Here is a 59,344-nt window from a genome sequence, read left to right on the forward strand (position 1 = left end):
TCTCCTCCTCTGTGCCTGCAGTCCTCTGGCGCACACAGGTACCTGGACACAGCCACTGTCCTGGGACTGACCCAGGCCCCACAAGCCCTTTATATACCCCCCAGCCGGGGCGGGGCTCTGCCATGTCACAATGGACTTTGGGCACCGCAAGGTCCCGCGTCACCACGGCCCCTGACGCACCGTGCCTGTGTCACAAAGGCCACCCCGGCACCCTGTGCCTGTGTCACAAAGGCCACCCCGGCACCCCGTGCCTGTGTCACAAAGGCCACCCCGGCACCCCTTCAACAGCCCAAGGCACCAGGAGCGGCCTGGAGCAGCCCAGGCCTTGGGGGATTGCAGCCCCTTCTTCTGAGCCGCTCCTTCAAATGATCAGGAGTGGCTGGGGCCAAGTGAAGGCGCAAAAGGAGACCGTGTGTGTCTTCATTTGAAAGACAGGGGCCTGCTAAGGGAGGCAGGAGGCTCCTTTGCAATGGAAAATGTAAACCCCCTCCCTCCCAATTATTATCCCTTTGAAAGGCACTCTCTGGCAAAGATAGGAGGACAGGAAGAACAGTTTGTGCTGCTTTTGCATGAATTGCTATTTGGTGAGCAGGGAAGAAGCCCCCCATGGAAATGATTTTCCTGAGAGGAGCTGCTAAGCGAGAGCTGCCCCTGTGCCAAGCAAAATCCAAGAGCTGGCTAGCTGTGGGAACTGACTACCTATTAAAGCATTTAAAAAGCTGGATCCACCTCGGTGAGATTGACATTTTGCAGACAGGCAAGCCCGGGAAATCTCTCTCTTGCTTCCACCTTTGAGGAGGTACCCGGCTGCCGGTCGGGCCGGGCCCCGCTGCACTGCAGCCCTTGCAGTCGTGCTGACAGTGGCCACAACAATCCTTAAAGCTTCAGGGTCCCCTGACACCCAGGCAACCGAGGAGGAAATTAAAGGAGCGGGTTCACTGGAGTCCCCAAAACCAACTGGAATAGGAAAATCAAGTAGGGATGAGGCCCATAAAGCCTGCGCAGCACAGGAGCAAAGTTCAAAGACCAGGCCTAGGGGCAGACACAACAATATCTAGCGGAGGTGTGAGAGCGCAGTCTGAGGGCATGGGTCCAGACACAGACTGGGGTTAGAAAGATGCAAAATACTGCGACGAATTGCAACCAATCAAGGGAGAGATACGGGAAGATTCTAGAAACATAACTTTCAGTGGGGTGACTTGATGAACGTATGAATTGCCATCAAGCCTTTGGCAAGTGCTTCCCAAGGCTTGAACTCAAAGCCTGCTGCTTCAGGGCTGAAGTCTTTCTGGCCCTGTGTCCCAGAAGGGCTGAATCGCACAGGCTCGGCCTGGCGGGGCCGGGCTGGCCCCAGCAGTGACCGGGTGGGGACGGGAGGCTGCGGGACCCCGGCTGAGGCTGGGCCGGACCACGGCTGCTCACACCTTGCCGAGCCTAAGCCGTGCCCCGTTGCCGGCCCCCGCTGAGCTGGAGTCCGCTGGGCTCCGGGAGGAGCTCCGGGTGGGTCCAGGCCCCCTCGGCCATGGCCTGACGCTGCCCGCCGCGGCCCTTCACACCTGGGCTAGCTCTGCTCACTGGCCGCTGGCAGCGCCAGGAGTGGGGAACGAACGGTCTGGGAGCTGTTTTCCCCAGACCGAACCTTCAGAGCCTCTCCGCCACTCAAGGCTCTGCGGATCTTAGCGTCGTGGGCTTCAGTGAGGAGATGGAGGAGACCCAGAGTCCAAGCAGCTTTCCAGGAACAGGATTTATTGAGGGAAAGGAGCCGTGACAGGACGAGGGCTGGAAAGACACACAGGGACCCAAGGACTCTGAGCCCTGAGCACTCCTGTGCTCTGCAATTTAAAGAGGGGAGGGTACAAACCAAGGACCAATGGGAATACAGTATGGGAGGAGTCGGGAGGAGGGTTCACAATATTAGGAGCCAATAGGGGTAACATTTGTGAGGGGTGGCAGTCGCAAAGCCAATGGGGCTTCGAGTAGGGGATGAAAGGCAGGGAACTTGCTGGAACAAAGGGTTGGGTTTACATTGAATGACAGGGACCAGGGGCAGGCTAAAGGTGATGGACAAGGAAGGTTCAGGAAAAAGGGGAGGGGTTTACAAAAACTGACAGGAGGGCAAAACCATTACACAATCATAGGGGGATAACAACAGGAACAAACCATTCACTTAATAATCAGAACAAAATAAACACACTGCAACAAGCACTGACTGAGCCAACTCGTCCAACCCATCCAACTTCAAGCTATCCAGATTTTGAAAACTGAAGTCAGGAGAAGCGAGAGAGGGACAGAGATCCACAGTCAGCCTTGGATCCAGCGCCATCTCAGCTGCTGTGAGCTCCAGGGCTGTGGCACATGTCAGTGTCACACCCGTGTCACAGCCTCACCTGCTCTGCTCCCTCTCCCAGCTGGGGTTTTTGGGGTGCCAGGGGCTTGGCAGCCACTTTGGGGCTGGAGCAGAGGCTGCAGTGGCTGGGCTGGGGCAGTGACCGCCCCACACAGGCAGAACTTGCTCTGCCCCCAAACACACCCTGGAGATGTCTGGGGCCATTCATCATTTCTCTGCTCTCCAGCGCTGAGGCAACGCACTCTGGCTACAGCTCTGAGCTTGAGCCCATGGCAACCAGCCCTGGCAATGGGGCTCCATGGAGCTGCTCTCAGGAACATCCCAAGAGCTGGGGAGTGCCCCAAAAGCGCCTCAGAAATGTGAGATGCCCCAAAATCTCTTCAGGAATGTTGAATATCCAAAAACTCATTCAACAATGGGCTCCCCCTCCCTTCATCATCCCCAAACTTTGGCTGTCTCATTGCAGACCCCACCCCACCTCCCCAATCCAAACCCCAACCCATCCCATCCCTGCTGGACATCAAGACCCCCTTCCCAAGACCAATTTCCCTCATTTCACACCTCCCAAACTCTATCCCACCTATCCTGCCCCATCCAATGCCATTCTCAACTCACCTGATTTCCATCCCACTTCACCCCGTCCCCTTCCAACCCCATTCCACCTGATGCCTTTAGAAAGCTGGCCTAGAACAGAGGCTGCACAGAGTTAAGAATAAAGTTTATTAAAAGGCCTTAGAGGATACACCTTGGGCAGTACAAGAACCTGGACAGGGCTACACCCAAGATGGACCAGAAATGGTCACAAAAATGGACAAGTGATCATGAGGTCTCACATTTTCAGAAGTTTAGGTCCATCTGCATATTTGGATTCATTGTCCAATTACAGCTTCAGATGAGGAAGTCCCATCCTTGTTTTCTCTCTTCAGTCCACCCTTGTTCATGCTTCTGGGCATGGAACTTGTAACAATTGTCCTTGGTATCAAGCTAGAAAAGGAATTGTTTTGTCTACCTACTCTCTGAAGAGAGCTCACTAGCACTTAATAGGAAGTTCAAAACTACAAACCTAGGCAGTGCAGAATTTGAAAAATATGAAAGCTAAAATTTAAGACAACACACCCTGAGGGACTGTGGAATCCAGTAATTTTGGGTGGGATTGAGTAGATTTCAATGGCACTGAGTGCTTTTGAGGTGACAGATAGAACTCGCTCATCTCCTTGAGTGCCAAGAGATGGAGACAAATATACCAAATACCCCCAAAACCCTTTCCATTATCTCCCTGAATACCAGATTCCCTTCAAGCACTAGTAGAAGAGATGTTTTAGATGCCTTTGATGAATCTGTAGACTTTTACCCCAATTTTGTCTGTTTTAAAGGGATGAAGATGAATCAAAAGAAAATTAGGGCCAAATCAAAATGACCACCAGCTCAGTGTCTTCCCAACACAGATCACTGGGAACGTGGGTCATCAGGTGCTGCCCAACGTGGGTCCTCTGATGGGGGATGGAGCTGGAGCAGCACATGGACACCTTCCTGCACTTGGGGCACTCACAGGGCTTCCCTTACCGGTGCATCCGTTGGTGCTGGGTCAAGTTAGAGCTCTGGGTAAAGCTCTTCCCACACTGGGGACACTCGTAGGGCCTCTCCCCAGTGTGGATGCGCCGGTGCCTGATGAGGTTGGAGTTGTCCTTGAAGCCCTTCCTGCAGTCAGGGCAGTGGAAGGGCCTCTCATCTGTGTGAATCAGCTGGTGCTGGAGGAGATGGGAGCTGGTCTGAAACCTCTTCCCACACTCAGGACACTCGTAGGGCCTCTCCCCAGTGTGGATGCGCTGGTGGATGATGAGGTGGGAGCTGCAGTAGAAGCCATTCCCACATTGCCCACACTCGTAGGGCCTCTCCCCAGTGTGGATCATCTGGTGGATGATCAGTTGGGACCTCCGGCTGTAGGTCATCCCACATTCCTCACACTCATAGGGACGTTCCCCAGTGTGGGTTCTCTGGTGGCTGATCAGGCTGGAGCTCTGTCTGAAGCTCTTCCCACATTCCCCACACTCGTAGGGCCTCTCCCCAGTGTGGATGCGCCGGTGGGTGATGAGGTGGGAGTTTTGCTTGAAGCCCTCCCCACAGTCAGGGCAGCAGAAGGGCCTCTCATCCATGTGAATCCGCTGGTGCTGGAGGAGACTGGAGCTGGTCTGAAACCTCTTCCCACACTCAGGACACTCGTAGGGCCTCTCCCCACTGTGGATGCGCTGGTGGATGATGAGGTGGGAGCTGCAGTAGAAGCCATTCCCACATTGCCCACACTCGTAGGGCCATTCCCCAGTGTGGATCATCTGGTGGCGGATCAGGCTGTTGCTCTGTCTGAAGCTCTTCCCACACTCCAAGCACTTGTAGGGCTTCTCCCCATCCTGAGGCTGCTCATGGACCACCAACTCAGAGCCCTGGCTGGATCTCTGCCCGCCTTCCCGGAACAGGGTGGGTCTTTCCTCCTCAGAGCACCCTGGGATGGGTTTGGAGCCCCTCCTCCTGTGGGATCTCCATGGCTTTTCTTCCCTGTTGAATTCCTGTGCTGTGGAGCCACTCAAAACAGCTTCTTCCATGAGGTTCTGCTGCGGGGATTTGTCCTCCCTGGTCTCCATCCTCAGCTCCTTGTCTGTTGGAGGAAGGACAAGGAGAGGATGGGATTTGCCTCCGTGCCAGAGGGAAGGGGAAGGAGATCCCCCCAGTGCGTCCCCGGCAGGACGGCGTCGGCAGCGGGGTTGTCCTGCAGCCGGGGGCCAGGCTGGGCTGGGAGATGGAGCAGGAGAGAGGGGGAAAGGGGCACTGACTTCCTCCTCACCTGCCTGGGTGTCCTGGGGCATCTTCCTCTTCCTCGTAGCCTCCTTCTCCATCTGGCCAAGGTTTGGGAATGGGAAATCCTGGTTTGGGGAAATACAAGGGATGAGGACATTGAGTTTGCAGGTCCCTCTGTCCAAGCTCGTCTCTAGAAGTCACCGGACATCTGGGGTCCGTAAAACCTCCAAAAAATACCAAGATTCAGCTCTGAAAATGCCTCCCAGGACTTCCCCATCTCTAGTCTCTCCTGTTTGCGGTTCAGGGGTTCCCCCCTGTCCCAGCTGCTGGGAGTCAAGCTTGTACTGGGGACAACCTGTCTGCTCAGTCCCTACCATCCCCAGGCTGCTGGGAGTGCCAGGAATCCGAAAAGTTCCCCCTGTTTCCATTTCCCCACTTAGGGATGGTGAGACCCCCCCAATGTCCCCCCAAGTAGGATTTTTCGCTCAGCTTTGGAGTTCCACATTCTCCAAACATTCCCCGCCCGCAAAATAAACCCAACCCAGGGACCCCCCCAGGATATCCGGGCAAAGCTCCCACTCCCCCATCACCTGTGGGATGGTGGGTGATGATCCCACAGGAGGGGGCTATGAATTCAAGGAGTGCTCGACCTTGTGGTTCCTTCTCCTTTCCCTGATCCTCCTTTGTCCCTCCTCTTCCTCCCTCTCCTCCCCTTCCATCCTTCCTCCTCCTCTTCCTCCATAACCCCACCTCCTTCTCCTACTTCCAACCCTTCTCTCTCTCCTTCTTCATCCCTCCTCTTCCATCCCTCCTCCTCCTCCCTCAGGAGCAGTGACACCCTCGGTGCCCCGTTCCCAAACCCCTCACAGCCCACGGCAGGAGCGGGGATGGAGCTGGGACAGGTCGGGATGGGCAGCGCGGGGCTCTCCGCTGCTCCCACCCGCTGGGGACGGGGGGAACCCGGCCCGGGGAAAAGGAGAGGGAAAGTGGGAAAATTGGGGGCTGCAGATCCAACCTGGGGCTGGCTGGGGACCCTGGCTGGGGACTGCCAGCCCTTGGGGCTCCTCTGGGGAGATGTGGGAGGGGGGAACACAGAGAGGGCTGGGGGATCCCAGGAGTGGCAGCACTGGCAGGGACTGGTTTGGACTGGGGTAACTGGAACCTTACTGGGGCAACTGGGAATGACTGGGAATGAGCACAAGAATGCTGAGGGCACATGGGATATACTGGGAGTGTCTGTGACCATACTGGGAACAGCTGGAACCACACTGGGAGAAACGGGGAGTGAGTGGAACCGTGCTGAGATGGGCTGGGACTATTCCAGGGACAACTGGGATCACACCGGTAGGAACTGGGAAGAATTACAACTATTCTGGGATCATACTCAACTGGGATCATACTGGGATCACAGTGGGAGCAGCTGGATCCCTGCTGGCTGAGACTGGGATCCCACTGAGGGTGACTGGAATCATACTGGGATTGACTGGGAGTGGCTGGGAACAACTGGGATCATGCTGAGAGCAACTGGGAGGAGCTGGGAATGACTGGGAGCATGCTGGGGCTGACTGGGATATACTGGGAGAGACAGGGAGTCCCAGGGATCACACTGGAGGCTGCTGGGGTCACACTGGCACTGCCAGGGAGCAACTGGGGGCCACTGGCCTCATACTGGGAGTGACTGGGATTAGACTGGGAGTTACTGGGATCAGACTGGGAGTGACTGGGATGATAATCTGAGTGCGAAGGAAACTGGAAAATTGGGGAAAAAATGAAAAAAACCCCAGGATAAATTCAAGGAAAATGGAAAGGAAAATTCAGGGAAAAAACAGAAAAATATCAGTGTGAAATCCAAAAAAATTAGGGAAAAATCAGGAAAAATTTGTGAAAAATTTGTGAAAAATGACAAAAAAAAGGGGAAAACCAGGAAAAATTTGGGAAAAAAAGAGGAAACTGAAGAAAAAATTGTGTAAAATCAAGGAAAAAAATCAGGAAAAGAAAGTGCAAAAAACCTGGGAAAAATCAGGAAAAAAATCAGAAAAAAATGGGGAAAAAATCAGGAAAAAATAGGAAAATAGGGAAAAATCAGGAAAACACAGGAAAAATATAGGAAAAATATGGGGAAAACTAGGAAGAAAACTGGGAAATAACTGGAAAAGGTCAGGAAAAAATCAAGAAAATAAAGAGGAATAAAATCTAGAAAAAAATGGGAAATAGTTAAAAAAAATTGGAAAAAACCCAGGAAAAAGCAGGGAAATTTGAGAAGAAATTGGGAGAACGCTAGGAAAAATTTGAGAAAAGAAGAGGGAAATATCAGGAAAAAGAAGGAAAAAATGGGAAAAACATGAAAAAAATTGAGGAAAATTTGATAAAAATAAGGGAAAATATCAGGAAAAAAAAGACAAAAATCCCTGGGAAAAATCAGGAAAAAAATTGAAAAAATCAAAGAACAAACAGAAATACTTGAGAAAAATGTTGGAAAAAATCAGAAAAAAAAATTGTGAAAAAATAAGAAAAATCAAAGGAAATAAGAGAAAAAAATACAGGAAAAGGATAAAAAAATCTGGAAAAAAATAATAAAAAAACAATGAAAAAGAATCAGGAAAAAACTGGGAAAACCAGAAAAATTTGGGAAAGGAAAAGGGAAAAATCAGGGGAAAAAATGGACAAAAAAATGGGAAAAACTGCAAAAATCAAGGAAAATTTTTAGAAAAAATTGAGGAAAATCTGAAAAAAAATCAGGAAAAAAAGAGAAAATATCAGGGAAAAGAAATCAGGAAAAATAATGAAAAAAACTAGAAAATAAAGGGAAAAAATCAGGGAAAAACTGTAAAAATATTTGGGACTAACCACGAAACAATTGGGAAAAGAAGAGGGAAAAATCAGGAAAAAATGGGGGAAAAAACAGTGAAAAAATGGGGAAAAATGAGGAAAAGAAAGAGGAAGAAGACTGGGAAAAATTTGGGAAAAATTAAGGAAAAAATCAGGGAAAAAAATAAGGAAAAGAAAACGGGGAAAAAAAACCCACAAAAAAATGGGAAAAAATTGGGAAAAAGCCAGGAAATATTTAGGAAAAAACAGGCAAAAGTCAGGAAAAATTAGGAAAAAATGGGGGGAAATTCGGACAAATCATAGGGAAAAATCAGGAAAAAAATGGAAAAAAATTTGAAAAAAATTATGAAAAATGAGAGAAAAATCAGAAAAAGAAAAAGCAAATAAAAAGTGGAAAAATCAGAAAAAAGAATGAAAAAAATTGTGGGAAAATCAGGGAAAAAACAGAAAAACAGGGGAAAACTTAAGAAAAAGTAGGGGAAAATCCAGAAAAACTTGGGAAGAGAGAAAAATCAGGGGAAATCAGGAAAAAATCAGGAAAATTTAAGAAAGAACTGGAAAAAAACAGGAAAAAAATAGGGAAAAAAAGAGGGGAAAATCAGGAAAAATGGGGAAAAAAGAAGAGAAAAAAATGGGAAAATAATGGGAAAATATTGGAAAAAATCAGGAAAAAGTGAGGAAAAGAAAGAGGAAAATAATCTGGAAAATCAGGAAAAAACAGAAAAAAAAGGGGACATAAACTGGGAAAAAAATGGGAAAAATCAGGAAAAAAACAGGATGAAGTCCACCTATTTAATTTTTCCATGGAATTTTGAGAATTGCCTGCCTGGGAGGTTGTGGAAGAATTTCCAGACCTGAGAATCCGGGGAGTGGGCAAAGGTGGAATTGCAGATGAGCTACTCCAGGTTTTTTGGAAGACTGATGGCTTGGTCCTCTTCCAGCTTCCAGAATGTTTGGATGAATCCCACACCTCCTTCTGGCTGGAAATCATGGAAAAATCATGGAAAAATCATGGAAAAGCTGTGATTTAAATTCATGGAATTTTGCCACCAAAGTACCCTTTTTTCCCACCAAAATTTCTATTTTTTTTCCCCAAATTTCAATTTTTGGGATAATTAAAAGGGGAAGATAGGAGGAAATGGAGAAAATAGGATAGAAATGGAGGAAGAATGGGGCAAAGTTAGAGAAAACTACAAAAATATGGGGGAAAAGTGAGAAAAATGACAGGAAAAATGGAGGAAAATGGGGAGAAATGGAGCCAAAATGGGGGGAAAAAATGGGAAAACATTGGATAAAAATAGGGAAAAATTTGGGATAATGGGATGGAAATGGAGGAAAAATTTAGAAAAACGAAATGGAGAAAGAAATGGAAGAAAATTAGGATAAAATTGTGGAAAAATGAGATAAAATCAGGATAAAAATGGGGAAATAATGGGGAAAACTGGGGTAAAAATGGGAATAAAAATGGTAAAAATGAGGCAAAAATGGGAGAAAAATGGAAGAAAATGGGGAAAACAGGAGAGAACATGGGGAAAAAACTGGGGAAAAATTGAGCAAAAATATGGTAAAATGGGGAAATGGGGAAAAAACAGATTAAAAATGGAAAAAAATGGGTAAAATAGGAAAACCTGTGGAATAATTTGAGTAAAAATGGAGTAAAAATAAAAAAAAAAATCATAAAAACTGGGAAAAAAATGAGGAAAAATGAGATAAAAAAGGGAGAAATGGAAAGGAAAAGGAAAAAAATAGGGAAAAAATGGGGAAAAATAAAAAAATAGGATAAAAATTGGGAAAATAATTATGAAAATGGGATAAAATTAGAAAAAATAGAGCAAAAATGGGATAAAAATGTGGAAAATGGGATAAAATGGAGACAAATTGTACTCTAATAGGGAATGACTGGGAGTGATTTGGCTTATCGTGGGGCTCACAGGAAACTGGAGCCACACGTGGGGAGCAACTGGGCAATGCTGGGAGCAGCCACTGCCGGCACCGGGAGCCCCGAACCCCTTTCCCGGCCATGCCGGACCCGCATCCCCCCGGCCCCTTTGCCGGGGCTCTGCCGCCACCGCCACCGGGACCCCCCAAAAACACCTCCCGGGGACCCCCGGGGTGCCCCCGAGGGGCATCTGCGGCTCGGCTCTGGAGCCCTGCCATCCCCAAACATCCCCCCCAAAAACCCCAAAGCCAGGGAGCCCCGGGGTATTTGGGGCGAGCTCCCCCTCCCCGGGCACCTGCGGGATGGGGGGCGATGGTCCCGAAGGAGCTGCAGATGCAGAGAGCGGGGAGCGCAGGTGGAGCCTCCTCTGCCTGCTCCAGCTCTTCCTCCTCCTGCTCCTCCTCTTCCTCCTCCTCTGTCCCTCCTCTTCCTCCTCCTCTGTCCCTCCTCTTCCTCCCCCTCTGTCCCTCCTCTTCCTCCTCCTCTGTCCCTCCTCTTCCTCCTCCTCTGTCCCTCCTCTTCCTCCTCCTCTGTCCCTCCTCTTCCTCCTCCTCTGTCCCTCCTCTGTCCCTGGGCGTGGTTCGGAGCCCTCGGGTGAGCGGGGCCGGGCCGGGACACGATGGGAAAGGGCTGGGTCCCCCCCAAACCGAGCTGAGGGCAGCGGAGCTTTGGGGGAACAATGGGAACGGGGCGGGACAGGGGAACAGGGGGAGGTGGGAGCACTGAGGGTCCCCCAGTTCACCCCAGGAGCCCCAGGCCCCGTCCCAGCCCCCCCAGTTCCCCCCGCAGCCCCGGCTGAGGGGGGCTCAGCCCAGGAGCCGCCGTCGTTCGGGGCTCCCCCGAGAGCAGGAACGGGAGAGTTCCCGGCTCGGGGAGGCCCCAGCACAGGAGGGGATCTTGTCCCTCTTCCAGGGTCTTCAGGCCCCTCTCAAGAGGAGTTTTTCTCTTTTTCAGGTTTTTTCGGGGGGATCCCACCACTACAGGGGTGTTTTTTCCTCCCCATTTTAGGGTGTTTGTGCGGCCGCAGCCCCACAAACCCCTTTTGAGGGGGGATCATGACGGCTTTAAGTGACATTTTTAGGGGTGTCCCCACCCCAAGCCCCTGTAGGGGATGTTTTGTCCCCCAGGGTGGATTTTGGGGGTTCTCTCTACCATGGCCGCTTTAAGGGCCCCCGGTGTTGTCGGGTCCCACTGTAACTCCTCTTAAAAGGGCAACACCGCTCCCGTTGGTTCCGGCACTGGAGCCCGGGAGGGGTTGGGGGTCCCGGGAGGGGTTTGAGGGTACCTGGGTGATGCCGATGAAGGTGATGGGGTCTCCATGCGGGGTATAAACCTTTGTGAGCGTTTCCTGGGGGTTTTTGAAAGTTCTGGGTGTTTGGGGGCCACAATGGTTTTTTGGAAGTTCTCAAAGGGGGTTTACAGGGGTCGCAATGGGGGAATTTGGGCGATCCCGGGGGTGGAACTGGGGGTCCCAAGGCTGTTTTGGGGAACCTGCTGGTGATGGAGATGGGGACCCCATGCCAGGTATGAACCTTCTCAATGTCTGTATCGGGTTTTGCGGTTTTAGGGAGTTTTTGGAGTATCCAGGAATGTGTTTGGGATCAGGGGAGGTTGGGGTGTCCCAGGGGGTTTGGGGGTTCTCGGCAGGTTTGGGGGTACCTGGGCCATGCGGGTGGCAGTGCTGGGGACCCCGTGCCGGGTTTGAACCTTCTCACTGCGCACGGGCAGCGTCAGCGTGTTCAGGGAGATCCTGGGGGGCCCGGGGGGTCACCCCAAATCCCAGGGACCCCAAATGCTGAGGGACCCCCCAAACTGCCCTCACCGCTGGATCTGCTGCAGGCAGGGGGGCACCAGCACTCGGCCCCCACCCTCCACCATCACAGGGGGGCTGTGGAAGAAATCTGGGGGTGCAGGGACAGGTTGGGTGGGACCCCCAAAGTCCTGGGGGAGGGGATACGGGGGGACTTCCAGGAATTCCAGTTATCGGGGGATGAGAGGGGACCCAGGAAGAGTTTAGGGGGGCTGGATGGGTCCTGGGGGAGACCCCCAGGAGTCTTGTGGGGGGTGGGGAGGGCAAGGACCAGGGCAACCCCCAGGATGGGTTTGGAGGGGAACCGGATTGGGGCTCTCATGGCTGCGGGATGGGGAGATCTGCCCATGGAATTCCATGGGAATGGCATGGCAGTGAGGTCCATCCACAGAATTCCCTTGGGAATGGGACAGCAGCAGGATCCATGCATGGAGATCTCACGGGAATGGGATGTCTGAAATCCATCCATGGAATTTGCATGAGAATTCCCACGTTCCCAAATTTTGCCCTCCCAAATCCCACATTCCCATTCCCATATTCCCATGGGAATTCTGCCCTCCCCACCTTTACACTCCAGCGCCTCCCGCCCATATCTGACACATTTCCAGAGACATTCCCTGCAGCTGTGAGCCAGGGAATTTGTTAATCCCTCAGCCTGGATCTCAGGGATCCCCATGGCGGTGCCACAGTTGCCATCGCAGCCCCACAGATCCCCCAGCCCCGGCTCCCCCCGCTCAGCCCCGCTCTGGCTGTGCCGCTGCTGCAGCATCTGCAGCTCCCCGCTGGCCCCGTGCCGGTGCCGCTCCTTGTGCCGACTCTGGCTATCCCAATATCCCAGCCCTGGCTATCCCAATATCCCAGCCCTGGCTATCCCAAGATCCCAGCTCTGGCTATCCCAAGATCCCAGCTCTGGCTATCCCAATATCCCAGCCCTGGCTATCCCAATATCCCAGCCCTGGCTATCCCAATATCCCAGCCCTGGCTATCCCAATATCCCAGCCCTGGCTATCCCAATATCCCAGCTCTGGCTATCCCAATATCCCAGCCCTGGCTATCCCAACATCCCAGCCCTGGCTATCCCAATATCCCAGCTCTGGCTATCCCAATATCCCAGCCCTGGCTATCCCAATATCCCAGCTCTGGCTATCCCAATATCCCAGCCCTGGCTATCCCAATATCCCAGCCCTGGCTATCCCAATATCCCAGCCCGGGCTATCCCAAGATCCCAGCTCTGGCTATCCCAATATCCCAGCTCTGGCTATCCCAAGATCCCAGCCCTGGCTATCCCAAGATCCCGGCTCGGCTCCGCCCGGCCCCGCTCGCTGCGGTGGCGCTGGAAGGGGATCCCAGCCAGGGACCCCATGGACATGGACTGCGGGAAGCCCGGGCCGGGCTCCGACAGCGCCGCGTGCAGGGAACGCAGGGAGAGGAGAACTGGGGGGACATTTGGAGATTTGGGATCGGGGGGGTCACGGCTGAAGGAAAGGGGGAACGGGGAGAGCCGGGAAGGGCATTTGGGGATGCCAGGAGTGACAAGAGGGGAGGCTAGGGCTGGCTAGATGTGGCATGGCTGGAGTTCAGGGCGTTCCTGTACCCAGGAAAGGGAGCTCCAAGGGTCCCCGCTGTCCCCATTGCCAGGACAGGGCAGGGAAAGCCGGGATGGCTGGGAATAGGGGTCCCGGGTGTCCTGAGTGCTGAGGAAAGGAGGGGCTGGCTGCTGGGAGAGGCAGGAATAGGGGTCCGGGGGGTAAATGGGTGAAGGAGAAGGGGGCTCTGGGGGCTGCGGGAGGCGGGATGGCCGGGAAAGGGGTGCAGGCGTTCCTGGTGCCGGATAAGGGGGTGCAGGGTGGGACCCACGGCCGGGAATGGGGGTTCGGTGGGATGGCGGCGGCCAGGAATGGGGGTTTGGGGGCCCCTCAGCGCTCCAGAATGGGCGATCAAAGAGTCCCGGTGCCGGGGTCCCCCTCACCTCTCGCCGCCCCCCGGGAGCGCCCCCGGCCCCAGCGCTGGAGCCATCGCGCTGCTCCGCTGCGGCCCCGCCCACAGCCCCGGCCCCGCCCTCAGAGCCGCCTCCGGCCCCGCCATTGGCGCCGCTCTTTGCTGCCCGCCAGTGGCAGCCCGAGGCTGCAGTGACGTCACCGGTCGCCGGGCAGATCCCGGCGGCGCAGGGCGGCCAAGGCGGAAGCGAAAGTGCCCGAGGGAGCGCGGGGGGAGGGGACGCGGCAATTCCAGGGAATTCCCCTGGATCCCCTCCCGGGATCCCCCGGGACCCTCCTCGGCCGCGCACTGCGGGACCCCCGGGACAAACTGGGCTGAACTCCCGGGCCCTGCGCTCAAACTCTGCCTGGAACCCGCCGGCTTCGGCCCAAAGCGGGGGAAGCCCCGGCATCCGCGGATCCCATTTTTCCTGCGGCTGCGGCTCCCCAGCCCCGGCGGAGCAGGAGCGGGCGCTGGGAGCCCGAGCCCCGATTCCCAATCTCCTTCTCTCTCTCTCTGCTGCTCTCTCCCTCTCCTTTGGGTGATCAGAAATGCCAGAGCGGCTGGAGAGCCCCGTGCCCAGCTCGGCTTTCCCTGGAAAGGGAGGCCTGGGGGTGCGGTGCCCCGGGATGGCCGGGAATGGGGCTCCGGGGGTCCCCGGGCTGACGGAACCGGGGGATCCAGGGGCTGCCAGGGGAGGATCCCCGGGAAAGGGGGTGCAGGGCGCTGTTGGTGCAGGAGAAGGGGGTGCAGGGGGTCCTGGAGCTGGGCAAGGAGATGCGGGGGGGTCCCAGGGCCCAGGAATGGGGATCCAAGGGGGTCCCAGGGGGGCTCCCCAAAGCCCCTCCCAGGGCACAGCAGGAGCTGGGTCAGGAGCTCTGGCAGAGACAAAAGGGGGTGAGCCCGGCATGGGGGGGACATGGGGGAGTCACAGGTGCTCCTGGGGGGAGACACGACCCCCGGGGACCCCTCCTCACCTTCTCCCACGTACCCCAACAGAGCCCCTAAATGGATGAGCAGAGCTCGGTGACTGCAGTATGAAACTTGTTCAGTGGCACAGGAGGATTTAGAATTGAGGACAGGGGAAGGGTTTAACCAAGCCTCCTGTTTAAACAGCCTGGAGAGGGGGCTGGGAAGAAACCCATGCCTGCATTGAATTGAGAGAGATCCAGACCCAGGCTGGGAGAGATTTGAGACACACCCACCTTTGGACTTTGCTGTCCACAACACCCTGTCACATGAAGGTAAAACCTTACAAAAGAAAGGACTTGGAAAACCATGGTTTAGGACTTGTTACGTGGGCTTAGTGTAGCTAGCAGCTGGCCTGATAAGTTCTCATGCAAAAACATCTTGAGAATGAAAAGTTTGTTAACATAACAAACTATTCTTGGGGAGAAAAACAAGTGCACCTGTAGTAACAAGGGATCTGTCCCATGGGAATCAGTAGAAAAAGTATGAAAACATTGTTAGAGAGAAAAGTTTGGATTGACGTGTACACTCACCATTACCAACCAGTGAACTGAGTTCCCAACCAACTGGAATTAAGCACGGTGCCTTCTGATAACCATGTAAATATAAGCTGTGTGCAATAAAGCTTTGGCTATGGTGGAAGAAGAAACAGGTGTCATTGTCCATCTCTACTACGACACACCCAAGCAGGACATCGGGTCCTGCCGAAGCAGTGGAAAGAAGCAGCTCTGGTGGCCAAGTGGCACGGCCCATTCCAAGTGTCCCTGAGCACAGAAACAGCCCCAGCACAGCTGAACACGGGGGGACCCCTCAGCCTCGGCTCAAGGGCTCTGCAGCCCCGCAGATTTGGATTTCCCGGCTGCAGCAGGAGGATGGGAGCCGCCCCTGAGCCTGCACTGAAGGCAAGGCAGCAGCAGCCAGGGCTCCCCAGCGGGGGAAGCCCCTGGGCCTGCCCACAGATCCTCTGCTGAAATCCTCGGCCTGGGCACCCTCCTTTGGCATCTCCAGCCCCTGCGGGACAATCCTGGCTGGCACTGCTGGAGCTTCAGGGCTTTCTGTGCCTGCCCTCGCCACAGCTGCTGGGGAAGGCACCGTGAGAATTCCACTCTGGCTCTCAATTACACTCACACTCTGGGCTGCCTGGGATTAGAGTATTGGAAAATAGACCAGGTGTAAAATTATTTTTTATTTGATTTCTCCAGTCAGGCTTGGTTTGCATTTGCCGTGGGGAAAGGAATTTTAAAGGTTTTTTTTACAGGATGTTCCACCATTCAGCAGAGATGAGCTTAACATCTCAAAAGACTGGGAAGAGCCCAAAAGATTCCCACAAAGACAACGACCATCAACAAAACATCAAGGCCCCACAGCAAACATCAACCAACATCTACCCCAGACACTGCCCTGGCACAGCTGGAGACACCTGGTCTGGAAAAGGCTGAGCAGGAAATCCAGGAGTGCAGACCTAATTCACATCAGAGGCACAGAAATCCGGGTGCAACAGGAAACCAAACACTAAGGGCTCCACAACTTGGAAACAATGAACACTAAACCAATGGATTTCTATGGGTTCAGACTGTATAAAGTTTAGGAAACATCTAGTAAAACTCACATGTCATGGAATGATTTTCTCTGCACATGCAGACTGTGTGTGGTTGAAATGATTCTGTTCAGAATCAAGTAATGCCTTATTTTTCTAAAGACGTTTTGGAGAGTTTTTGCTTTTCACAGTTTCAGTGAATGGATTACACCATTAGAATAATTTTTTGTAATAATTATTTTATAGTGTCAGTTCTGTTTGGGCCAGGGGTGTGAGAATCAGTTTTTAGTCAGAGGAGAAGAAAAATAAAACATTTGATTGCTTTCTAATTTTTGTTTTTATGTTTGTGCATGGCTCTTAGTGATGACAAAATTATGGTATGGGTTTTCCCATGTTCACCTTTAAGCTGCATTTTGAAAAGTAGAAGAGTTTGAAAAGAGGCCCTTTAAAAGGTAAACAGTTAATAGAAAATTGTTCAAAAAACCCCAAAAAACCAGATTGTGGCTGCCCTGGAAGAGAAGCTTCATTCCAGGCAGCCAGGACAGGAGCTTTAGAAATGCAAATTAACACCCCAGGGGCAAAGCCTGGACAATGTACCAGGGTCTTCCTGCCTGGGGGAGGAATTGGGCTGAATTCCTCTGCCCCTCAGCCCAAGCTCTGCCTGGGGGCACAGGCAGAATTTGCACAGCTAAAGGCAGAGCCCATAGTGAGGATATCTGACTCTGCAGCAGAAATTGGTTAAGTTGAAAAGGAAAATGGCAAATGGAGATTGTTGTGAAAACTTCACTATAAAAAATGGGGGAGAATCATCCCACTCCCCACCTGAACTTGTGCTCTCACTTTCTATGTTATCCAGGGTGAATTAGAGCACTGGGGTTTTTTTGCTACCACAAGTTCAGGGAAACCAGTTTGGAATCCAAGTATGTGCTGATTTAATTAGAGAAAAGCCAAAAATTGATGCAGCCCTGGCTGGAGGGAGCACCCAAAAATGGGGAAAAGATGAACGGCCACCAGAACAAATCCTGCAACACCATGGACCAGGCCCTGGGAACCCTAACAAATTCATATCAGGAGCCACAGAAACCATTTATCATTTCCATGGCATAATTACATTACAGGATGTCTTCAAAATAATACCCAACCAGACAGCTCAAGCTTCTGACTTTCTTCCCAACCAATCCACTCAGATGAGGAACACAACATTTCACCATGGGATGGAGTCAGATTATCCTTTAGCAGGAAAAGGAGACAGAGTTTGTGGAAAGTTAAATGACTCAAACTGCTGTTGGCAAATAGATCACAGAGGAAAAGTGGAGAAACAGATAACAAAGGGTATAAGAAAAATGTAATGTACCGGTCCAAATGTGGAAAGGATGGGAACGGGCAACTTTTTTGTGGTTCCCTGGCAGACCATGGGTTAAACAAATGCAGTTTCTCCTCTTATGTTCTACAGCAACTCTCATCTTTTCACCATGCACACACCTTGCTGAGTGCAGCTCATTCAGCAGCTGAGCAAGGGGATGCAGGGGGCAGCCAGGCCTCCTGAGCCACAAACGGCTACAAAAGGACAGAGAATGAGGGCACCGAGAGCAATCCCAAAATCAAAGAACAACCAGGAAGAAAAAACAGAGTCAATGAGTGAATCTGCTTGCAGATAGGGCCACGGACTTGCACATAAGGAAGCAATGGGAAAAAGCCTCAGTTTCAGAAAATGTTACCAATTGGCAAGGACCGCTGCTCTGACAAAGTCCCGCTAAATTCCTGAACTTCCAGAAGAACAAAGACTTAACAGAGCCATCAATATCGGATGTTATACAAAAGTGGTGGGTACATATTAACCGGGACATGCAGGAGGCAGATGGGGAAGTCTGAACCTTCCAAGCACCTCCGCCAGTGGGGAAAGGGACAGGGACACGCGGCCGGGAAAATCAGGACAAAAACGAGGCCGCGTCCTCCAGCAGCTGGAGAGAGCGCACGGCAAATGCCCCACGGCCTCTCCCTTTGGGCAGCAATAAAGTCACTCTCACACCGCTCCTCTGCCTCCTTTGGCCACACAAACCTCTGGCGCCGGGAATTTTCCCGCCCAGCCCCGGGCACAGCGCAGCCACCTCCGGGCTACCGACACGAACCGGGACGAGCCAGCGCTGCTCCGGCACCGGCTCCTGCCGAGGCCCCAGCGGGAAGGAGACCGCGGGCAGCCGCTCCCGCAGCGCCCTCACGCCAGGGCCAACACGGGCCGGCCACGGCACAAGCCACCCGCCACAGCCCCCTGCCGCCCCCTCCCGGGCCCGCAGCGAGCCCCGAGCCCCCGCAGAACCGAGCGCGGCTCCCACCTGCGATGGCTGGGGCCGCCTCCGAGCTCCGCCGCCGCCTCACCGGGCTCCGGCCGCTGCCGCCGCTGCCGGGCCCGCACAGACGCTCCAGCAATGGCGGCTCTCCTGCCCCACGGCCGCCCTGGGGGCGCCAGCGGGGCCGGGCTTGTCCCCGCTCTGCCCAATCAGCGCGCGCCAGAGCCACGAGTGACGGCAGCAGCAGCCAATCGCAGCCAGCGGCGGGCTCTGCACACGGCACAGCCCCGCCCCGCGCTCTCAGGGCCCGCCCCGGGCTGTGTGAGGGGAAGGGCGGAGATGAGGAACAGGCCTGGAACGGGCCCGGCCCGAGCCGCCATTGAGCTCCCAACACAAACAAAGTTCTCCGCAGCTCCCGGCCCGCTTTTCCCTGCCCTGGGTGTTCGGTGGCTCCGGCTCAGCGGGAAGCCCTGGAGCCTCACTTCTCCCACCTCTAATTAGGTGCCTCAGTGCATCGCTCGGATTTCTCCCAAAAAGGAGAAAACTGCCCCAAATACCTGTGGATGAGTGGGAGAGGAGAGAGATTTCTGGCAGAAAATTCCAAAAACTAGAGAAGGATTGTGAGAAGTAAATTAATACCCCTAAAACCAGCTTCCCCCCACCCCTTTCTCCTCCCAGCTGTGCCTCCTACCCCGGCAGTGCAGGTGCGGTGAATTAAAGGGCCAGGAGACCTTCTGCTCCCATTAACAAGCCTTTATTAGAGAGAACTGGGCCTAGAGGTGGGGGCTCGGGGTGCATGCTGCCGCTGCTCCCTGTGGTCGATGTCGAGGATCACACAGGCCTGTCATCATCCACTGTCAGCAGGACTGGAGCCTCTATCCTCACCAGGATCACCCACAGACTCTGTCTTAGGCTCAAAGGTCTAGGGGTGTCTTCCCTCTCAAGTCCTGCCCAGGTCATGGCAACCAGCTTGCCGGACTGAGATTGGCGCACCCAGTCTCCCCAGGTCCCCGCTGCCTCCACAGTGGGGTCCTCCAGATGTTCCCTGAGCGTGGCTCGTTGTCCAGGGCTGTCTTTGCTCCCAGGTGGTAATATGATTTTAATATGCACCCGTGTGCAAGTCTTTATGGGAAATGGGGAAGTTCATCCTGGGTAGCAGCAGCTAAATTACCCAATGAGTTGGGAGGGGGTAAGGGATGGGGATACAAATGCAAGGATAAAACAAGTACGAACTTGTTAACAGTGAACCCTTTTGGGACTAACAACACCAAAACCCCTTATCCAGGGACCTAAACTGGGATTGAAACAGGAACATATAATTTGAACATTGGGATTTTTATTTATAGCAATATCCCCCCTCTTTTAATTTGACCAGGCATCAGCCTGTGTCAATTTGTTAGTTCAGGCTCCTGGTAGTGAAATTTCTTTAGTCTTTGGTATTGGTCATATACCCTTTTTGCTTCTTTCAGCTCTGAACTTTCTAACATTAGGATCTTAGTTTTTCCCTTCTCTTGGGTTATTTCTAATGAGTTGTAGATCGTGCTGCTAGACTCTATTACTGAGGTAATTGTTCTGATCAAACACGGGATGACGCAGGGAAGAAATAACAGTCCTGCTAGTCCCGCTATACCAATGAATGCCACCTTTTCCCACCAGCCCTTAAAGGACCAGAAACTATCCCACCAATCAGTATTCAGGATCGGCATCCATTCTTGGTTCCCCAAGTAGGAGATTTTTCTGATCTCTTTAGAAATGTTCCAGATTACTTCACTTTTATCATCTATTTCTAGGCAGCATTCAGAGGTGTTGAACTTCCCACAGATTCCCCCCTCATCAGCGAGAAGGTAATCTACTGCCAGTCGGAGTTGGTACACCAGGTACATCAGGTCTGGGAGAGGTGGTCACTTATATGATCAAGGCTGGGGCTGTTTTGTTTGATGTTATTTCAGTTACAGCTTGGAGCCTGATTATTCTGTTTAACATGTATATTGGGGTCCTATATCCCCAGGACCCATCCTGGGCCCAGGTCGCTGGCCCATAAGTTCTTATTATTTCCTCCAGGGTCCAGACTGTTCCTTTCCAATTCTGGGTCCCTCCTGTGCTTATTACACTTCTCCTCTTCCTTTTTAGGGGCCTCTTTAGGTTGTCATATAGTGGTACTCCAAGCTCTGAGCCAATCTCTTTTGGGAGCAGGAAGAAAGCTGGCTTTATCACCCCAATCGTGCAGCTACCTGACCAGTCTCCTGGTAGATGTGTATAAGCTGCATCCTCGCAGATCCAAAAGAAATCATCTGGGGCTTTCCAAAAACCTTCCCTGTCTTAATAAGGGTTCTCACAATACTTTGATAGGCTTCTAATTCCCCAGAAGGGATTGATCCCTTTTTCTGCACATTCATAAAGGTTATACCCTTTGTGATAAATGCACCCTTTTTCCCTCTTCTCTAAGGATCAATATCTTAGGTTGGGCTCCTGGGGGAACCCATTTAGTTCCTAGATTCTTCGTTATATCTTTTGCATGCCATCCGCCCCACCAGGGTTCTATATCTTTTTCCAGTATGTAGAATACAGTCTTCCCCAATTACCTTAGCCTTTAATTCCCATTTTTCTCTTCTCCTATACCCTGGTGTTCTTTGGCCTTCCCCAGTTCATTTTATGCTTAGAATTTCTCAAGGTTTCAAGCTAATTCCCTCCCAGGGCCAAATATCAGACATTTTAGTACTCCCACATACCCAACAATCAGTTATATTTAATTCCTTGCTGATGTTTTCAACCAAATCAATGAACAAGTTCTTCCCACTCAAATTTTCCCATTCTTCATTTCCCACGCTCATGTCCACTCTTTTCTCCTTCACCACATCAGGTTCACCTTTTACTGGTTCGTTCTTTTCAAAGCACAGCCAAGTATCCCTCATGGGACAGTCTCCCAAAAGACATTCTCTAAAAGTGGCTGTATTTCTGGTAATCCAATATGTTTTTCCGTTTTCTTGGCATTCTTCTAATTGTGATTTGTTATAACAAGAAGGACTCAAATTTGTGTGGACCCTTACCAGGGACCCTAGATTTTCCCCATCATACAAGGGATAATAACATTTCATGCAAGAGTCTGTCCCCATGGCATTGGTGAGGTGCATTGCTATCACCAGACCTACCATGAGCCTTGTGATGATCCTTTTAGGCTCCCTGCAGTCCGTGACTCCCAAGAGTCCAGCAGGAACCATGTTTGATCTCCCCTGGTCTTGCCTCTTGGGGTTTTCCTCACACTCTTTTGAAGGTCTGGGTCCAAGGCTTACAGCTTTATTATTTTTTTTGTCCTTCTCCTTTTTACTGTTGTCGGTTTTGGTCTTGGGAAAAGCTGCCCAGGGAGGAATATAGTCTTGGCTAGGAAATTGGAGCCTTATTCGGGGGGGGAGGGGTTCTTTTACTTTTTCAACTAATAATAATAATAATAATAATAATAATAATAATAGTTACAAGTTAACCAGAACTGGAAAACACCTTAACATTAGTTCACAGACTTTAAAGAAACACTTAACCACAAATGTTGCAGCCAAGAGAACACTTAACAACAACTGTTGTAATTCCAGTTCCTGACTGGGGACTTTAGTCTCTGGGTTTCCTTCTTAAGGTTATTTTCAAGTCCTTCGTGTTGGGGACAACAGTCCAGTTAGAGGGATCTTTTTCAGAGTTTACTTCCCCATCTGGTGGTGCCACTGGTCCTTTAACTCGAGTCACGTGTGTCCACCCTTTTTCCTGGGTTCTCACAGCCGTATGTGTGGTGAGTTGAACTTGGTAGGGTCCTTCAAACTTTGGAGTGAGAGGAGAGTTAGCCCAAGATTTTACCAATACCCAATCCCCAGGGTTGATATGGTGTGTGTCTACCTCAAAGGGAGGAGTTTGAGGGAGATACCCTTTTTTCCTGAGGTTTTCTAAAGTTTTAACAACAGTTTCCAAATACCTCCTTGAGGTTTCTTCCCCTTCCGTATACTGGGCAGTGCTGTAAGGAGTAATTAGGAAGGGGAGTCCAAATAACATTTCATAGGGGGATACCCCTAAATCTGCTCAAGGGCGGGTTCTTATCTGTAATAAAGCCAAAGGGAAACATTTTATCCAATCTAATTTAGTCTCCAGAGTCAGCTTGGTTAAGGTCGTTTTTATGGTCTTATTCATCCATTCTACCCGACCGGAGCTCTGGGGATGCCATGGGGTGTGTAACCTCCACTTTATCCCCAGGGCTTCAGTGGTTTCCTGGAGGACACGGGCAGTGAAATGGGGGCCTTGGTGCGAGTCTATGTTATTGATTAACCCATACCTGGGGACAATATATTCCAAAAGTATTTTGACTACTACTCTCGCTGTTTCATTCCAAGTGGGAAAAGCCTCTGGCCAATGGGTCAGGTGATCTATGATCACTAGCAGGTGTTTGTATCCCTATCCTAGAGGCATTTCTGTGAAATCAATTTACACATTTTGGAAGGGTCTCTCCGCTAGTTCCCTCCCCCCTGGTACGGGTTTCGTCATCACTCGTTGGTTTACCCTTTGACACGTTACACAGCCCTGAGTGATGGCCTTTGCTATATCATAAACCCCTATGCAGATGTTCTCCCTCAAGAAATGGTCACATAGACCCTGCGTCCCCCAATGTGTCAATTTGTGTATTTCATCCAATACCCTGCTGTTGCAGTCCACAACTCCAGGATCTCATCCAGGGAAGCAGCAGGATTCTGGGGACCAGCATCAAACACCAACCGAGACGGGCTCCCGTTCACGAAACCATTTATTCAGCATGGGAACAAAGTCAGGTCCAGAACAGAGAGCCCCGAACAGAGGCACAGCAGGGGTTTTTGAGGGACAGAACCCCCGAGGGTTTCCACCTTTGAGGGTGGAGTTCAGGGTCAGGGAGCAGTAGAAGCACAGCAAGGGAGAACCCCCCAGGGACTCAAACCCAATCAGAACACCTGGGCTGCCCTTCTCAAGGGGTTTGGGGTGGGACAATGTAACTCTTTGTCTCCCCTGAGGCCGCTGCCACATCTGCTCCTTTTTTATTTTTTTTTATTTTTTTTTTTTTTATTATAATTAGGAGTTTAAAATGTTTCCAAACATATACCTTAAAATCTCACCTCCTCCACAGAGCACCCGCTTTGCTTTGTGGGACAACAAAAGCTCAATTACAAAACACATTAAGCAAACAGAAAAAACAATATTGAAAACAAACATTTAAATCTCGGACCATGCCGGGCAAATGAAACGGTGATGGTACTTAATGCAAACATAATGGTTTTTTAGTTCAGTCTCTTCCAGTTTAGGATTCTCTTTTAGGAAGGGTGCAGCTCTTAGATCTCCTCTCACGAGGGGCAGAGTTCTTCCATCTCCAGTTTCGGCTCTGGTTCCCATGTGGGCATCGCTGCTTTAGATGATCTCGGTGAAACACTGGCTTTGGGAGCTCCGGTTCCAGTTTCGATCTCCCCGGAGGAGGTGTTGCCCAGGATGGAAAAGGCAGAGCCCCCAGGGATGGAGCACCGAACAAAGGGGTGGGAGCGAAGCAGGAGTTACTGGGGGAAGGGAAGGTTCAGGGCTGGAAAAGAAGGAGCAAGGTGGGAAACAAGGGATCCCAGACCGCGTGGCCAGAGCCATCTTGGGATGGGGGGGAGGCCGGGATGGACTTTCCCGGACCAGGAACAGGGAATATGGAAAGACAGGGGGTGAAGGAGGACACGGAACAGGGGGCAGATGGCAGCACACCCGCATCACTCTGGATGTTCTCCGTCCCCTGCCTGCCTTCAGGAAAACAGGGGATGGGATGGCAGAAAGACACCGGGGTGATGGGGAGACAGCAGCAGCCCCGAGCCATCTTGGCTTTTTTCACCCTTTGTCCTGCCCTTAGGAACAGGGGAAAGGGGAAGGTACAGGGAGGTATACACCAAAAAAAAAAAAAAGGAACTTCACAGAAGACAAAAACAGTCTACCAGAAGAGCCATACCATCCAAAATCGTCCATAATGTTAATATAATCGTCCATAATGTTAATATAATCGTCCATAATATGTCTCGTTGGATGATGTAAGGTTTTTGTCCCAGTGTCTGGTCTCGGCTCCCACACCTCCGTAAGCCCTTTTCGTCCCCATGCCCGAGGCACTCCCAACCCAGCCTTCCTGCCGGGTACTCTCGAGTCCTCATTTCTTAGGCAGGGTTCTCGCCAGCTCTCAAGCCATCAGCCGGTGACTTAGGAGGTGTCCATGGAGCCGGGCCCTGCTGTTCTCTTGCTTCACTGGATGCCACGCATTCTCTCACCATATGTTGCAGTCAGCAACCTCAGGATCTCGTCCAGAGAAGCAGCAGGATTCTGGGGACCAGCATCAAACACCAACCGAGACGGGCTCCCAGTTCACGAAACCATTTATTCAGCATGGGAACAAAGTCAGGTCCAGAACAGAGAGCCCCGAACAGAGGCACAGCAGGGGTTTTTGAGGGACAGAACTCTCAAGGGTCCCCACCTTTGAGGGTGGAGTTCAGGGTCAGGGACCAGTAGAAGCACAGCAAGGGAGAACCCTGCAGGGACTCAAACCCAATCAGAACTCCTGGGCCACCCTTCTCAAGGGGTTTGGGGTAGGACAACGTAACTCTTTGTCTCCCTGAGGCTTCTACCACACCACTATAATATTTTTTCCCCTGATCTATCATGCTGAGCACCATGCAAGGCTGTAGAGAGGTCAAGACAACCTCTGTTTTTAAAACTCTGCCCTGCAGCTATTCCTTACGGTGCTGTCAGCAGGGAAGACATTTTGTCTTCTAAAACCTTACTTCTGATAGTTTTTCCCATCTGAAAACTATCTGGGCCAGGGGCAGCACCCAGGGACCTGCCCTGCCTGGGGGAACTTATACCTGGATCTTATAACTAAGTATCAGAAACAAGGGCACACACTCTGTATTCCAGACTCCAACATTTTATTCTTATTCGTAATTTTCCATGTTTTAAGTACTACTACGTCTTCATCTACTTCAGCTTCTACCTCTTCTTCCTAATATTCCTATTCTTATTCTTTATCATTTTTTGGTTTCGGGAGGGTCTTATGAAGGTTTTAATGGGGGGGGAGGGGTGTTGGGTTTTTTTCTTTCCTACTACTACTTCCTAAAAGCAACTTTCTTTTCTTTTGTTAGAATTGTGTGTGTTGCAGTCCAGCAGGCCGCCGTCGTGTCCTGGGAGCAACACCTCCTGTCTGTGTCCATTCCTCATGGCCAAAGTGCCACAGGATCAGCATGGAGTCCTTTCCGGAGGAGAAGAAATGGCCTTGGAGTCCAGCAGGGAGGAGCTGGAGCCAGTGTCCCTGCAAAGGGCCAAGAGCCGTGTGGCTGTGGCCCTCGGGGACCCGGTGCAGGGGTGCCGCTGGCGGTGCCAGGCTGCCGCTGGGAGCCGATGACTTTCCAGGTGCCTTCCCAGCCGGACGATGGGCCGGGATGCGGCGCGGAGCCCCAGCAGCGAGGGTCCCCCTTTGGGTGCCGCTTTGGGCTGCCGTGTGCCCTCGGGGAGCCGCCCCGGGGGTGCCGCAGAGCGGCTGGGGCCGACTCGGCCCGCAGGGCCAGCGCAGGCCGGGGCAGCCCGTGCGGCTCCCTCGGGGCGCCGGGCAGGCCGCGGGGCAGCCGCCATCTGCAGCCCAGCGCTGCTGGCAGCGGGCGCTGATCCTGTGGCTGTGCCGCCAGGCAGGGGCAGTGGAACAGCCCCCGCAGCCCCCACAGCCCCTGCAGCTCCCACAGTGCCCACCTCAAGAGCGAGCAGCCTTTCCTGGGGGGAAGCAGCTGCCCAGGAGAAGAGACATCTTCCACCGTGGCTTGGGCTGCCAGAGGGCCAGGCCCGGCACAGAGTTGCTCTTGCGGGCACAGCTCGGGCTCCTGGCACTCCACCCAAGTTTCTCCAGGGACAGGCAGCAGGATTCCCTCTCGGGCTAAATCTGCCAGTCTCTGCTGCCTGGCCTCTTCTCCTTCCTCGTGCAGCTCCGGGACGCTCACCTCATCCCAGTCATCGTCCTCCCACTGCCAGGGCTTGAGCTGGCTGCACAGGATGTCGCAGTATTCCCTGCTGTCCTGAGCCAGCTCTCCATCACTGTCATCATCCCAGCTGGACCTGGAGGATTTTCTCTTTGCTTTGCCTCCAGTCATCTCCTGGCCATCCTGGCACAGCTCTTGCTTGCGGCAAGCTTCCCAGTCCAAGAGTGCCCGGCGGCTCGTGCCTTCTCCTGGGGACAGCCACTGCTCAGGAGATTCTTCCCAATCTGAGAATTCCCGACCGTGATCGCTGTCCGCCTGCCACGGCTCCTGCTCCCTGCACTCATCCCACTCGGAGACAACTGGGGAGGGCTCTTGCTCCCTGCCCTCATCCCAGTCCCAGAAATGCCAGTAGCTCCCCCATACTTGGACCAGCTCTTGCTCAAGGCCTTCATCCCACTCAGAGAGCTCCTGGCAGCTCTGGGCTTCTCCTGGGGACAGCTGTGGCTCAGTGCAGGCTTCCCCTGGAGTCCCTTGCTGGAACTTGTTCATTTCTCCTCAGCAGAGCTCTGTCTCTTCCTCAGCGCAGGACTCCACGGCTCCTCTCCTCCCTCTGCTTGCGCTCTCAGCCTCCTCCTGCTGCTCCCTCAAGGCCTGGGCTCTCTGTGAGCCGGGCCAGGGCCTGGGCAGGGCTGGGACTTGGGCTTTACCTTCTCCTCCTCTGTGCCTGCAGTCCTCTGGTGCACACAGGTACCTGGACACAGCCACTGTCCTGGGACTGACCCAGGCCCCACAAGCCCTTTATATACCCCCCAGCCGGGGCGGGGCTCTGCCATGTCACAATGGACTTTGGGCACCGCAAGGTCCCGCGTCACCACGGGCCCTGACACACCGTGCCTGTGTCACAAAGGCCACCCCGGCACCCCGTGCCTGTGTCACAAAGGGCACCCCAGCACCCTGTGCCTGTGTCACAAAGGCCACCCCGGCACCCCCTGCCTGTGTCACAAAGGCCACCCCGGCACCCCGTGCCTGTGTCACAAAGGCCACCCCAGCACCCCGTGCCTGTGTCACAAAGGCCACCCCAGCACCCCATGCCTGTGTCACAAAGGCCACCCTGGCACCCTGTGCCTGTGTCACAAAGGCCACCCCGGCACCCCTTCAACAGCCCAAGGCACCAGGAGCGGCCTGGAGCAGCCCAGGCCTTGGGGGATTGCAGCCCCTTCTTCTGAGCTGCTCCTTCAAATGATCAGGAGTGGCTGGGGCCAAGTGAAGGTGCAAAAGGAGACCGTGTGTGTCTTCGTTTGAAAGACAGGGGCCTGCTAAGGAAGGCAGGAGGCTCCTTTGCAATGGAAAATGTAAACCCCCTCACTCCCAATTATTATCCCTTTGAAAGGCACTCTCTGGCAAAGATAGGAGGACAGGAAGAACAGTTTGTGCTGCTTTTGCATGAATTGCTATTTGGTGAGCAGGGAAGAAGCCCCCCATGGAAATGATTTTACTGAGAGGAGCTGCTAAGCGAGAGCTGCCCCTGTGCCAAGCAAAATCCAAGAGCTGGCTAGCTGTGGGAACTGACTACCTATTAAAGCATTTAAAAAGCTGGATCCACCTCGGTGAGATTGACATTTTGCAGACAGGCAAGCCAGGGAAATCTCTCTCTTGCTTCCACCTTTGAGGAGGTACCCGGCTGCCGGTCGGGCCGGGCCCCGCTGCACTGCGGCCCTTGCAGTCGTGCTGACAGTGGCCACAACAATCCTTAAAGCTTCAGGGTCCCCTGACACCCGGGCAACCGAGGAGGAAATTAAAGGAGCGGGTTCGCTGGAGTCCCCAAAACCAACTGGAATAGGAAAATCAAGTAGGGATGAGGCCCATAAAGCCTGCGCAGCACAGGAGCAAAGTGCAAAGACCAGGCCTAGGGGCAGACACAACAATATCTAGGGGAGGTGTGAGGGCACAGTCTGAGGGCACGGGTCCAGACACAGACTGGGGTTAGAAAGATGCAAAATACTGCGACGAATTGCAACCAATTAGGGGAGAGATAAAGGAAGATTCTAGAAACATAACTTTGAGTGGGGTGACTTGATGAACGTATGAATTGCCATCAAGCCTTTGGCAAGTGCTTCCCAAGGCTTGAACTCAAAGCCTGCTGCTTCAGGGCTGAAGTCTTTCTGGCCCTGTGTCCCAGAAGGGCTGAATCGCACAGGCTCGGCCTGGCGGGGCCGGGCTGGCCCCAGCAGTGACCGGGTGGGGACGGGAGGCTGCGGGACCCCGGCTGAGGCTGGGCCGGACCACGGCTGCTCACACCTTGCTGAGCCTAAGCCGTGCCCCGCTGCCGGCCCCCGCTGAGCTGGAGTCCGCTGGGCTCCGGGAGGAGCTCCGGGTGGGTCCAGGCCCCCTCGGCCATGGCCTGACGCTGCCCGCCGCGGCCCTTCACACCTGGGCTAGCTCTGCTCACTGGCCACTGGCAGCACCAGGAGTGGGGAACGGTCTGGGAGCTGTTTTCCCTAGACCGAGCCTTCAGAGCCTCTCCGCCACTCAAGGCTCTGCGGATCTGAGCGTCGTGGGCTTCAGTGAGGAGATGGAGGAGACCCAGAGTCCAAGCAGCTTTCCAGGAACAGGATTTATTGAGGGAAAGGAGCGGTGACAGGACGAGGGCTGGAAAGACACACAGGGACCCAAGGACTCTGAGCCCTGAGCACTCCTGTGCTCTCCAATTTAAAGAGGGGAGGGTACAAACCAAGGACCAATGGGAATACAGTATGGGAGGAGTCGGGAGGAGGGTTCACAATACTAGGAGCCAATAGGGGTAACATTTGGGAGGGGTGGCAGTCACAAAGCCAATGGGGCTTTGAGTAGGGGATGAAAGGCAGGGAACTTGCTGGAACAAAGGGTTGGGTTTACATTGAATGACAGGGACCAGGGGCAGGCTAAAGGTGATGGAAAAGGAAGGTTCAGGAAAAAGGGGAGGGGTTTACAAAAACTGACAGGAGGGCAAAACCATTACACAATCATAGGGGGATAACAACAGGAACAAACCATTCACTTAATAATCAGAACAAAATAAACACACTGCAACAAGCACTGACTGAGCCAACTCGTCCAACCCATCCAACTTCAAGCTATCCAGATTTTGAAAACTGGAAGTCAGGAGAAAAGAGAGGGACAAAGATCCACAATTAGCCTTGGATCCAGCGCCATCGCAGCTGCTGTGAGCTCCAGGGCCGTGGCACAGGTCAGTGTCACACCCGTGTCACAGCCTCACCTGCTCTGCTCCCTCTCCCAGCTGGGGTTTTTGGGGTGCCAGGGGCTTGGCAGCCACTTTGGGGCTGGAGCAGAGGCTGCAGTGGCAGGGCTGGGGCAGTGACCGCCCCACACAGGCAGAACTTGCTCTGCCCCCAAACACACCCTGGAGATGTCTGGGGCCATTCATCATTTCTCTGCTCTCCAGCGCTGAGGCAACGCACTCTGGCTACAGCTCTGAGCTTGAGCCCATGGCAACCAGCCCTGGCAATGGGGGTCCATGGAGCTGCTCTCAGGAACACCCCAAGAGCTGGGGAGTGCCCCAAAAGTGCCTCAGAAATGTGAGATGCCCCAAAATCTCTTCAGGAATGTTGAATATCCAAAACCTCATTCAATAATGGGCTCCCCCTCCCTTCATCATCCCCAAACTTTGGCTGTCTCATTGCAGACCCCACCCCACATCCCCAATCCCAACCCCAACCCATCCCATCCCTGCTGGACATCAAGACCCCCTTCCCAAGACAAATTTCCTTCATTTCACACCTCCCAAACTCTATCCCACCTCTCCTGCCCCATCCACTGCCATTCTCAACTCACCTGATTTCCATCCCACTTCACCCCGTCCCCTTCCAACCCCATTCCACCTGATGCCTTTAGAAGGCTGGCCTAGAACAGAGGCTGGACAGAGTTAAGAATAAAGTTTATTAAAAGGTCTTAAAGGATACACCTTGGGCAGTACAAGAACCTGGACAGGGCTACACCCAAAATGGACCAGAAATGGTCACAAAAATGGACAAGTGATCATGAGGTCTCACATTTTCAGAAGTTTAGGTCCATCTGCATATTTGGATTCATTGTCCAATTACAGCTTCAGATGAGGAAGTCCCATCCTTGTTTTCTCTCTTCAGTCCACCCTTGTTCATGCTTTTGGGCGTGGAACTTGTAACAGTTGTCCTTGGTATCAAGCTAGAAAAGGAATTGTTTTGTCTACCTACTCTCTGAAGAGAGCTCACTAGCACTTAATAGGAAGTTCAAAACTACAAACCTAGGCAGTGCAGAATTTGAAAAATATGAAAGCTAAAATTTAAGGCAACACACCGTGAGGGACTGTTGAATCCAGTCATTTTGGGTGGGATTGAGTAGATTTCAATGGCACTGAGTGCTTTTGAGGTGACAGATAGAACTCGCTCATCTCCTTGAGTGCCAAGAGATGGAGACAAATAAACCAAATACCCCCAAAACCCTCCCCATTACCTCCCTGAATACCAGATTCCCTTCAAGCACTAGTAAAAGAGATGTTTTAGATGCCTTTGATGAATCTGTAGACTTTTACCCCAATTTTGTCTGTTTTAAAGGGATGAAGATGAATCAAAAGAAAATTAGGGCCAAATCAAAATGACCACCAGCCCAGTGTTTTCCCAACACAGATCACTGGGTACGTGGGTCATCAGGGCTCTGCCCAACGTGGGTCCTCTGATGGGGGATGGAGCTGGAGCAGCGCATGGACACCTTCCTGCACTTGGGACACTCGCAGGGCTTCCCTTACCGGTGCCTCCGTTGGTGTTGGGTCAAGTTAGAGCTCTGGCTGAAGCTCTTCCCACACTGGGGACACTCATAGGGCCTCTCCCCAGTGTGGATACGCCGGTGCCTGATGAGGTTGGAGTTGTCCTTGAAGCCCTTCCTGCAGTCAGGGCAGTGGAAGGGCCTCTCATCTGTGTGAATCAGCTGGTGCTGGAGGAGATGGGAGCTGGTCTGAAATCTCTTCCCACACTGGAGACACTCGTAGGGCCTCTCCCCAGTGTGGATCATCTGGTGGATGATCAGTTGGGACCTCCGGCTGTAGGTCATCCCACATTCCTCACACTCATAGGGACGTTCCCCAGTGTGGGTTCTCTGGTGGCTGATCAGGCTGGAGCTCTGGCTGAAGCTCTTCCCACATTCCCCACACTCGTAGGGCCTCTCCCCAGTGTGGATGCGCCGGTGGGTGACGAGGTGGGAGTTTTGCTTGAAGCCCTCCCCACAGTCAGGGCAGCGGAAGGGCCTCTCATCCGTGTGAATCCGCTGGTGCAGGAGGAGACTGGAGCTGGTCTGAAACCTCTTCCCACACTCCCCACACTCGTAGGGCCTCTCCACAGTGTGGATGCGCTGGTGGATGATGAGGTGGGAGCGGCAGTAGAAGCCATTCCCACATTCTCCACACTTGTAGGGCCATTCCCCAGTGTGGATCATCTGGTGGCGGATCAGGCTGTTGCTCTGGCTGAAGCTCTTCCCACACTCCAAGCACTTGTACGGCTTCTCCCCATCCTGAAGCTGCTCATGGACCACCAGCTCAGAGCCCCGGCTGGATCTCTGGCCGCCTTCCCGGCACAGGGTGGGTCTTTCCTCCTCAGAGCACCCTGGGATGGGTTTGGAGCCCCTCCTCCTGTGGGATCTCCATGGCTTTTCTTCCCTGTTGAATTCCTGTGCTGTGGAGCCACTCAAAACAGCTTCTTCCATGAGGTTCTGCTGTGGGGATTTGTCCTCTCTGGTCTCCATCCTCAGCTCCTGGTCTGGGGGAGGAAGGACAAGGAGAGGATGGGATTTGCCTCCGTGCCAGAGGGAAGGGGAAGGAGATCCCCCCAGTGCGTCCCCGGCAGGACGGCGTCGGCAGCGGGGTTGTCCTGCAGCCAGGGGCCAGGCTGGGCTGGGAGATGGAGCAGGAGAGAGGGGGAAAGGGGCACTGACTTCCTCCTCACCTGCCTGGGTGTCCTGGGGCATCTTCCTCTTCCTCGTAGCCTCCTTCTCCATCCAGCCAAGGTTTGGGAATGGGAAATCCTGGTTTGGGGAAATACAAGGGATGAGGACATTGAGTTTGAAGGTCCCTCTGTCCAAGCTTGTCTCTAGAAGTCACCGGACATCTGGGGTCCATAAAACCTCCAAAAAACACCAAGATTCAGCTCTGAAAATGCCTCCCAGGATTTCCCCAACTCTAGTCTCTCCTGTTTGGGGTTCAAGGGTTCCCCCCAGTCCCAGCTGCTGGGAGTCAAGCTTGTACTGGGGACAACCTGTCTGCTCGGTCCCTACCATCCCCAGGCTGCTGGGAGTGCCAGGAATCTGAAAAGTTCCCCCTGTTTCCATTTCCCCACTTAGGGATGGTGAGACCCCCCAATGTCCCCCCAAGTAGGATTTTTCGCTCAGCTTTGGAGTTCCACATTCTCCAAACCTCCCCCCCCACAAAATAAACCCAACCCAGGGACCCCCCCAGGATATCCGGGCAAAGCTCCCACTCCCCCATCACCTGTGGGATGGTGGGTGATGATCCCACAGGAGGGGGCTATGAATTCAGGGAGTGCTCGACCTTGTGGTTACTTCTCCTTTCCCTGATCCTCCTTTGTCCCTCCTCTTCCTCCCTCTCCTCCCCTTCCATCCTTCCTCCTCCTCTTCCTCCATAACCCCACCTCCTTCTCCTACTTCCATCCCTTCTCTCTCTCCTTCTTCATCCCTCCCCTTCCATCCCTCCTCCTCCTCCTCCCCCAGGAGCAGTGACACCCTCGGTGCCCCGTTCCCAAACCCCTCACAGCCCACGGCAGGAGCGGGGATGGAGCCGGGACAGGTCGGGATGGGCAGCGCGGGGCTCTCCGCTGCTCCCACCCGCTGGGGACGGGGGGAACCCGGCCCGGGGAAAAGGAGAGGGAAACTGGGAAAATTGGGGGCTGCAGATCCAACCTGGGGCTGGCTGGGGACCCTGGCTGGGGACTGCCAGCCCTTGGGGATCCTCTGGGGAGATGTGGGAGGGGGGAACACAGAGAGGGCTGGGGGATCCCAGGAGTGGCAGCACTGGCAGAGACTGGTTTGGACTGGGATCATCCTGGCAGTGGCTGAGATTGCACTGGCTGTGTACTGACATCACACTGGGATCAGACTGGGATCATACTGGCAGTCAGTAGGAGCCTCCAGGGGGCAATTGAGACCAGGCTGTGAGGAACTGGGAATATGCCCTGCGCTCCCCAGAACCCCGGGATCGCCCCCCATATGTCCCATGTGTCCCCCAGACCCTTCAGGATCCCCGAGTGCCCCCTCACTGCCCGTTCGGGACCCCCCAAAGCGTCCCTGGATCCCCGAATGCTCCCGACCCCACAGATTCCCCTTCCAGCCACTGCTGGGAATTCATCTCCCATCATCCCACAACACAGTTCCACGCCCAAACCTCCTGCCGTGCCCCGCGCCCTAAAGAGCCCGGTTACAGCTCCGCAGGTTCCCCTCAAGTGCTCCCGAGCCGTGTACATTCGCCCAGAGCACCTGCAGCTCGGACGCAGAAGTCTTCTCCAAGGGCTTCCCCACACCGCCGAACGCGCCTTCGGAGCCACTTCCGGGACTACAGCTCCCATCATGCTCCGCGGCGCCCATAGAGCGCTATTCCGGGCGGGACTTAATCTCCCGTCATGCCACGCGCCTTACCGGAGCCTATTAGAGCTGCGCCTATAACTCCCGTGATGCTCCGCGGCCCATTAAGCCTCATTATACCGGCGCCTACAACTCCCATCATCCCCCGCGACCCAGAGATTCCCTGTTACAGCCCCCCAAGTGCCCGCCGGGACCCCGAAGGGCCCCCAGATTCCCCTCCCTGACCTCCAAGTGCCCCCCTGGACCTCCAAGTGCTCCCCCGAACCCCGAATTGTCTCACAGAATCCCTAAATGCCGCTCCAAGTGCCCTCTCGGCTCCCCATGTGTCCTCCAGACCCCCAAGTTCTCTCTAAGTTCCGTCCCCCGACCCAAAACTGCCCCAAATGTTCCTCAGAAAAGTCCCCATGGACCCCAAAGTGGCCCCTTTTACCCTGTCTGAGAAAATGATAAAAATGATGATCAAAGGACTAAAAATAGTTGTAATTAGCATAAAGAGGGAGAAATAGTGGTCAATTAATTAATGAAAGGAAATGTGCTACTTTGAACCAAGGACCGATAATGTTTTTAGTTGCTAAAAACGTAGCAATTCTTTTATATAAATATAAAAATTAGGTTATAAAAATACAGAATAATAGTATTATAAAAATAAAATTTTATTTTGATTAATTAATTAGATTTTAATTATAAAGAAAAATTACAAAGAGAAATGTTTTCAATGTTTTGGGATGTCAGTCCCAGGTGGGCGATGTCAGACATGCTGAGGCTCGGGGTGAGGAGCAGGTTGTCCAAACAGGGGCAGCCCACAAGGGGCTCATTCTTCTCCCTGACCAGACCTCCTCAGGAGACATTCAGCATCAGGATTGTAAAGAGTAAATCGTGACCTCCTGATCAGTACACAAAGATGTTTGTACTAGTTTGAAATCAAACCAGTGAGAGATCGCAAGTCAGAATTATAATTTAATAGGAAAATGATAAAAAGAATAAATGCAATAATATCAAAAACACTGACAGAGTCAGAATACAGCCTGGAACCCTGTTAGGGTGATGGTAGTCGTCCAGATGAGGTGGTCTTGTTGAAGCGTGATCCTCTGGAAGAAAGGGGGTCTGGTCTTCAGCTGAAAGTCCAGCAGTAGCTCCTGTCCTCTGGAAGTCCCGTAGGTAAGGGCTGCTGTGGTGTTCGAATTCTCAGCTTATATCCAGTATGGAATGCTTGGCTCCTCCCTCGGGGAGGAGCATCTCACAATGGGATGGTGAGTCATGAGATAAGGCCTTGATGAGCCATTAACAGAAAACAGTCCAGGAGGAAGTTATCTCTGAGTTATGCAGCAAGGCAGTGGTGGGCCCATTAACAGGGGACAATACAGGGGGAAGTTATCTATGAGTCATGGGGCAGGGCATTGATGGGCCCATTAACAGAAGGTAGCCCGGGGGGGGGGGGGGGGGGGGAGGCAGGGAGCACTGCCTCACCTGGTTTCAACAGTACATGAGGATGGTGATAGAATATACTGCAACCCAGGACAATGTTTTACAGTTTGAACAGTAGAATGTTGTCACCGTAAGGGGCCTTCTTTGTTAATATAGCTCATGTTGTGTCATGTTTGGTAAATACCAATGTTGTTGTAACAGCCTTCTTTGTTAAAATATTGTTATAAATGAAATTAGAATTTTGACAACTAGGTCCCTGGGGTTAATGGCAGTTTAATTGAAAATGGATACAATTTACTAAACTGAATAGTAATGTGGTATAAAAGAGTACAGTTTAGTAAAACAATACAGTTTAATAAAACATTAAAATTTATATATGTAATCTGCTAGTAATTAAGTATGATTAAAGCATAAGCAAAACTGACCAGGGTACAGAGGCTTCCCACCCTGCCTCACATTCAAAACAAAGCACTTCAAGCTAAACTTATATACTGTATCCTTATACATATTCCTTAATGTTTCCTCTAAGTTCCCTCCTATCTCAAGTTTTTCTGACTTTACATCACTTTTCTTCATGGCACATGCCTCACTTGTTGTTAGGGGGTCTTCAGTCTTCTTTTGGTGGTCTTTTGGTGAAGGCTTCTCCTCTTCCTCATTGTCCTTTGGATAACCCTACTGGTCTGCACGTGCGTACTAAGCCTTGTGTTGTGTTAGTCTACTAATTAGCCTTATGTTTACTAATCTTTAGGCCCAGTGCCTAAATTTGTTCTAATTTTGGCCATTTTGGTCTTGAGACACCATTTATCTTCTAAACTACATCCTGTACCTTAATTTTGACATGTAACATCTGCAAAGGGGTACATCTGCTTTGTAACACTGATTCTTGATTGTTTCAAATAAGAACTTTAATAACAGTTACAATTTAGTTAGCACGAACCAATTCCATTTATTACAACTGCAAATACCCCTTATATCCCTTTTTATTGGTTTCCATGCTAACGGCCTTGCTTTCTTCCTTGCTATGGATAAACTTGTATTTTCTCAATTTCTCCTTTTGCTAACTCAATTGTTTGGCCTGCAGATCAGCTGTTAAGCCCATCCACATTCAGCTCTTAGTCTTCAGAGGGAAACTTTGAGCACAGTGAGAATCTCCCAGTGTGCAGGAGGGTCCCTGTGTGCCAGCTGCAGCTGGGGCCTCAGCCATCTCCTCTCTCAACAGGTTCCCCTCTGCAGCTTCACAGGAAAGGCCAACACCTCCCTCAGGGACACCTGCACCACACATTTCACATCTCCATGCCCATACGTGATGTCCCTGTCACAGCTGCATTACCAGCTTGCTGCTGTGCAGATGCTGCCACCACCCAAAGCAAGGCCCTGTGTCCCTGAAGGGACCCGCCCTGCTCTGTGGCCTGGACTGAAGGTGGGTCCCTCCTGCCAGGGCAGGGCCCAGCACAGCTCTTCTGTTCCAATAAAGAGATGGAGCTCTCACCCCAGTGTCCGGCTGGTACCACCAGCACAGCCCACACAGCACCAGCCCTGGCTGAGCTCCATGTCCAGGAGCAGGCAGGGCTGACCACGGTGTGGGCAGGCAGGAGCCAGGCAGGAGCTGCTGTGACCAGAGGCAGGGCCCCGAGGGGCTGGGGGAGTCTGTGTTGAGCATCCCTGGGCTGAGGGCACATTTCCTTCAGTGGCATCACCTGGGCCTGGACCTCCTCCAGTGCCATGCCCAGGAAAAGAGGCAACCATCAAGAGCATCTCCTGGGACACTGCCTGACCAGCAATGTCAGCAGGCAAAACCAAGGTTTTGTTTAGCAATGACCCTTTGATGAAGTCAAAGATTCACAGTCAGAGCAGTCCTCTAGTACAGATGGGAGTACACTTGGGGCAGACATCTAAGGCCATGAGGTCACAGAAGGCTCTGGGGTGACAGCAGGCTGAGGTGACAGCAGGCTCTGAGGTCACAGAGGTCCCAAAGCCCCGTGGTTGCCCAGCACCACAAGGACCGAGCAGTCAGTCCTTGACCACGACTGTTGTGGCAGCAGCGGCGGCGGCAGCAGCGGTGCTGACATTGGGACAGCGGTGTCAGGACAGTGGTGGCAGCAAGAGCTGCAGGACTGGCAGTGGGCAAGGCACCATGGCCTTTGCTCTGCACCTCCTCCTCCTGCTCCTCCTGGCAGTGGCCCTGCCTGACAGGGCTGCCCAGGCTGCTCCGTGGCGAGCAGGGCGAGCAGGTGAGCCGGCGTCCTGGCTTCCCTTTCCTGGGACAGTGCTCCCTTCTCCCTGGGAAGTGTTGGGGATGGTTTTCCCCAGGGCTTTAGGGAGGGTTTTCTCTGTGGGAGGGACAGAGGCCTCAGGGGCCCTGGGCTGGTCCCACTGCCCCTCCAGGGATGTTGCACAGGGCCTGCAAAGAGGGTGGAGAGTGACCAGAGCCAGCCCAGAGCTCCCCAGGCCCCTCTGCAGCTTTGGCCATGTCCATTGACATCTGGCTCCCAACAGCCTTACCTGACCCCCTTGCAGTGCCCAGTTCCCTAAGGCAGAAGGGGGTCCCAGCACACCATGGAATGGTTCTGATCTGTGCTCCCTTCTAGACAAGGGTGGTAGGAAGGCTTCTCCAGCAGCTTGGCTTCATGAAGATTTTCTGCCTCTGGAGCCCCATGCAGGTATGTTCTCACTGTCCCTACAAGGAATAAACACTGACACCCTGGCAGGAAGCAGGTGACAGAAGCTGCTGTGGCTGTTGAGTTGCAGGTGTGTCTGCAGCGAGGATGTTTCCAGCTCCTTTTCTGGTTGCTGCACGCAAGCCCAGCTCCCATCGCAGGGGTGACTGGTGTGTCCCTGCTGATCCCACAGGCTGAGCCCTGGTTCTGTGGGATCCATTCATCTGAAATGGAAATACTTTCTGTTAAGGTCCTCCTAGAGGGGAGAACAAACCTACAGGAGACAAGAGGCTGAGTGATCTGGAGAGACGCCGTGGTGGGTCCATGTCCCTCAGCCTTCTCCTGACACTCAGCAGCCAGGGGCTTTCTCTGCACATCTGGACACGCCGTGCCCGGCACAGCAGGAAGGGATCCATGTCAGCCTCACTGCCCCTCTGCTGCTTTCACAGCCTGCAGGGCTGTTTCCCAGCCTGGCCTGGCTGCAGCTTCTCCCCAGCCTCTGCAGGAAGGCATTTGGCATCAGCTGACAGGGAGCCCAAACTGCAGCACGGGCCATGCACACCCTGAAATCCCCTGCAATTTCCCAGTCTTGTGGTAGATGTGGCTGGCCTGGCTCCAAAGTTTGGATGCCTTCCTGAAACTTATCCATATCTTTGACAACTATTGCCTCCTGAAGACGCCACCTTCATGTTGGGGAACAAACAGCCCCACCTGATGCATGTATCCCTCTTCCTTTCTCCAGAGACGGAAGGAGAGGCTGTGCTGAAGGCAGCGTTTCCTGGAGGAAGCAGTGGCTCATGGGCAGCCTCTGCTGCAGGAAGGGAGGCCATGCCAGGCACAGTCACAGTCCCAGGAGGTAATTGCTGTGCCCCTGGGCCTGAGCCCTGCTGAGGCTTGAGCTGCCATCTCTGCTGCTTGGCAGTGCAGGCACAGCCCGGACAAGACCAGCACAGCCCAGTGGAATTATCCCCAGCAGGCTCAGGGTACTTGGCTACTGAGCAGTCCTGCTGGGGTCCCTCCATGGGAGACAGGTCCCAAAACCTGGCAGCAGCTGCAAAGGGGTGCCCCATGGTGGGGAATAGGCAGAGGGGGAGGGCAAGGCTCCACTGTATCCTGAAAGAGCCTGGCCCAGTCCCTATGGGATGGGAGAGCTGTCCCAGCAGAACGTGGGCAGGAGGGAGGGAGGGCCTGAGGGACAGTTGTGGCACTGCCTGCTGTAGTTCTTCCCCATTGCTTTTACAATTCTTTCAGCTGTGGCAGAGAGAGGGCCCCAGTGGGGCCTGGGCTGCTCCAGCCACCTCTCCCAGGGATGCTGCACAGGGCCTGCAAAGAGGGTGGAGAGTGACCAGGAGCCAGCCCAGAGCCCCCAGGCCCCTCTGCAGCTGTGGCCATGTCCACTGACATCTGGCACCCACAGCCTTAGCACGACTCCCTTGCACTGCCCGGTTCCCTAAGGTAGAAGGGGATCTCAGCACACCATGGAAACTGTTCTGATCTGTGCTCCCTTCTAGATTTGGAACTCAACCTCAATTATTTGGAAGTGCTACTGAATGATACTTTGAATATCTTGGAGAATGCTGGAGGCAAGTTCTTCTATTCCCTTTACTGACAGAACACAAAATGACAATGTGGCAAGAGCTCACTCATGTGCCATATCTCTTAAAATAATCTCAGGCTTGTTGGGTTCTGGAAACCTCGCCCTGCTCCCTTCTAGAACCCTGAGGGATCCCACAGGTCACTGTCAGTGTGAGGAAGGTGAATTTAGGCATCAGTCTTCTTCCCATGTGCAATGCCAGTGTCTCCTTCCCTGTGTGCTGTGCAGCCATAGAGAAGATCAGAGAGGGAAGGGGCCGGGCCCAGGGCTGTGTCCCGGGGCTGTGCCTTGCACAGTTCCTTTACTGGCCCCAGAGAGCCTGAGGATCCTCCTACAGTGCCATGGGAGCTGATATGTCCTGCCTTTCTTTGCAGCCAAGCCTCTTGGTGCAGGTGATGCAGCTTCTCAACCCACACCCAGGACGAATGCTCTGGAAGATGGTGAGGGTAGGTGAAGGCCTTTCCCCCTGGGAGAGCCCAAAGCTCGGCCAGGGCAGCATCACTGCAGGTGTCAGGACAGAGCTATGCACGTGTGTGCCCTCGCCCTGTGAAATCCCCTCACTGCTCCCCACGGCTCAGTGCTGCCTGTGCAGATCAGAAGAGATGACAGAAGCTTCTGTGGCTGTTGAGTTACAGGTGTGTCTGCAGGGAGGACTTTCCCAGCTCCTGGGTTGGTTGCTGCACACAAGCCCAGCTCCCATCGCAGGGGTGAGTGGTGTGTCCCTGCTGACCCCACAGGCTGAGCATTGGCATTCTGGGATCCATTCCTGTGAAATGGAATTATTTTGCTCTAAGGTCCTCCCTTACCTGACCCCCTAGCAGTGCCCAGTTCCCTAAGGCAGAAGGGGGTCCCAGCACAACATGGAATGGTTCTGATCTGTGCTCCCTTCCAGATGAGGGTGGTAGGAAGGCTTCTCCAGCAGCTTGGCTTCATGAAGATTTTCTGCCTCTGGAGCCCCATGCAGGTACGTTCTCACTGTCCCAACAAGGAATAAACACTGACAACGTGGCAGGAAGCAGGTGACAGAAGATTCTGTGGCTGTTGAGTTACAGGTGTGTCTGCAGCGAGGACATTTCAAGCTCCTTTTCTGGTTGCTGCACGCAAGCCCAGCTCCCATCACAGGGGTGAGTGGTGTGTCCCTGCTGATCCCACAGGCTGAGCCCTGGTTCTGTGGGATCCATTCATCTGAAATGGAAATGCTTTCTGTTAAGGTCCTCCTAGAGGGGAGAACAAACCTACAGGAGACAAGAGGCTGAGTGATCTGGAGAGACGCCGTGGTGGGTCCATGTCCCTCAGCCTTCTCCTGACACTCAGCAGCCGGGGGCTTTCTCTGCACATCTGGACACACCATGCCCAGCACAGCAGGAAGGGATCCATGGCAGCCTCACTGCCCTGCATGTGTTCATGCCCTGCAGGGCTGTTTCCCAGCCTGGCCTGGCTGCAGCTTCTCCCCAGCCTCAGCAGGAAGGCATTTGGCATCAGCTGACAGGGAGCCCAAACTGCACCATGGGCCATGAACACCTTGAGATCCCCTGCAATTTCCCAGTCTCGGGCTAGATCAGGTGTAGGGGCTGTTTGGAGGAGGGAGGGCCCTGGCCAGCCCCAATAACCTGGCCTTTCTCCTGATCCTTATCCATGACTTTGACAAATACTGCCTTTTGAACATGCCATCTCCTCAATGGGGAATGGTTCTATCTGATCCAGCTGTGGCTCTTCCTTTCTCCAGAGTTGAACCCAAAGGCTGTGCTGAAGGCGGCGTTTCCCGGAGGAAGCAGTGGCTCATGGGCAGCCTCTGCTGCAGGAAGGGAGGCCATGCCAGGCACAGTCACAGGAGGTAATTGCTGGGCCTCTGGGCCTGAGCCCTGCTGAGGCTTGAGCTGCCATCTCTGCTGCTTGGCAGTGCCTGCCTTTCAGGGATTTTGCACAGAGCATGGAAAAGGTGTTGAGAATGTCCAGAGCCAGTCCAGTGCTTTCCCCAGGCCACTCTGCAGCTTTGGCCATGTCCATTGACATCTGGCTCCCATGGCCTTACCTGACCCCCTTGCAGTGCCCAGTTCCCTAAGGCAGAAGGGGGTCCCAGCACAGCATGGAATGGTTCTGATCTGTGCTCCCTTCTAGGTTGGGATCGTGACATGGAGTATCTGAAAGCCCTGGCACATAATGGTTTGAGATCCATGGAGAATGTTGGAGGCAAGTTTTCAATGTCCCTTTCTGCACAGAACAATCAGTGTCAAGGTGGCAAGAGCTCACTCACGTGCCATTTCCCTTGAGAGTCTGAAGGTTGATGGATTCTGGAAACCTTGCCCTGCTCTCTTCTGGAGCCCTGAGTGATCCCACAGCATTGCTGTCAGTGGGAGGAAGGAGCATTTAGCTGTCAATCCTCTTCCCATGTGCAATGCCAGTGTCTCCTTCCGTGTGCTCTGTGCAGCCATGGAAAAGAGCAGAGAGGGAAGGTGTTCTGGGTTGCAGTATATTCTATCACCATCCTCATGTACTGTTGAAACCAGGTGAGGCAGTGCTCCCTGCCTCCCCCCCCCCCCCCCCCCGGGCTACCTTCTGTTAATGGGCCCATCAATGCCCTGCCCCATGACTCATAGATAACTTCCCCCTGTATTGTCCCCTGTTAATGGGCCCACCACTGCCTTGCTGCATGACTCAGAAATAACTTCCTCCTGGACTGTTTTCTGTTAATGGCTCATCAAGGCCTTATCTCATGACTCACCATCCCATTGTGAGATGCTCCTCCCCGAGGGAGGAGCCAAGCATTCCATACTGGATATAAGCTGAGAATTCGAACACCACAGCAGCCCTTACCTACGGGACTTCCAGAGGACAGGAGCTACTGCTGGACTTTCAGACCAGACCCCCTTTCTTCCAGAGGATCACGCTTCAACAAGACCACCTCATCTGGACGACTACCATCACCCTAACAGGGTTCCAGGCTGTATTCTGACTCTGTCAGTGTTTTTGATATTATTGCATTTATTCTTTTTATCATTTTCCTATTAAATTATAATTCTGACTTGCGATCTCTCACTGGTTTGATTTCAAACTAGTACATATTTTGGCGCCCAACGTGGGGCATTAACCTGAGAGAAAGTCAGAATTGCAATTTCATATTAACAGAAACCTATCCACCATGGTGGTTGGCTTGTCTATATGGGTACTGTATCTTGCTCTCTATATTTTCCCTCACATGGGGAACTACTTGCCTGTTGTATTGCTCCTGTTGAGACCAGGGAATGGTATGAGAATTGCTTTATTGGTTTATTATGCTTATGGCATGATAACCTGTGAGGCAATGAATACCATTCGGAATATATACTCAATTTGGTTTGCTTGTCCTAGTCTGGGCTGCTACATCTGGGACCTTCTCAACAATCGCACCCTGCCCTTGGTGGGAAGAGTGGAGAGTGGTTTCTTCCAGCCTTTCAGGTCAGGCACAGCAGTTTTTAAAAATATTGAGTTCTCTCTGGATGCCAAGGACAGCCTAGTCTTGCTGTTTTGTTTTCTCTGCATGGCCTGCACCATGTACACCATGCTTAGAAACAAAGCACTGTTTGGTGTGGTACAGCGTCTTCTTGAGGAGGAAGAGAAAAGAACCAAGAGCAGAGCAACAGCATCCATGACCACACAGACTGCCACAGAGGAGAAAGGAACCAAGAGCAAAGCCACAGCGTCCGTGTCTACGCAGACTGCCACAGAGGAGAAAGAAACCAAGAGCAAAGCAACAGCATCCGTGTCCACTCAGACTGCCACAGAGGAGAAAGGAACCAAGAGCAAAACAACAGCGTCCATGTCTACGCAGACTACCACAGAGGAGAAAGGAACCAAAAGGGCCATGAGCACCTCCACACAAACAGTCACCGAACCAGAGCAGCCTAAACCGGTAGAAGTTGCCCCCATTCAGAAAAAGAAATCAAAAAGCAAATCAGTCCGCATAGTGACTGATGAGGGTGAGGCAGGACCTTCACACGCAGCGGAGGAGACAGAACCAGAGATTATCACTCGCTCTCTATCCCTAGGTGAGCTGCGTGACCTGCGGAGGGAATTCACCCGCCAGACGAACGAGTCCATCCTAACCTGGCTGCTCCGCATCTGGGACGCTGCAGCAAACGACACCATCCTGGATGGAAGTGAGGCCAGGCAACTGGGATCGCTGTCCCGGGATGTGGTCATTGACCAGGGGATTGGGAGAACCCAAGAAACTCTCAGCCTCTGGAGGCGACTGCTGACAAGTGTAAGGGACAGATACCTCTGCAAAGAAGACCTCCAGGTGCACCAGGGAAAATGGAGCACAATGGAACAGGGTATCCGATGCCTGAGGGAGTTGGCTGTGCTGGAGATCATTTTTGCAGAAGATGAGAGATTTCCTAAGAGCCCAGATGGTGTCCAGTGCACGTCACAGATGTGGCTGAGATTTGCACGGCTTGGACCAGAGATGTACTCCCGTTACCTGGCAACACTGCAATGGAGGGAAGGTGAGGACAGGGTGGGTGTCCTGGCCAATAAACTAAGAATCTACGAGGACACTGTCACTGCCCCGTTTCGCACCCATGTCTCATCTGTGGAAACAAGGCTGGCTGAGCAAGTCCGGAGCTTGATTGAAGAGGGCCATCAGAAACTAAAAAAGGAACTTAAGGAAGAAATTTACCACGTCTCCCCAGAACCAACAAGAGTCTCTGCTATTAGGAGTAGGCATTCCCCAGCCAGGGAGAAAGGATACACTCCACGAGGTAACCTCTGGTTTTTTCTCCAGGAGCATGGAGAAGACATGAGGAAGTGGGATGGAAAACCCACCTCCTCCTTAGCAGCCCGGGTACGTGAACTAAAAAAAGGGACAACTACCACAAGGAGCTCATCTAGAGCCAGCGCCGCTCCGGTCTCTCGTGGCCAGAACATCAGAAGGTATAGAAATGATGATATGAGTGATCCTCTTGAAGGGACATCAAGAGCATATTCACCGGAGGAGAGCAACGTGCACCATGACCAGGATTAGAGGGTCCCTGCCTCTAGCCAGGTAGAGGAGAGGGACAACCGGATCTATTGGACAGTGTGGATCCGATGGCCTGGCACATCTGACCCACAAAGATATACGGCTTTGGTTGATACCGGCGCTCAATGCACTCTAATGCCATCAAGGTATGTGGGAGCGGAACCCATTTCTATTTCTGGGGTGACAGGGGGATCCCAGGAGCTCACGGTACTGGAAGCTGAAGTGAGTTTAACTGGGAATGAGTGGCAGAAACACCCCATCGTGACTGGTCCAGAGGCCCCATGCATCCTCGGCATAGATTACCTCAGGAACGGGTACTTCAAAGACCCAAAAGGTTATCGCTGGGCTTTTGGGATAGCTGCTCTAGAGACAGAAGGCATCAGACAACTGAGTACCTTGCCTGGTCTCTCAGACAACCCTTCTGCTGTGGGACTACTGAGAGTTGAAGAACAACAGGTACCAATTGCCAGAGCAACAGTGCACCGTCGGCAATACCGCACCGACAGAGACTCTGTGGTCCCCATCCATACGATGATTCGTGAGCTGGAGAGCCAAGGGGTGGTCAGCAAGGCTCGTTCACCCTTTAACAGCCCCATATGGCCAGTGCGTAAGTCCAGTGGAGAATGGAGACTGACGGTGGATTACCGTGGACTAAATGAAGTCACGCCACCACTGAGTGCAGCCGTACCAGACATGCTGGAGCTTCAGTATGAGCTGGAATCCAAGGCAGCAAAGTGGTACGCGACCATTGATATTGCAAATGCGTTTTTCTCCATTCCTCTGGCAGCAGAGTGCAGGCCTCAGTTTGCCTTCACCTGGAGGGGTGTGCAGTATACCTGGAACCGATTGCCCCAGGGGTGGAAGCACAGTCCTACTATCTGCCATGGACTGATCCAGACTGTGCTAGAAAAGGGTGAGGCTCCAGAACACCTGCAGTACATTGATGACATCATTGTGTGGGGGAACACGGCAGCAGAAGTATTTGAGAAGGGACAGAAGATCATCCAGATTCTCCTGAAGGCTGGTTTTGCCATCAAGAGGAGCAAAGTCAAGGGACCTGCCCGGGAGATCCAGTTCCTGGGGGTAAAGTGGCAAGATGGACGGCGTCAGATTCCCACTGAAGTCATCAATAAGATCACTGCGATGTCTCCACCGACCAACAAGAAGGAAACACAAGCTTTCCTAGGTGCCATAGGCTTTTGGAGAATGCACATTCCTGAATATAGCCAGATTGTGAGCCCTCTCTACCTGGTTACCCGCAAGAAGAACAATTTCCATTGGGGCCCTGAACAGCAACAAGCTTTCGCCCAGATCAAGCAGGAAATCGCTCATGCGGTAGCCCTTGGTCCAGTCAGAACGGGGCCAGAAGTGAAAAACGTGCTCTACTCTGCAGCCGGGAACAATGGTCTGTCCTGGAGCCTTTGGCAGAAGGTGCCTGGTGAGACTCGGGGTCGACCACTGGGATTCTGGAGCCGAAGCTACAGAGGATCCGAGGCCAACTACACCCCAACAGAGAAGGAAATTTTGGCCGCCTATGAAGGAGTCCAAGCTGCCTCAGAGGTCATTGGTACTGAAGCGCAGCTGCTTCTGGCACCCCGACTGCCGGTGCTGGGGTGGATGTTCAAGGGAAAGATTCCTTCCACGCATCATGCCACCGATGCTACTTGGAGCAAATGGATTGCCCTCATTACACAGCGTGCCCGTATTGGAAACCTGAACCGCCCTGGGATTCTGGAAATTATAACAAACTGGCCTGAAGGTGAGACTTTTAGATTATCTTCTGAAGAAGAGGAGCAAGTGACACGTGCTGAGGAAGCCCCACCATATAATGAGCTACCGGAGAGTGAAAGACGATATGCCCTCTTCACCGATGGTTCCTGCCGAATTGTAAGCACTAACCGGAAATGGAAAGCTGCTGTATGGAGCCCCACACGACGAGTTGCACAAGCTACCGAGGGAGAGGGTGGATCGAGTCAGGTCGCAGAACTTAAAGCTGTCCAGCTGGCTTTAGATATTGCTGAAAGAGAGAAGTAGCCGAGGCTCTATCTCTACACTGACTCCTGGATGGTAGCTAATGCTCTGTGGGGATGGCTGGATCGCTGGAGAAAAGCCAACTGGCAGCGCAGAGGGAAACCCATCTGGGCCGCTGAGATTTGGCAGGACATCGCCGCTCGGGTGGAGAAGCTGATCGTGAAGGTTCGACACGTGGATGCTCATGTACCCAAAAGTCGGGCTAATGAAGAGCACCGTAACAATGAGCAGGTGGATCGAGCTGCCAAGGTGAAAATATCACAGGTGGATCTGGACTGGCAGCACAAGGGAGAATTATTTTTAGCTCGTTGGGCCCATGATGCCTCTGGTCATCAGGGACGAGATGCAACGTACCGATGGGCTCGTGAGCGAGGGGTGGACCTTACTATGGACAGCATCTCACAGGTTATCCACAACTGCGAGACCTGCGCTGCAATCAAACAGGCCAAGCGGGTGAAGCCTCTGTGGTACGGTGGAAGATGGTCCAAGTACAGGTATGGGGAAGCCTGGCAAATTGACTACATCACCCTTCCCCAAACCCGCCAAGGCAAGCGCTACGTGTTGACCATGGTGGAAGCAACCACTGGATGGCTGGAGACATACCCTGTGCCTCATGCTACTGCCCGGAACACCATCTTGGGCCTGGAAAAGCAAGTCCTTTGGAGACATGGCACCCCTGAGAGAATCGAGTCAGACAACGGGACGCATTTCAAGAACAGCCTCGTAAGTACTTGGGCCAGAGAACATGGAATTGAATGGATCTATCATATCCCTTATCATGCACCAGCTGCTGGGAAAGTTGAACGGTGCAATGGACTACTCAAGACTACCCTAAAAGCACTTGGTGGAGGAACCTTCAAAAATTGGGAAGTGAACTTAGCAAAGGCCACCTGGATGGTTAACACCAGAGGATCCATCAATCGAGCTGGTCCTGCCCAGTCTGAACCCTTGCACACGGTGGATGGAGATAAAGTCCCTGTGGTACACATGAGAGGTATGTTAGGAAAGACTGTTTGGATTAATCCCACCTCAGGCAAGAACAAACCTATCCGTGGGATTGTCTTCGCTCAAGGACCTGGTTGCACTTGGTGGGTAATGCGGAAAGATGGGGAAACCCGATGTGTGCCACAAGGAGACCTCATTTTAAGTGAGAACTGTGTGTAAGGTTCCATTGTATATATATATATATATATGTGTGTGTGTGTGTGTGGAATTTAAGGAAGGTACTGATTTGGAATTATGTAGATGGTAATAGAATAAGGGGTGGATTATGTTCTGGGTTGCAGTATATTCTATCACCATCCTCATGTACTGTTGAAACCAGGTGAGGCAGTGCTCCCTGCCTCCCCCCCCCCCCCCCCCGGGCTACCTTCTGTTAATGGGCCCATCAATGCCCTGCCCCATGACTCATAGATAACTTCCCCCTGTATTGTCCCCTGTTAATGGGCCCACCACTGCCTTGCTGCATGACTCAGAAATAACTTCCTCCTGGACTGTTTTCTGTTAATGGCTCATCAAGGCCTTATCTCATGACTCACCATCCCATTGTGAGATGCTCCTCCCCGAGGGAGGAGCCAAGCATTCCATACTGGATATAAGCTGAGAATTCGAACACCACAGCAGCCCTTACCTACGGGACTTCCAGAGGACAGGAGCTACTGCTGGACTTTCAGACCAGACCCCCTTTCTTCCAGAGGATCACGCTTCAACAAGACCACCTCATCTGGACGACTACCATCACCCTAACAGGGTTCCAGGCTGTATTCTGACTCTGTCAGTGTTTTTGATATTATTGCATTTATTCTTTTTATCATTTTCCTATTAAATTATAATTCTGACTTGCGATCTCTCACTGGTTTGATTTCAAACTAGTACAGAAGGGCCAGGCCCAGGGCTGTGCCCCAGGGCTGTGCCGTGTGTGGCTTCTTTCTGGCCCCAGGGAACCTGAGATGCTCCTGCTCCAGCTGCCAAGCCCTGGCCCTGCCTGGGGCTCAGTTCAGAGCTGCTGGCAGCTCCAGGGAGTCCTTTCTCCCCTGACTGCCATGCAAGGGGCTCCTTCCATCCCATTGTGGGGCCACTGCAGGCACGTGGTCCCCCTGCCCCTGCTCCTGAGTGGAAGGTGGAGATGAGGGAGTGCCTTGGAGGGCAGCAGTCACCCAGGTGCACTCACTGCCACTCCAGCCTGAAGAAGAATCTTCAGCAGTGTCACGGGAGCTGTTCTGTCCTGCCTTTCTTTGCAGATGAACCTGATGATGAGGATGATCTGGATTCCCCGTCCATATCAGTTACTGAGCCTGATGATGAGGAAGATTATGAGGGTAAGTGAAGGCCTTTCCCCCTGGGAGAGCTGCCAGCCCAAGGCTCGGCCAGGGCGGCATCACTGCAGGTGCCAGGACAGAGCCGTGCACGTGTGTGCCCTCGTCCTGTGTGATCCCCTCACTGCTCCTGTGGCTCAGTGCTGCCTGTACAGCAGAGATGAGAGAAGCTTCTGTGGCTGTTGAGTCACAGTGTGTCTGCAGCAAGGACTTTCCCAGCACCTGAGCTGGATTCTGCAAGCAAGCCCAGCTCCCATCACAGGGGTGTGGTGCATCCCTGCTGACCCCACAGGCTGAGCACTGGTTCTGTGGGATCCATTCATCTGAAATGGAAATACTTTATATTATGTTCCCCTGAGGAAGAAGAACAAACCTATAGGAGATAGTAATGTAGCAATGGGGGAACTCAAATATCTGGACATAATTCTGAATGATCTGGAGGGATGCTGTGGTGGGTCCATGTCCCTCAGCCTTCTCCTGAGACTCAGTAGCCGGGGGCTTTCTCTGCACATCTGGACACACCATGCCCGGCACAGCAGGAAGGGATCCATTTCAGACTCACTGCTTCATTGCTGCTTTCATTCCCTGCAGGGCTGTTTCCCAGCCTGGTCTGGCTGCAGCTTCTCCTCAGCCTCTGCAGGAAGGCATTTGGCATCAGCTGACAGGAGCCCAAACTGCAGCACAGGCCATGCACACCCTGAGATCCCCTGAGATTTCCTGGTATCAGGGTAGTTCAGGTTTAGGGTCTGTTTGGAAGAGGGAGGGACCTGGAGCATTTCCAAAACCCTAGGAACTTTCCTGATCCTTATCCATGTCTTTGACAAGTATTGCCTGGAGAAGACCAGCACAGCACAGAGAAATTGTGCATTCAAGCTCAGGGGGTTGAGCAGTCTTGTGCCAAGGGGTGGCAAGGTGCCTGCAGGCCCCAGCTCTGGGGGAAACAGAGAATGTCCTGGCCTTATCCAGCGTGCTGCCAGCTCAGCCGTGGAGCACAGCACAGGCTCACGCTGCCCATTGCCCCCACAGATGCAGCCGGCACCACAGCACATGCTCAGAATATCTGGGAAAGCATGAGAAGAGTTTTCTACCAGGGAACACATGGTTTGATTAAGTTAATGGCCATTGTGGCTGGTGGAGCACTTTTCCTGATGGTGTGCTGTGCCGGAATCTGGTATTGCTGGAAGACAAAACGGTGAGTGTTTTCCTGATCTCGGCCTCCAACAGCTTCTTGAAAGGCTGCTCATAGCCAGGAAACATTCCTAGTGAGGCTGCTGTGGACTTGTGGCTAGTCCTTGGCTGCCCAAATAACTCTGCTGAGAGTTCTGCTGCTGCCCAGGGCTTTCATTGTCCTCTTAATTGCTGGGCCTTGTCCTGGGGAGCCCGCTGGGGCTGCAGCCAGTGATGGCTGCCACTGAGGCTGCCTGGCCAAGAGCAGCCCCAGGAGCAGCGGGCAGAGGCAAAGCAAGGTGGGCAGGAGAAAGAGCGGGGACGAGATTGCCCTTGACAGGCAGAGGTGCTCTGGGGCCCGCTCCTGGCCAGGGACCCTGCCCAGTGCCATCCCCTGCTCTCCAGGGCCTTGAGGGGCAGCTGTCCAGCTGGGCCAAGCTGTGCCAGCAGCTCCAGCCGTGCTGGGGAGCCTTGGCAGCTCTGGGCCCTGCTGTGCAGGAGGGTCCCTGTGTGCCAGCAGCAGCTGGGGGCCTCAGCCACCTCCTCTCTCCACAGGAGCACCTCTGCAGCTTCAGAAGACTGGCGAAAGACTTTGGTCACTGAGAAGCTGCATCTGTCATCCCCGCTCTTCACATCTGTCCCCATGTGCCAAGCTACATCTGCATCCCCATCTTGAGGGCATCCCAAGACCCCCACCTCCCATGCGAGACCCTCTGCCCCTGACTCCCCTGGCCCTGGTCCCTGCCAGGACTGAAACTGGGCAGCCCCTGTGCACCAGAGCAGGGGTTGGCCCATGCTTTTTGTTCTAATAAAGAGATGGAGCTCTTACCCCAGTGTCTGGCTGGTACCACCAGCACAGCCCACACTTCACCAGCCCTGTCTGAGCTCCATGTCCAGGAACAGCCAGGGGTGCCCACGGTGTGGGCAGGCAGGAGCCAGGCAGGGGCTGCTGTGACCAGCAGTGGGGCCCTGAGGGGCTGGGGGAGCCCATGCTGAGCGTCCCTGGGCTGTGAGGGCACATTTCCTTCAGTGGCATCACCTGGGCCTGCACCTCATGAGACACACAGGGAAAATTTGGGCTCTCTCCTGAGGTGTGCAGGGATCCCCCATGAGGAGTGCAGCAGGGTTAAATTGAGAGGGTTTTTTACTCTTCTCAGCACAGCAAAGGGGACACTCTTGGCTGAGGTTTTGCAAAGCTGGGAGGAAGCCTCTTGTGAGCCCTGGGGCCTGGCCTGTGGGCACAGCGGGCAGGCAGAGCCCATCCCTTGAGGCCAGTCCGGGCTGCTCGGGCCGGGCCGGGCCGGGCCAGGTGAGGGCCACAGCAGGGAAGGGCCACGGCCGTGGGCTCTGATGAGGCTGCCGAGCTTCACCCTGGCCCTGTGCTGCAGCCAAACACACATTTACAACCACAGCCATTCTCTGGGGCACAGGAGGCACCCAGGGCTATAACTGAGGCCGTGGCTTCTCACCCTGAAGGGAGGCTGGCTCTGTTGGTTCAGAGGGCACAGCTTAGATCCCAGTTCCCTTTGTAAACCTGCCGGGGAAGTGTTGAGGGCAGAGAGTTCCAACCCTTCTCACTAAGAAGTGTGGCTGATGCTGTGGGTTTTTTTAATTTTTTGCCCTCTAAATTTGTGTCCTGGCAGAGGATTAAGTTTGCTTGCTCTCAGTAAGACCCTTTTCTTCTTGGTGCTGTTGTAAATGAAATTAAAATCAGACAACTAGATCGACTGAGCTAATAGCAATTAAATAACAAGGGAAAAAATTATACAATTTAGTGAATTGAATACAAGAATAAAATTTAGTAAAAGAATTCAATTTAGTAATTTGAATAGCAATTTGGTATAAAAGGAATACAATTTAGTAAAAGAGTACAATTTAGTGAATATCTTCATATATATATATATATATATATATATGTATGTATGTATGTATGTATGTATGTATGTGAATATAGTTTGCCAGTAATTAAGTATGATTAAAGCATAAGCAAAACTGACCGGGCTACAGAGAGGACTTCTCACCGCACCTCATGTACAAAACAAAGCAATTCAAACAAAACTCATATACTGTATGCTTATAATATTCATTAATGTTTCTCTTAAGTTTTCTCATATTTCTGATTCTTTGACTTTACGTCACTATTCGTCATGGTGCATGCTTCATTTGTTGCTAGGGGGTCTTCAGTCTTCTTTTGGTGGTCTTTTGGATGAAGGCTTACATTCATCCTCGTTGTCCTCTGGATAACTTTAAAGGCTGTGCATGCTTACTAAGTGTTGTGTTATGCAAGTAAGCATTGTGTTCCACTAATTAGTCTTACATTTCATAATTTTCAGGCCCTATGCCCAAAGTCGTTCCAAGTTTTTCCATCTCATGGTCAATTTTCTCTTGGGACATTACTTATCCCAGAACTACATAATCTATCTTAATTTTGACATGTAACATTTTTAAAGGGGTACATCTGCTTGTAACACCAATTCCCCTGATTGCTTCTAATAATAACTTTCCAAACAGTTACAATTTAGTTAGCACAAATAATTTCCATTTATCACAAGGGGATTCACAGAGCTCATCCTGATGGATGAGGAAAAGGGAGTGGGAACTCAGCAGTGAGGAGACCGGAGGGCTGGAGAGCAGCTCTGAAAGACACTAAACTCCCACCAGACTTCTGAAACATTGCTGTTCTTCAGCCAGTGACAGGATGAGTCCCTGAGACTGGGGCTTGGCCTTACTTGTGGAGAGGGGCATCAAGGAAGGCTGCAGTGTGATGGAGACTGTAATGGGCTGGGAACTCACTGGGGGAAAGGAGGGAGCAGTTGTGAAGTAAAAGGCAGGTGTGGGGACAGAACTGTTCAGAGAAGGGCTGAGCTACAGCTTGAGCAAGATGAAAAATGTCATTTGGGGTCATCCCAGATGGATTTCATTTCAGAAGTTATGGAACAAGTTTAATTTTTGGGAGGTGTCATGTTTTCCCTTGGAGGTGGACACTCTGCAGACTTGAGCTGCATTGCCAAAATGCTCAAGTCCCTGCTGCAGGTCACAGCGTTTCTTCTTTGGCTGATCCCGGCCCGGTGCTGAGCCCAGCAGAGCCCTGGCAGAGCCCAGAGCAGCCTCAGCATCCGCAGAGCCCGGCTGCAAGGAGAGAAAGCAGAAACCGCCCGTCAGCTGAAGGCTCCTGTCCCCTTGTCCCAGCCAGCCGCGGTGCCCAGGCCATGCTGGCCGTGCTCAGAGCTGGGCCCAAAGCTGCCCATCACTGCTGCCTTGGGGAGCAGAGCAGGAGGGCAGGACATGTGCCCAGCCTGCAGCCAGCCACGGCAGATCCAGCCCCTCAGCAGCTGCCCAGAGCGGGATGCTCCTGTGCCCGCTGCCATCTCCCAAAAGCTCTTGTCCCAGCCATGCCAAGGAGATGAGGACCCACCTCACACCATCCGCTGCCACAAGAAAAGCTGGTCCCAAACGATGTCCTCAGTCTTCTCCAAGGGCACGGCCCATCCACGCCACAGCTGGTCCCAAGCACTTCCTGATCCAGACTGGACCCCACCTAGAACGCTTCCTTTAGAAAAACAAACAACAAATTAATGAAAATAGGTCACAGACAAAAAGGGGGAACAAGAAAAATGGTAAAAAATCTTATGTCTGTCAGGAGCTTGAGGAAGGCCCAACGCCTACATTCTAGGGAAAAACCCACCCATGGGTGAGGGAAGCCCATGCTTTCTCCCTTTCCCCCTGCACTGTCCCCCAAAATCATGGTGATCCCAAAGCAAAGCAGGGGAGTGGAGCAGCCCAAGCCCTTCCTTGCCTGCACAGCAAAGCAGCCGTGCTCAGGTTCTGGAGTCCCACCTGTGCTCCTGCCATGGGGGTTTGTTTGTGTCGGGCTGGCTGCCCCAGCCCCAGCCCGGGGCACGGTGGGTGCTGGGGGCTGTTGGCAGGGCCAGGATCCCACTCCCATTTCGTAACCACCCCAGCCCATGTCCCCAGCCCTGCCAAAAACCAGCTGGGCAGCCACTGAGGAATCAGTTGCATCTGCCCCAGTGAAAGGGGAAACCTTTGGTTCCCGGCCAATGCACAAATCTGGGAGCATCCCCCTGGGTCTGGACTTACCTGAAAATTCCCTGTGGAGCCTGGCTTTGAAGAAGGTGCCAGAATCAAAGTCCATCATCGCCAGCTCCCGCTGGCCAGGTGCAGGAAGAGGTTGTCATCCTTGCTGCTGTCCTCCACGTCTCCAGCAGCAGCAGCAGCCCCACCTGGTACAGCTTCTCCAGGGGCTCCTTCTTCCCTGGGGTGACACCAGGCTGTCAGGGTTCTGCCCAGGGCCTGGCTGTCAGTGAACCAGGACAAGCAAAACCAGCTCAGATGGTGCCCACCAGTGCTGGGCAGAGCAGCTCAGCTCCAGCACAAGGGCTGTGTGTTCCCATTCCATGACCCCAGTGCAGTGACACAGGCAGGACAAAAAAGTCTGGGTTTCTTTGCTGCTGATTGCCAGGGCATGTGTGGAGCTGTAACTTACCAGGTCCCTGCATCACTGTGCCCGTGGCTCTCTCCCTTCTTCTAGGGCTGATGAATATCCTGCATCCAGGGATCACAGGACAGGTCTTCTAATGAGGGCCTGTCCAAGGAGTTCAGGGATAAACACCACCTGATCAGAATCTGGCAGTCTGGGGAGAGAAACCACAAACCACTGGTCACTTGGAGAAGGCTCCTGTTGGCTTTGCCCCACTATTCCCGTGCCCAGGCCACGCTGGATGTGCTCAGAGCTGGGCCTAAACTTTCCCATCAATTCTTTGTTTTGGAGGAGAGCAGGAGAGCAGGACATGTGCCACCTCCTCAGCAGCTGCCAGAGCGGGATGCTCACGAGCCCGCTGCTGTCTCCCAACACTGGTGTTCCCCCCGTGCCCAGAGATGAGGATCCACCTTGGGAGAGCCGTTGTGGCAGCGGGAGCTGGCCCCATCTGATGTTCCTGCCCCTCCTGAAAGGGTGCTCCCCGCAGACCATCTCGTGCAGCAGGATGCCCAGGGACCAGACGGTCGCTGCCTCGCCATGGTACCAGCCGAAGTCGTTCCATTCCGGGGGGCTGTATGACGGTGTTCCTATGGAATATGGATGGAGCTCATCAGGGGGATGCTGCTGCTCCCAGAGCCTGGCCCCAGCATCCCTGGGCATGTGGGGGCTGCCTCAGTGGCACACGGGGTGACCTGCTGCCCTCTCACCAGCACCTGGGACTTGGGTACAAACCTGGGGTTGGAAAAGAAGCCACTGGTGCTGGAAGAGGGCAGCAGAAACCCTGGCAAGGCCCGACCATGACACACAAAGGGAAATACCCACTCAGTGCTGGGGAAAAACCACACCCACATCCTCCCTGCTGGCATTGCCCAAAAAACATCTTGAACCAAGGCAAACCAGGTGAGCAGAGCAGTCCAAGCCCATTCTCACCTGCACACCAAACCAGCTGGTGCACAGGTTCTGGCTCCCCCTCTCTGCTACTCCCACCCACGGGGGTTTTGTCAGGCTGGCTGCCCCATCCCCAGCCCCAGTCCTGGGCAGAGTGGCAGGCAAAGGCTGCCAGCAGGGATGGAAGATGGGTCCCCACCCAGCTCTGCTCAAAAGCAACTTGGCTGAAGACTCAGTCCTGTGACTGGCAGCCAAAGGGAGAATCCCTGCTGCCACACCCAGGCTGGGCCAGGAGATGCCAGGACCGGGAGCCTGCCCCTGTGTGGGCTCACCTGCAAATTGAGTGTAGGCTGTGTCCTGCAGGTAGGTGCCACAGCCGAAGTCGATCAGTTTTGCCTGGCCGGTGTCCAGGTCTACCAAGACGTTCTCAGGTTTGATATCTCGGTGCAGGACCCCGCAGCTGGTGCAGTGCCGCACGGCCGCCAGCACCTGCTGGAACAGCTCCCGCGCCTCTTCCTCGGACAGGAACCTCCGTGCCCGAATGAAACGCCGCAGGTCCTGACACCGCTCCGGGCGCTCCAGCACCATCACGATGGTGTTGGGGAGCTCAAGCCATTCCAGCAGCTGCACCACACCGGGGAAGCCTGTGGACACCTTGTCCAGCAGCACTATCTCCAGGGGTGCGCTGGTGCCGTCGGGCTGCGGGAGGAGCACGGTGCCGTCAGTGGGGCTGAGGCCGTGCCAGGGCTCGGGAAGCCCTCAGCCAGCCCGGGATGCTCTGTGCCCTCCGCTGGCCCCACGCCCGCTCTCCCTGCAGGTGTCCTGGCGGCTCCCACCCTGCCGGGCCCCGGCTCATCCCCGCCCGGCACGGCCCGGCTTCTGCCGCTGGCCCCGCTCACTCACCAGCTCGCCCCAGTGCCGGACGCGGTTCCGTGGCACCTTTTTGATGGCCACCTGCAAGCCAAAGGGAACAGCGGATTCAGCTCACCGCCCACCGTGTCCAGCCCCATCCTCCTCCTCCGCCCCCTCCTCCTCCTCCGCCCGCCGCCGGCCCCTCTGCTCACCGGGAGTCCGTCCGAGAGCCGAGTGGCCGCAAAAACTCTGCCAAAGCCGCCGCGCCCCAGCAGTGACCCCACTCGGTAGCGCTGCTGCAGGGCCTGCTGCGCCTTCCCTGGGGAAGAGACGCGGCCGTCAGTGCTCGGCCCGGGGCCAGGAACGGCCCCCGAGCGCTCCCCGAGCTCCCCGGGCCGGGCACCCGCAGGCGTTCCCTCATTGGAACGCGACAGCGGCGGAGCTCGGGCCGGGGAAGCCGCAGCGGAGGCGGCGGCAGCGGCCGCACCGCCTGTGTCCTCCGCGGGCCCCGGGAGGAGCCGGGGCCGGGGCCGGGGCCGGGGCCGGGGCCGGGGCCGGGGTCGGGGTCGGAGCCGGGGTCGGGGTCGGGGTCGGGCCAGGCGGAGCCAAAGGGCAGCGATGCCGCCCCAGCCCCAGGCAATGATGCCCGCCCAGCACAGCCAGAGCCAGCACAGCCAGAGCTGGGCGGAGGTGAGACCGCGGAGGGACGGCCGGGGATGGGGCCGGGGACGGGGACGGGGCCGGGGACGGGGACGGGGCCGGGGCAGCCCCGCCCGGGGCCAGGGCCGGACCGGGGGCATGGCCCGGCCGGGCACGGGGAGAGGGAACCTGGAAGAGGAGGGGACACAGGAAAAGGGAGTCGGGGATGGGGTGCGGGACAGTGGGAGAGGGAGAGGAGAATCGACGGATTCAAGAAATTCGCTTTTTATCTCTTCCACTGCTGCTGCCGCCGCTGCTGCTGCTGCTGCCGCCGCTGCCGCTGCAACTGAAGCACCGGGGCCGTTTGTCCCCGTGTCCGTTTGTCCGTTGCCCGCTCGGCCCCGCCCCGAGCCCCGCGCTCCCCGGGCAGCCCCTGAGCCCGGCCAAACACGGCAACTTTGCCCTGCTGAGCCAAGAGCCAGAGTCTGGACTCCTGCACAGGGGCACAGCAATGCCCTTGGCTGCTGCTGTGCCTTGTCCCTGCTGAGGCTCAGACACCGTCTGAGCACATTCCCTGAATGCAGAATTTGTACCTGAGCCAAGCACTGCACTTGTGTCTCCAGCACTGCTTTCCAAGGAAAACAGGGCAAGGCAAACTGGCTATAGCTCAGGATATTTTACAGGGTCTAAAACTTGCCAAGTCTCAGATCTTAGAGGTGAGAGCCATTTGGAATGAATGGGATGGAGAAACAGTGCAAGATGGAAAAGGGGAACATAAAAATAAATAGAGAAAAATAGAGAAAAACATACTGGTCGTTTCTTTTGATTTTATTTTCATTTCTTAAAAAAGCTGTTTCCATTTTCCCAGAATCTTCTCCCCAGTCCCGTCTGTTCTTTCCAAAAACCTGTCCTGGAGAACAAGGCGCAGCTCCTGTCACAAGATGTGCCCCCAGCTGCAGCTTCTCTTGGCTCCCCACACTGTGAGTGCAGCACAACTCTTGCAGCAAAGCAGGACAAATGTTTGAAGGACTTGACAACTTGTTCTTTCTTTTCCTTGTGCACAGGGGAGTTGTGCCATTGGTGAGGTTTTCATTGTTGCTCTTCTACCCAAAGAAAACATGATGGGCTACCAGGAATTGTTGGGGAATACAAGCCTGGCTGAATGTGGAGAAAGAATCTCCAGAGCCTGCAGCCAGCAGTGGAGAGCTCATCATTCCAACAGCCCCATGGACATCTGGAAAGTGATCTGGAACATGAAGATGGGCTGACAGAGGGAGTTTGTTTCTGTGTTCACTTGAGATGATTCTACATCTCTTGCACTGGGAGAAATCAAGAGCACAATCAGTTGATGATAAGCAGCAGAACATGATAAGCTGGACCTGTCAGTGGATGAGAGAAAGAACGTGAAAAGGAGAAATGCAGGGACTGACTTGGTGAACTTTGTGTGTAAGAAGGGTCATTTTTTCCTAATAATTCCCAATTAATTCCCTTTGCTTTTATCCTTTTAACCAGGCCAATTGCATCTCAGATTTCCCAGGAAATGAGAACCTTGTGGAGCTGCCTGAAAGGTGCCCTGTTCCTTTTTCTGCTGCTGCTCAGAAGAAACAATGAAGCGAGTTGGGAAGTTCTGGTTTTTCTTTCTCCTGGTGGATTTTTTCATTTTATTTGCCACTGCAGAGGCAATTTCTGTGATGGCCTCTGTCAGTTGATTCTATTTCAGCAGCAGTAGCAGCAACAGGGCTGTGTTTGAGCACTGCAAATGTGACCTGTGTGGCTTTAATTCCCCTCGACTTAGTGCTCAGGGACTTGGGAGCATTTTGATCTCTACTGATCATGATGCCTGAAACAAAAATCCTGAGTTCCCTGTGACAAAAGCACAGTGGGTAGCACTGATTGAAAGAGGCAATTGCAGCTGTACTGCTAAAATTCAAGTGGCAAGCAGAAGAGGGGCAAGAGCAGCTGGAATCTACACTTGCCAAGGCCAGGGCACCAACAGCCTCCTGCTGTCACCTCAGGGTGAGTAAAACAGGGCTGAAAACAGCGCTGGAACCCGATCCTTTCTTCCTCTGAGGGCTGGCTGAGGGCAGCAGAGGCGGGCCCTGAGGAATCAGGGCTGTTTGCGGGGGATTGTTGCTGTAGTCCAGCATTGCCCTGGCAAAAGCCCTGGGAAGCCGAGGCAGGAGCAGGTGGGAAGGGCCGG

General features: G+C 53.4%; 3 protein-coding genes across 3 annotated transcripts; all 3 read right to left on the minus strand.

The window, feature by feature from the left end:
* Positions 1 to 3,044: 3,044 nt before the first annotated feature.
* Positions 3,045 to 18,647, minus strand: LOC147645238 (uncharacterized). Its single transcript, XM_086874831.1, has 4 exons — positions 18,532 to 18,647; positions 8,793 to 8,946; positions 5,184 to 5,262; positions 3,045 to 4,997 (listed from the first exon to the last, which is right to left on the minus strand). The coding sequence occupies exons 3-4, from the start codon at positions 5,233 to 5,235 to the stop codon at positions 3,907 to 3,909; spliced, it is 1,143 nt and encodes a 380-aa protein (XP_086730957.1). The 5' UTR covers positions 5,236 to 5,262; positions 8,793 to 8,946; positions 18,532 to 18,647; the 3' UTR covers positions 3,045 to 3,906.
* A 6,939-nt stretch (positions 18,648 to 25,586) lies between these two features.
* Positions 25,587 to 29,627, minus strand: LOC147645239 (uncharacterized). Its single transcript, XM_086874821.1, has 2 exons — positions 27,485 to 29,627; positions 25,587 to 27,419 (listed from the first exon to the last, which is right to left on the minus strand). The coding sequence occupies exon 2, from the start codon at positions 27,012 to 27,014 to the stop codon at positions 25,713 to 25,715; it is 1,302 nt and encodes a 433-aa protein (XP_086730947.1). The 5' UTR covers positions 27,015 to 27,419; positions 27,485 to 29,627; the 3' UTR covers positions 25,587 to 25,712.
* Positions 29,628 to 53,192: 23,565 nt separating this feature from the next.
* Positions 53,193 to 57,021, minus strand: LOC147645240 (serine/threonine-protein kinase pim-1-like). Its single transcript, XM_086874878.1, has 8 exons — positions 56,718 to 57,021; positions 56,557 to 56,607; positions 55,986 to 56,352; positions 55,176 to 55,352; positions 54,772 to 54,919; positions 54,366 to 54,582; positions 53,683 to 53,817; positions 53,193 to 53,396 (listed from the first exon to the last, which is right to left on the minus strand). Exons 3-5 carry the CDS (start codon positions 56,239 to 56,241, stop codon positions 54,813 to 54,815), a joined length of 540 nt encoding a protein of 179 aa, XP_086731004.1. The 5' UTR covers positions 56,242 to 56,352; positions 56,557 to 56,607; positions 56,718 to 57,021; the 3' UTR covers positions 53,193 to 53,396; positions 53,683 to 53,817; positions 54,366 to 54,582; positions 54,772 to 54,812.
* Positions 57,022 to 59,344: the final 2,323 nt, after the last annotated feature.

Source organism: Cyanistes caeruleus, unplaced genomic scaffold (assembly GCF_971803275.1).
Source record: "Cyanistes caeruleus unplaced genomic scaffold, bCyaCae1.hap1.1 HAP1_SUPER_30, whole genome shotgun sequence".
In the NCBI taxonomy this organism is placed as follows: Eukaryota; Metazoa; Chordata; class Aves; order Passeriformes; family Paridae; genus Cyanistes; species Cyanistes caeruleus.

Bases quoted from the DNA above. Each gene is read 5' to 3' on its own strand.
- LOC147645238 (XM_086874831.1), bottom strand. From the start codon at position 5,235: ATGGAGAAGGAGGCTACGAGGAAGAGGAAGATGCCCCAGGACACCCAG. The intron at 4,998-5,183 runs GTGAGGAGGAAG...TTCCTCCAACAG, and splicing joins GCCCCAGGACACCCAGGCAG to ACAAGGAGCTGAGGATGGAG.
- LOC147645239 (XM_086874821.1), bottom strand. From the start codon at position 27,014: ATGAACAAGTTCCAGCAAGGGACTCCAGGGGAAGCCTGCACTGAGCCA.
- LOC147645240 (XM_086874878.1), bottom strand. From the start codon at position 56,241: ATGGTGCTGGAGCGCCCGGAGCGGTGTCAGGACCTGCGGCGTTTCATT. The intron at 55,353-55,985 runs GTGAGCCCACAC...CATATTCCATAG, and splicing joins AGCCTACACTCAATTTGCAG to GAACACCGTCATACAGCCCC. The intron at 54,920-55,175 runs GTGGATCCTCAT...TTCTCTCCCCAG, and splicing joins GCCACAACGGCTCTCCCAAG to ACTGCCAGATTCTGATCAGG.